Consider the following 69789-nt stretch of genomic DNA (forward strand, 5'->3'; position numbering starts at 1 on the left):
ATTCTTTCTGCGGCAGGGTGGCAAGGGGGACAGGATGTCATGGCCAGTGAGCCCTCCCCTGCCAGGCCTTACAGATATCTTTCAGTTTCCAAGTCAGGCCCAAATCGGAGAAGACGAAACTGAGTCCCAGGGCTCAAGCCCTGCTCCCTTGTTGAGGGCAAAGGGGCTGGTCATGGGGGCAGGGAGTGATGGCCCCACGTGGGGACCGCAATGAGGGGGGCACAGGGAAGAGGCAGGCAGTGCCCACCAGGGTGGATGGGGCTGGGTAATTGGCCGGATTATCCCAGCAGGGAGGCCTCCTTGGGGGAAGCTATTTTTAACTCTGAGAGGCTGAAGTGACTTCCCTCCCTCCTTTTATTGCCCTTTATTCTTGTCATACTGGGGCCTGCAGGCCTTGCCCGGCTTCCTGTGCCTTTCGGGGAGGGGGAAAGTGACCAGGAAGGGAGGGAGAAAATACTCTGCCTGCACCTGCGTGCTTGTCCCCCACGTGGTTCTGCCGGGTGGCTCTCAAGCACCCCACATTAGAGAGGAGGAAAGAGGATCGGAAGGTTTGAGAGACACTTTGGAGGCCTTGCTGCTCTTTCAAGCCACCACCTCCACCAGCAGCCCCTTGAGGCCACGGAGCAGAGTATCAGAATCCATCTCAAAAATCTCTCAAGTTGGAAAGGGATTATTTCAGGAAAAACAGAGAACTCAGAAGTCCAGGGGTGGATCTAAAGGCCCCAAAGAAGCATGTCTGGAATCTCTTCTCTTGATGTCTCAGCTCTGCCTTCCTCCCGGCGGGTCTCCTCTCCTGGGAACTGGAGCTCCTTCTCCAGCTGATCCAGCCAAAGTCCTAGGGCCAGTTCTCATCAGTTGACTTCGATCACATGTCTGTCCTCAACCAATCACAGTACAGCTCCCAGCCAGGGCTGGGTCACTGGCTCACCTTGGGCTGCGGGGATGGTCTCAGCTTCCGAGAAGCACGTGGTAGAGAGTATGGGCCATGGGTGGGTGCGTGGGTGGGTGGGTAGGTCCCCGAAGGGAACGGTTCCCAGAAGAGGGGCCCAAGCCGTGGGAGGACGTGGACCGCTGATGCCTCTAGAGTCTCGTCTCCAGAACGCAAACTGCCTGATGCCAGGAAGTTGCGGGATGAGCGTGGCCCAGAGTCCCAGGTGCTCCCCCCTGGCCTTCATTAGCTCGTCCTCCTGACAGCTGCAGCTCTGTGGGAGGCCCGGAGGAGGAGCCCGGGGGGCTAGGGTGAGTGTCAGAGCCTGTGCAGGCAGGAGGGGAATAAGTCAGGCCGAGTGGATCGATGCCTGCTTCCTGACGGCCGGGAGGGACTCAGTGTCCTGTTTCCAGGGCCGCCATCCGTTCCTGAAGTTCTGCTTTCCTCCAATCAATGCTGCGGGGTCAGCCTGGGGCCTGCGGATGCCTGGGGACTGCGAGGGCATAGGGGAGTCACTTCCTTGACCTCTCTGGCAGGCAGCATCACCCCTCCCCAGGCCCTGACAAAGGGCCACCAGCCTTGGCCAGCAGGCCTCCACCTAGCAGCTCACAACCACCCCACGCAGCCCCTTCCTGGGACCTGTCTGGGCGTCATCTCTACATCTATCAGCTGGGAGTGGGTGCATCTAACTGCCCACCGATGGGGTAATAATGACATGGTCCTTCATAGTAAGTCCATGCACGTGGGCATTTAACCCACAGCATGGCTCAGGCCAAGAGTATAAACGGGGGCAGCCACTGTCACCATTATTGTTATTATCACGGTGATGTCTTAGGGCGAAATGGCACTGCGGGAAGAGCCTAGGCTGAAGGCAGGACTCCCAGGTCCTGGCTCTGCTCTGCTGTCACTGCCTGAGTGGTGGTGGAGGAGGGGCAAGTGGGGGAAGGAGAGGGGGGCCTTGTGAAACCACAGGAAATGCAAATCCTGGATATGGTAGGCTCTATTCTCTCTCCCTTTTCAGGGGTTGCAGTGAGAGGTCCCAGGACCCTGGCCACCTGCCTGGAGGCAGAGGCAACGCTTCTGCTGAAAGCCATCCTGTGTTCATCTGGGTCTCTCCATCCTGTGTCCATTCATTCTTATTTTGCCGACATTTGCTGCACACCCACTCTGTGCCAGGCCCTGGGCTGTGAACAACCAGGCAGACATTGTCCCTGCCCTCATGAACCGATAAACCCCGGAGGAGACCAGCAGTAAATAAGATGTCTCAGAGAGCGGCCAGATAGGAAGAAGGTAAAATGAGGGGTGGTGGTAAAGAGGAGGTGAGGAACTCTGGTGGGCCTCTCCAGGAGGTGCTGCCTGAGCTGCTCCCAAAGGAAGAGCAGTTTGGGGAGGGAGCCCAGCGCCAGTATCAAGCTGGTGGCATCCCAGAGCTTGGATGGCTGGCAGGTGTGTCGGGAACAGGGAGGCTGAGGGGTGTGGGTGAGGCGTGGCGGCAGGTCCTGGGCCGCTGGGACTTTGGTCCTCACACCTGCTCTGCTGGGGGAGGTTCAGTTGGGCATGTGGTGAGTTCTGTTATGTTTCAAGGGTCTCCTGATTTGGAGGTTGGGGCTGGTCCAAGGTCTAGGTGGGGCAGAAGGAAGCCGGCAGGCTTCTGGGGAGAGGCAACCCTCAGGAGGCAGAGATGCTAGGAGGATTCTGGGGAGCACTGGTGCAGCTGCACTGGTGAGGGACAGTCTGGTTTTCACATCTCACTCAATGTGAAATTTATGCCTGACACAAATGCATTGGCATTGTTAGATTGGGACGTGACTATTACAAGAGCTGGCAGCTCTGAGCCTGCTGCCCCCTTGGACCAGTAAACCCCAGCTGGTGGGCTGCTTCCTGTTCCCACCACCCCCTCCTGTGGCTTTGTGGCATTGGATTCAACCTTGCCTCTGTGGGCCTCACTTTTCTCAAATGAGGGAGTGACTCCAGGTGGGCCAAGGGGCTCTTTTGGCCTCTCCCTTTTCAGGGGTTGCAGTGAGAGGTCCCAGGACCCTCTGGTCTGTGGCTCCTAGGATGCCCAGATGAGCAAATTTTTCTGGAACGACTACTATGTGGCACGTCCAAGGCTGCGAGGGACTGCTCCACCCGCCAGGAAGAGAGAATTTCAGATCAGGGCAAAGCGGGGCGTGGTCAAAGGGTGTTACCCATGTTCCTGGAACTCCTGTTGTGTGCAGGCTGCCCATCTCCCATTCACCTCATTGGCTTCCCTCACGGTCACATGAAAGGGGGTTATTTTACAGAGACCTCAGCAAGGGAGGTGTCCATGGTGCCTGTGCACAGCCCTGCTGGGCCCCCTTTAATGCCAGAGGGAGGCACAGTGTGATCCACACCGACCCCCCAAACACACTGCCCTAGCTATGGGCAGTGCCCTAGTGGGGCCAGGAACCACTCTGCTCACAGCCAAGGAAGCTCTGGGACAGGTGTGTGAGCTGGCCTGAGAGACACCCCGCCATGTGCCCCTGTTCCTTTGTGGCTCAGTCCCTGCTTTTGGTCATGGTCGTGTGCACGGTAGGGAGGCCTGGGCCCCACGTGGCCCAGGAAAAGCCCGAGTTTTGGGGTGTGTACCAGCTGCTTCTAGAATATGATTTAGAACTGACTTGAATTCCGACAAGTAGGGGGGTTCGGATATGGACCCTAAAAGCAATGGCCTGGGGAGTCAGGCTTTCGCCTTTGCCGGACATTCTGTCCTAGATGAGCCTGGGCAAAAGACACTAGCTGTCTCTGTGCAATGGGTCTAATAATGGCTCTGGGGGAGGCTTGGGGTCCAGGGGCAAGCCCCCGCCTGGTGACTCTCTCAGTGGCGACTCTGCCTAGGGGTGCTCTGGTGGTAACCCTTGTCTCAGGAACTGTCAGAATCCTATACACGGAGGAACCCCAAGGTGTTCCTGTCCATTCCCTAGCCAAGACCTTTTGCTGGAACTTTCTCCCAGCTGAGGGGCATCCCGGCTCCTCTGGGGACCCTACGGCAGAGTCTCATGGGAGCAGTGCCTTTGGGCCTATTCTTCCTGGGGTGGAACTCTGGCCTCTCTCCTCTAAGAAACTCAACAGGGGACAGTGCGGGAGCTGAATCACTTCCCTCCTGGGTCATTTCAAGGGAGAAGGAGAAGTTTCCTGAGTGCTTTTGGTCCTCTGGGAGGCTGATCTCCAAGGAGGACGCGAGAACCAGGACATTGTGTCCAAGGGAAGGCTGAGTGGGGCGTTGGGCTGGGATCTCCTGGATGGCCCTTCTCTCCGCTGCAGCCCAGAGCAGCCGTCTAGGCGAGGGGACAGCGGCTCTCGTTCTGGGGACAAGTGTGGCTCTGAGTCCTGGCTCCACCTTCAACAGCTCTGTGACAGACAAGGAACCTCTCTGTGCCTCAGCTCCTTCACCTGCAAAATAGGGCCATTGGGCGTCTGCACCCCCTCTTGTAGTGACAGCGAAATCATTCAAGCTGGGTCCTCAGCTTGGAGCCTCATACAGCTCGACTTCGCAGGGTATGTCAGCTGTCGAACCCAGCCAGGAGCCGCACCGGGAGTGTAACCCTCGCTGTAGCTCCGTGAGGTAAGGCATTGCCACTACCCGCAGTTGGCGACATGACCCAGAGAGGAAGGCCTGGGTGGGGGGGGCGTGGGGCAGTGATCTGCCTCCACAGCTTCTCAGTACAAGCCTGGACAGCCTAAGGTCGGTGGGTTCTCTGGGTGGCTTAGGCCACCTACGAGCTGCCAGGTACTGGGAGCTTGGGGCTGTGCGCCTGGGGCTATGCGCCTGGGGCTGGTAGGGCCTGCGGACCGCCCTGTCTGAGCAGCCAGCAATCTGGGCGGTGGCCAGAGAGCCATCCTCCTCGGTTAGAACCCTGCAGCCAGTCTCCCTGCTGTGCAGACACATAATTATATTTCACATTAAAGGGGAAGCTGGAAGCCAAGGGGGCCAGGGAGCCCTTTGAGGCCTGTGCTCCGGGCACAGACCTGCCTCCTTGGCCCAATTCTGTGGCCCCAAGGCTGAGCAAAGGGTCAGACTGGTGATAAAATGGGGTCTTCCTGGGCCAAGGCCCAGCCGGGCAGGTTTGTCTGCCAGGATGAAAGGCCTGGGCCTGGCGGGAGGTTGAGAGATCTGAGGCCCAGACAATAGGCCCCAGGAGGCTGGGAGGGTAGGGCGAGTGGGGACAGGCTAGGAAGAAAGCCTGAGCCTTGCAGGGGTGGCAAGAGAAGAGGGTCACACGGGGGTCAAGTCAGCAGAGAGAAAGAGAGAGAGAGAGACAGGGAGAGAGAGAGAGAGAGAGAGAGTGTAGGGGGGAGGAGCACTGAGGAGAAAGCAGGAGATGGGAGAAGCCAAACAGAGCACAAGATGGGGAGGAGAGAGATGCTATTAAAGAGGGGGAAAGGATGTATGTATACGAGTGTGCATGCCTGGTGTGCAGAGAGAAAGGATGCCATGGGAATGATGTACAAGCCAGGATCTGTGTGCACATAGGCACACGTGCAAATACCACCCTGTGCGCACACGTATGAGTGTGTGTGCACCTGTGCACCTGCAGCCGTCATACCTGTCCGGGCGTGCATCTTGCCTGCTTGTATGCCGACGCCTGAGCGTGTGTACCCGGCTGTGTGCACGCGTGTGTGCAAGATTCCCTTGCCTGTGTGTGCGCTGTCCATGCACCTGTGTGTGCGCGTGTCCCTGGAGGACATGCCTCTGTGTGTGTGTGTCTGTGTGTGCGCGCGCGCGCCCCATTGCGCAAGTGGCTGGCGGTGTGTGTGCGGGGGGCCGCCCGGGGCTGGGGGCGCTCTGGGCCAGGCTCGGGCCGGGGTGGGCGGGGGCAGCGGCGGCGCGGCGCGGGGCGGGCGTGCTCTCGGCGGAGAGTTAGAGGAGTTGCCGAGCTGGGTTCTGGTGGCAGCGGGGCGCGGAGCTGGGTGCGCGCCGAGCCTCTGCCTCCAGCCGCCTCCTCGCCCTCCATTCCTCTCTCCCCGCCTTCCCCGGGCCTTGCCGCTGCCGCCGCCTCCCTGGGAACGGTAGCCGGGGGCGAGGGGCTGGCGCGGCCGGAGCGGGCGGGGAGGCGCGGGGCGCCGGGGCGTAGAGGAGAGCGCGCCCGGCCCTGCCCGGGATCAGATAACAGCCGGCGGGGGAGGGGGTGGGCCGGCCGCGCTCACAGCCGGACGGAGGGACGGACGCCAGCCGCGCCGGCCAGAGCGAGCGCCCCGCGGCCGGGGGCGCCGTCCAGGCGCGCGCCCCCGACCGGTGGCTGAACTGGGCAGATCGGCGCCCCAGACCCACGCGCCCCTCGGGATGGAGCGCCCCCGGGGGCTGCCCTGAGGCGGCGGCGGCGATGCAGCCAGCGCGGTGGCGGCCGGGGCCAGGAACGGCCGCCCGGAGCTCGGAGGACGCTGAGCGCGCCGCGCCCGGGGCACTGACCGAGGTAAGTGCGCGGCCGCCCTGCGCCCGGCCCCCCGAGGGCCCGACTCCAGCTCCCCGAAGGCCTCTCCCCGGCCCCGGAGCGAGCACGAGGTGGTGCTGCAACAGGGAAGGTGGGGCGGGAGGGATTTTTTCTTCCTCTCGTTTTCTGTTTTTTTTTTTTTTTTTTTTTTTTTTTTTTTTTTTCCTCCCTTGGTGAGCCATCGGAGGAAATGCTGACTGCGAGCTTTTCTTCCCCTGCCATGTCTCCGGCTACTGCCACCAGGGAACTTTGCTCCTTGCTAACCTTCGTCCTGGGGGCGCTCCGGGAAACTTTGAGGCACCCTCGGTACCCCTCTGGCTGTCTAGCACATGGGGGCTCGGGAGGGAGCGTGGGGAGGCACTTTCGCGCGCGGCATCAGTCCTACGCGTGACCTTCCCCGAGACCCCGGGATTGGATGGGGGACGTAGAGGGGGACTCAGTCTACCAGTGGCCCTGAAAATGCCCCCAGGCCCCAGATCTCCGGGTCCTTGGAGTCATTTCTCTTTCCCACCTCCTGTGCTCTAATGGAGTAAAAATATTCTGGAAATGGTGTTTTCCGCTAGCCAGCGAGGCGGCAACTCAAGCCGCACCTTTTTGCTTTTAGAAGTCAGCCTCCATCGCAGAGGGGATGACCCTTTAGCTGAGAAGCCCCCAGGGTTTCAGGGCAGGAGTTGCCCCTACATGCTCACCTCTGCTGTGGATGCCCAATGGGGAAGCGGGATAGGGAAAGTGGGGACTCAGTGGAGCGACCCCTGGGGGGGGGCTGCTGGGAGGGGGTGGTGAAGCTTCACATGGGAGTTGAGGCCCCTGTGTATGTCTGTGCTGCCTATTCTGAGCAAGTGTGCCCTGGTCATATGAATATTTTAAAACCTGTGTTTGGAATGGGAGGTCACAGAAAAGTGTTTCTTTGGAGGTGGTCTTCTGTTCTGGGAGGTTCTTGCCTCCTCACAGTCTGGAGTTGCTGGGACTCGGGGCCACCATGTTATTCATTTCCTAGGGGGTGTACCCATCTAGGAGTGCTGCACTGCCTGTGACTGTTTCTACTTTATCCTTTGCTCCCAGTGCTCAAACTGGAGCCCTGGGATAAAGTGCTGGGGACCTCCTGCCCCCCATATCCACCTCCCGGAACCCAGGTTCACAGGCTCTGTCTCCCAGGATCGTGGAGGCACCCACATGCCGCCGCTGAAATCAGCAGCCGCCTCCTCGAAGGTAGAACCCAGAAGGCGTTAGCCTCCGGCCTACCCCTTACTCCTCCCTTAGATGCCAAAGAAAAGTCCATCCTGCTACCTCCCCGGGAGCCCAGGCTCACTTTGTGCTAGGTTGCTCCTTTGTGGTCCCTCATGGGGCCTCCTTCCTGGGCAGCTGCCAGAGGACCGGAGATGGCCAGGGAGGAGGTCCCAGCCCTAGGCCCACTGGAGGCTTATGGTCTTTCTTATGTGGAATGCACTGTCCTCTGTTCAGAGAAAATCACCTCCCTCCTTGCACTGGGACCCCGAGGAGAATCCTCAGAGAAGTCTGCCCTCAGCTGTCTGATGGTCCCTTTCATCCAGCCGGGGGACTGGATATTGGCAGCTCTGAGAAGGGGACCTTGGAAGGGCTCCCTTCAGTGGGGTCAAGACTCATTAGAGAGAGTGGGGTGCTAAGGGGAGGTACTTGCGTGAGCACTGCCGGAGGCCAGCACAGGGACTCCGGCGGGCCAGACAAGAGGAAAGACCCCTGTTCTCTGTGGGTGCACCGCTAAAGAGGGGGTACTCTGTAAATTCTAGGGGTTGGCACTACTCTGATTTGATTGGCCTGTCTGGAGCCCCTCGCCATCAAGCCCACCTGCCACATCAGACTGCCCTAGGGCTTCCAGATTGCTCAGGAGGGAGATGTGGTATGGGTCGGCACGTGGCGGAAGGATGTTCCATGAGCTGTGCTGTGCTGGGAGAAAGATATGCCCAGAGAGGCACAGGGTCTTGCCCAAAGACACACAGCTAGTCAGGAGTTTGAGCAGAACCCTCCATCTCGCTCTTCCCAAGCCAGGCAGCTGCCCCTCTCAGGCCTATTGTCCCAGAGCCATGGTGTCTGCCCGAGGCCGAAAAGGGTAGCGTTGGTGGCCCTGTGGCAGGGAAATAGTGGGGACAGCAGTGAGGAGAGGAGTAACAGTAGCAGCGACAGCAGTGCCCTGCAGTTCTGCAGTGCTGGGCCGGACTCTGCCTGCGGGTGCTCTCCTCAGGCCCGGCCAGCCCTCTGGTGCCCTGGGCCACAGTTGGCAGCACCAGGCATGGCACCCGGAGGCCTTGGCGCACGTCTGGGGCAGAAGCAACTGCGTCGTCACTCCTGGCAGCCTCTGTGGCCCTTGCCCAGCCCCAGGCTGCAGGCTGCTGGGGCCCCCTCAGAGCCCACCTGATGCCCACTTTTCGTCTCGCTGCTCCCAGGCCTGGCTCGGGGCTGGAGCGGCCTGCTGACAGGTGCACCTGGTGTGTGTGGCTGGGCGCCCGCCAGGGCTTCGCTGGGAGTGACACACAGGCACACCTGCCCCTCCCCTAGGGCCTGCAGCCCGAGCCCCACCATAGGCTGCACGAGGCCGGGAGGGAGGCAGCTCAGGGGTGGCAGGAGAGGTGGAGGCCGGGCCAGCCACTCGAAGGTGTGGTGGGTGTGGGCTCCGTCCCCGAGGCCAGCTGTGCCAGGGGAATTGGCTGCGTGAGAGGAAGACAGCAAAGGCCGAAGATGAAAGCAAGATAGCCGGCTGGAAACTGGGCCGCGGGCAGGGCAGGGAGGTTGGAGGCTTCAGAGGAGACTTGGGGGTGGGGTGGGGGGGCTGGGCCAAGGCAGGCGGATTTTCCAGAGGAGCTGGGGCCGCAGGCGGGTCTGGAGCCCTCACTGGGCGCTGGCTCAGGGCCCAGCACTCTGCCACCTGATGTAATTTCCTAATGGCCTGCCAGTGCAGAGGTGTCCTTGGCTCCATTGTACAGACGGGAGACGTGAGGCCCAGGGAGGCACCGGGAGGGACTGGAACCTGTGTCCCTCAGATCCTGAGCCCTGGCATTCCCCCTGCCCCACCCCCCAAGACAGAGCTGTGCCTTCCCCCCTCCACAGACACCCGCCTGGTGCCCTGGGATGTCTCCCGCCACCTCCCTGGGGCCTAGTGAAGGCCTGGGCTTGCAGTAGGTGCTCAGGCAGTGCTCAGGGGGCCTGTGTCTGTGCTGCTTTCTCTGGACCTAGAGGCCTTCATGGGAACTCTCTCCTTGCTGTGGCTGTGGTGCCGGGGCCTGTGGTGGGCTGTGGGTTCTAGGACTGGAGCCCCGGGCAGCCTCAGCTGGGACCCCACTGCAGAGTGTGGCATACAGAAGGTGCTTAATAAATTGGTGGAGATGATCTATAATCCAACCAAAGAGAGGGAGACCTGGCCCCTTCCCTCAAGAAACTCACTGTTGGGGAGGAGGCTTTGGGGCAGACAGCCAAGGTTAGTGAAGCCTGTGGTGTGACTGTGGCTGAGTCACTTCTCTTAGCTTGCGGTTGCTCATCTGTGAAGTGGGATCAAAGCCTCAGCTGGGGAGGCTCCTGAGAACACCTGGGAGGGGAGAGTAGAAACAGAGCTTCACGGTGGAGGGGGTTCTGAGTGGAAATCAGGGTGTGGAAAGGGAACTCCACGAAGGGGGAGAATGTGGACATGGTGGTGCCAGAGCCTTCAACATCTGTCATTCCAGGGCAGCCTTTCCTTGGACATGTGGGGACACTGAGGCCCAGGAAGGGCTGCAGCAGGAGAGGGCCTCAGACACAGGACTCTTGCTTCTACAGGATACCCCTCCTCCCTCCCCCACTGATGGGCTACAGCTCAGGTCTTCCTGCCCAGCTGCTGAAGTGGCAGCTGTGGAGGCAGTGTGAGGTCAAGGGGCCCTGGGGGACCCCTAGGCCAGCCCCCCTCATTGGCCTTCAGCCCTGGAATACCATACGGAGTACCATTTGCCCAGCCAAATAGGAGCAGGAGCCCCTTCCTCCGAGATCCCGGGGAGCCAGTCCACCCTGGCCCAGCATTGATACTGCCCTAGAGTCCGTGGGAGCAGCCTCCTGGCTCCTGCCAGGGACCCATTACCCTCAATCAGCTCCCCCTCCATCCCTCACCCATGGTCTGGAGCTCTTTCGAGGACTCAGGCTTGGAGAGGAGCTGGAGAACGACAAAATCAAGCCTTCAGAGTGGCTATGGCTGCCTGAACACCTGTTGTGAACTTGATACCTTCTGGGGGCTTTGGTTTCCGCCTCAGGCTCAGGAACCTCCTGTGGTCCTTTCCCACCCCACACCAGCTCAGAATGAAAGCCACACTCCTCACTGTGGCTCCAGGGCCCTGCACCATCCTCTCTACTCCCCTCTCTTCCCACCACTGCCTTCCTCTCCTCAGGCTACCCTGCCTTTCTCCTTGCTGCACCTCCAACACACGAAGCTTGCTCCTGCCTCAGGGCCTTCGCACTTGCCACTCCCTCTGTTGGAAACACTCTTCCCCACATCTCCACACAGCCTCCTCCCTCACCACCTTCAGGTCTTGTCCAAATGCCACCTCCTCCATGAGGCCTCTCCTGGATAACACCATGGCCTCCTTTTACCCACCTTCCCTCTCCTGCTTTTTTCCACTGTAGAATTTAATGCGACCTGCCACATGTTTCACTTGCTTGTCTTGCGTATTGCCTGTCTCCCCTACTGGGAGGCAAGCCCTTGAAGTGCAAAGTTTTGGGTTCAGTTTGTGACAATCGTGTCCCCAGTGCCTCCAGCAGCATTCAGTGAGCAAGAGAGGCTCAGCAAACATGTGTGGAGTGAATGCGTCCGTTCAGCCATGCCCAGTGCCTGATACACCGAGGGTGCTCATAGCAGCGGTAGCTGCAGTTATTGTCCCACTCTGCAGATAAGAAGACCGAGCCTCGGGGAGGTGACATCACTGGCCCAGAATTGTGGGGCTTGTAGGGAGCAAAGCCAGCTTTCAGACCTCTCTGAACCCTTGGCCTGCCATCTATGTGAGGGGGAGGCAGTTGGCAGGTATTTCAGGCCCCAACTCTGCATTGAGCTCTTTATGTCTGACCTTACCTGCTTTGAGCTCTGACCCTTGCCATGTCCCAGGCCGCTGGCTCACTTCTAGCTTAGGAGGGCTCCCACCCCAACTCCGTGGGGGCCAGAAGCCATTCCCATTGCAGAGTTCAGCAAACGGAGGTGCAGAAAATCGGGGCCATGGGGTCCAGTGCTTCTCTTCTCGTTTGTGCCTCTCTGTGCCTTCCTTCCATAGGATATGTGGCAGCCTCCTGTGGGGGCTGGGGGCGGCCAAGGGGACGGTGTCTCCATTTCTTGCCCAATTAAGCATGTTCACATGCCCGTTGGCCATTCATTTCTTGTGTCGGTGTGTCCTACCTCCTTTGCCCTGTCTCTGTTTTTGAGCAAGACATCTAGGTTTAAAATGTGTGTGTGTGTGTGTGTGTGTTTCAAGATTTGCCACGATCAACTTTAGCAGCTTCCAGTTGTAAGAAGAACCTACAAGCGTTCTAGTTGGCAAAGCACAACCCCTCCCATTTCCCTGGATCGTCCCAGGCCTCTGCCAAGCTCGGGTTTACACCCCTTCTGTGGGTGAGCAGACAGATTCCGAGGGACTGGGCCTCTGCCAGCGCTGCTTAGCTCCACCAGGCACCCACTGGACTGTTGGGCCAGATGTGCCCAGGGCGGGCACTGTCCCCCGGATGCCCACCCTCTGTGGCAGAAAAGGGATTGGGTCCCAATGAGCAGCAGAGTGACTGTCACCAGCCTCTGACCTGCCCCCGCCCTGCAAGTGGGTGACCTAGGGAAAGGGTGCAACAGGGATGTTCCTTGGGGGCAGGCAGGCTGAGGCCCAGAGAGGGACAGTCCCCAGCTGGAGGTGCTACAGCTCGTTAGGAGCAAGGTTGGGGGTGGTGGTCCAGAATCTCTGTCCCCCAAAGCCTCCTTGCAGCTGTTTGGAGACTTACTTAGGAGAGCGTCTGAGATGGGGAGGTACTGAGCTCTGTGTGTGTGTGTGTGTGCACGTGCGCGTGCATGTGTGTGTATGTGCGCGCGTGTGCACGCGTGCTCGCATCTGATGGAGAAACAGGCTGAGAGGCTGAGGGCAAGAGAGGTCCGGGAGGGGCTGTGCAACCCCCACCTCCTGCCCACCTCCCTCTCCTTCCAGCTGCAGCCTGAGCCCCCTGAGCTGGCGGCTCCAGCCCTGCAATTCTCCAGCACTTAAAGCAAAAATAAATCACTGCCAGCAGCTGGCGTTCCGGGTGGTAGCAGCCGCCTCTCTCCTGCCCCCGACCCTGTGCCTCTGGGCTCCTGGTTCCAGGCCAAGGCCAGGCAAGGCTTCCACTCAGGCCTGTGGGGGCCTGGCGAGCGCTGGAGAGGGCCGAGGGCAGCCGGTCCCATCCCTGCATGGACCTAGAATTTGGCAAGGCTCCGAGAGCTGTCAGGGTCCCTTGGAAGGCCAAGGTGGAAGTACTCGTGGGGCTCCTGAGGGTGCGGGGCTCTGGGGGCAGGTGGGGAGCTCCAGAGTGGGACTTCCCAGAGGCTTTGTGAGGGAGGGGTATGGGCAGGACCTGGGAATCCCCCATTCAGTCCACCCTCAGGACCCACCCCTGGCGTCGGTACCCTCCCTTTCTCCGAGGGGTCCCTCTGGTCGGGGCTGAGTGCACAGGCTCTGGGCGGGGGTCTCGGGGGTCCTTCCTGCTCTGTGTACCTTGCTGGGGCGTGAGTCTGGGGCTCTGGGCCCCGTGCCTCAGATGGCGGCTGAGGTGCGGGTGAGTGGAAGCGGATAAAAGAAACAAGGGAACGAACAGAGAAGGCAGCGTAGACTTTGTCCTCTTTTCTCATTAATCGTTATACTTTTTAATTACCCAAGTGTTCGATGCTCGTGGTAAAGTATGAAGCCAGTGGAAGGGTGGCAGGCGCATTTCTCCTTCTCGAACCCTGTCTCCACCTCACCCCACCCCAAAGCTTTATGTTCTTGAAGTGACCATTATTAGAGAACTTTCTGGACTGTCTGAGTGCTTACGCAAACATGTGAAGGTAGTTATATAAACATGCCGACATCTATAGTTCCCTTTCTCCTTTCTTCCTTTCTTGCTTTCTGGTTTTTTTTTCCCCATGGGATCATTCCATACCTGCTGTCCCTGCTGCTGCCCCAGCGCTCCAGACCCAGGGACTTCGTCCTCTCTCCTTTGATGGGCCTTGGGTTGAGGGCTGAGTCACAGAGTCTCCAGATCATAGAGTCTTAGCTGCGGAGTCTTTGAATGCGCAGAGCCCCCCAAGTGCACAGGTCACAGCTTCTTTGAGTTGTGAAGTTGTAGCCTCTTTGAGACACAGAACCTAGAATTGCAGAATTGGTGCATCTTAGCCCTGGCAGAGGTGCCGAATCCTCAATGGGGTACCTCCTTCCTCAGAACTCTCTGGGAGCATGGGGGAATCCAGATCTCCTCGGCTCCAGCCAGAATTTCTGATGCGGAGGATCTGCGGTGGAGTCTGGGAATCTGAACTTTCCGAGCTCCCCACCGGCACAGCCCCCTGCTCAGCCCCCTGCGGGAAGTCACTGGGCTGCAGGGAAACTCCCGGATTCAGGCTAGGTCCCTCCCGCTGGGGGTCCTAGAGACCACTGTGCTGACCCAGCTGTCACTTGACAGTCTGAACAGTGTGGGGAAGGAAGGTGCTGGCTGCAGTCTGCATAGTAGGGGGTGTGTGGGGGGTGAAGGGTCTCTGTTCGGGGAATTGGGCTCCCCTGATTCATTCTTGTGCTGCTCTGTCTCAGGTGTCCACCACCTGCTTGGCCAGCCCTGTCATTCCCCTAACCTGGTTTGAACCGCATCTGAAAGACAGCGCCAGTCTTCTTCCACTGAGGGCCCCTGGTGGGGAGGACCTGCTAGCCTAAGTCCAAGAGAGGTGTGAGTCCCTCCTGCTGCTCTCCTACTCCAAGCCTCAGTTTCTCCACTTACAGAATGGGCATGAATACCGTGCCCACATCTGGGCATCCACTTTCTCATCCCCTCTTGGCTTTGGCTCTGTGGTTAAGGCAGGCAGGGCAGCTTCCTCCCTCTCTCTGCTCCCCCACCTTCTGCCATTCGGGCCGGAGGCACAGCCATGCCCATTTTCTTGGCCTGCTGAGCTTCAAGCTGTCGGCAGCACCTGCCTGGCTGGGGCGGCCAGGCCACCTACTGGGCCCCGGGAGCCTTCAGGACCACTGGAGGGGGTGCCCCCAGCAGTCTGCGGGGAAGCTGCAGTGTGGTCCTGCCTCTCCCTGGGGGCTGTGTAGTGAGGAGACCCTGGCCACCCTCTTCCTTTCCCCTGCTGACCCTGCCAGCCCCCACCTCACGGGCACCCATGGGGCCTGGCCCTTATCCTGCAGCAGATGCTTTAGGCCTGAAGCTCCAGGGCCAGGTGACCAGGCTTTGGGCCCCGTCCTGACCCAGCGACCTTCCTGGTGGTCGCAGGACAGGCTGTGGCTGGAGTCCTCTGGAACTGTGACCCGAGCCAATGGTCTCAGTTTCCTCATCTGTGAAATGGGAACACTAGGGGAACTGGGTTGAATTAATCCATACACTTGAGGTTGTGTCTGGGTTGTGGAAGGAGTGCAAAGGCAGTGGTCCGGTGGGGGACAATCGGCCAGGTCCAGAGAAGAAGACAGACACTGGGACAGTGGGAGCAAATTGCACCCTGTGTTGGTATCCTGTGGCTGCTGTAGCAAATTACTCCAAGCAGAGTGGCTTAAAATGACACAGATTTATTATATCCCAACTCTGGAGGCAGGAAGTCTGAAATCAGGATGTTGGCCGAGTTGCTTCCTACCCGAGGCTCTGAGGGAGAATTCTTCCAGGCCTCTCCTGGCTTCTGTAGCTGCCAGCCAGCCTCGGTGTTCTTTGCCTTATACATATACATCCCTCCAATCCATGTCTGGGTCTGGTCTTGTCCTGTCTTCTTATCTAAAGACACTTGTCATTGGATTTAGAACCCATCCTAATCTAGAATGGTTTCATTTCTAGATCCTTAATTTAATTGTTTTTGCAAAAGTTGTCTAAAGAAGGTCACGTTCACAGGTTCTGGGTGGACATATCTTTGTGGGGGGCTGTCATTCAACCTGCTACTCATCGTCTACTTCATCAACCAAGATACACTGTCCTGTATCTTGATTTTTTCCTTTTTCAGAAAAATACTCTATTTTAGTCGTGTATTTTGGAGTCCTAGAGCACTGGAGTTACATGCTTGGCCTCTGCCACTCACCAGCTGTGTGTCCTTGGGCAGATTTTATTTGATTGTTCTGCATCTCAGTTTGCTCACCTGCAAAGTGGGGATATTAATGGTCCTTCCTCCCCTGAGGCCATCAGGAGCAGTGAGAGGAAACACGCCGCGCTGGGACGGGGCGGGTGCATAGATGACACCTTTTGTTACTACATCGATCAGTGAAATGGTTATGAATCCAACTGGCATTTCCCACGTGAGGTGACTTTCCATTTAGTTCTCCTGCCTCTTTCTGATGCCTGTCGGTCTCTGCCCAACAGCAGCGCTGTCACTGCCAGAGCGAAACCCAGGTACTTGGATCCTCATGCCTGGGGTTGTCCAAAAGTTCCAGAAATGGCCCTGTGGGGTCTGAGGGCCTGTGCCTTTGTGACTTAGAGAGCTGTCACTGCTGGGCCCTCCAGCTGGTCATCCCAGGGCCCCCAGGTGTCAGCAGAGTTAAGCTTGCAGCCCCGCCCCTTTCCCCCCCTCCCCAGGCCCATGGCCACCAATGTCGCCTGCCACCTAGACCATGCCGGTCCTGGCCCTGAAGAGTGGTGCTTCTCCCTCAGAGGCTTCATTTGTCTTTGGCTTGTTCTAGAGCCAGGTGAGCAGCTTTTCACATCAACACACCTTCCTGTAGTTTTTCTGGGTGCCGTCGTCTCCTGCAAAGAGGTTACATTCGTGCCCTTCCTCATTTCCCCAGGTGGAGTCCCTGGGAGTCAAGTGGCGTGCCCCCGCTGCGCCAGGAACCCGTTCTCATCCCTGCGGCTCTTTGGGGCAAACCCCAGGGGTAGGAGGCGGCTGCCTCATTTCACAGAGGCCAGAATTGAGGCTCAGAGAGGCCTGGCTCTGACAACCCAGTCTCTGTCCCCACCCCTTGAGAGCTGGAGATGGCCGGAGGAAGGGGGCTGCATTTCCTTTGTACCGCCCCGCCCCCTCCATCCCCTCCCAAGGCCACCAAGTGGCGTCCCTGTGGAGATGGCCCGGGCCCTGAAGAACCGCTGCAGTGCCTGGCCCGATGCCACATGGCCTCCAGAGCCTGGGTGTCCTCTGCCCCCTCCCTTGGCTTCTCGTGGCCGTCAAGAATTTGAGGGGCTTCAGGTAAGCGCCAGGCCTGCTGGTGAAAGCAGCAGCCCGTGGTGTCAACCAGAGCCTTTATTTCTCAGGAAGTGGCGTGACCTTTCGGTGAGACTTGGCACCCAAAAATCATAATGGAGATGACTGTTTACCCAGTGTCTTCTGGTGCCAGGCGTTGTGCTCAGTGCTTTCCCGAACATTATCTCATTTAATTCTCAAAATGTTCTGGCCAGGCCAGGGGAGCAGGGCTTGAGAGATGAGCCACTGAGGGACATAAATGGTCAAACAGCATTTGAACCCAGACTAAGAAGTCCTATGAGTGGGCCTCAGTTTCTCTTCAAGGCCATGAAGTCTTCTAGGGATCCTGTAGCCCCTCCTGGGTTCTCCCCTGAGGGGCAGAGATGCCCTGGGCCAAGGATCTGGGAAATGCTCTGTTGGCCATGAGCCAGGTTGGCCTGGATTCAAATGGGGCTGGCCCCCTCTGCTAGCTGTGTGTCTCGTGGCAAGCAGCTTCACCTCTCTGAGCCTCAGTCCCTTATTCTGAGAAATGGGGCTAAGTCTACCCCGTTTAAACTGTGATTGTGTGTGCCAAGTATTAGAACTATTTCAGAGTTCTAGATGATGGAGGGTTCCCAGAGTTCTGCCCGTTTTGCAAGTGGAGAAATCGAGGCCCCAAGAGGAAGAGGGACTGGCAGAACTCACACCCACACTGAATGACCTGTTGTTCTCCATCCCTGTGACCTCAGCCACAGGACATGGGGCTGGTCCCTTGTTGTTTGCCCCCACAAGAGTAGAATAGAAAGATCATTGCTTGAGCACCTACTGCGTGTTGGGAGGTTAATGCAGAGGAAAGATTTAGGTCAAGGTTTTGCCTAAAGCTCTCAGGATGGGGCTTCCTCCCCTTTATCCGTTTCCTAGGTAGAGAAGGGACTTACATCTGTTTACCAGCCCCATAGCCCTGGAACCCCTGCCCCCTGCCCATTGCTGCATTTTGTGCATCCATACATGTGGACAGTGGATGCATCAGGCTGTCTGCAGACCTCCATGAACGTTGTCTGCTGCCCCAGGCTGTGATGGCAGTGGCTCTGCCCCTGGTGCGGGGGAAGGGGGTTGTGGATCGCTCATTCGCTCATTTAACTGTGAATTTAAAGTGAAATTCATCCATGTGGCCTGAGTGACGTTTCCGCAGAGGGTGGGCATGCTGGGGGTGGCAGCGTGGAGCAGGCACCCTCCAGGAAGGGTCTCTAGCCCCCGGCCCCACAGGGAACTGCGGTGGCACCAGCATCACCCACGGCGAGTTTCCAGCCAGTGGAGACTTTAGAGAGGCCTTCGGAGCCATCCCTGGGGCCCTAGGCAGGGGCGAGTGCAGAGAGGTTTTGTGTGCCACCTGCCTCCTGGGTACACGCGAACCCTCCTAGACACACAGGGAGAAAGACTGCAAGGACGGGAAGCCCTGAGTCCAGCGCAGCCCACTGTTGCTTGGGCGGCTGATGAGCCTCACGGGCCCCTCTCCCTCCAGATCCTGCTTCTGAGCTTGGGCTGCTGGGCCCAGACCCAACCCCGCACTCTTTGTTCCAGAACCCTTCTCCTCAGTTCTGGGACCCCGCCTTCCACTCCGAGGTCCCAGAGCCTTAGCTGACAGCGTGGCCTCCTCTTTCACTGAGAAAATCAAAGAAGAGAACTTCTACCCGCTCCCTGGTCCCCAGCCATGGCTACTCATGTCCTGGCCCCCATGACTCTCAGCGAGCCCTCTTCTCTCTCCTGTGGATGTTCCATCCACTGGGCCCCCCACTCCTCTCATCTACAAAGGATCATTACCGTCGTCAGTCTCCCTCTCTCCGCTAGACACTTTCCTACACTCTGCACCTGCTTCTTCCAAAGGCTGTCATTAATCGCCCACCATAGGCTGGCACTTTCCCCAAGGACCAGGACACTCCAGGGGATGAAACAAAGCCCTGACAACACCCATTCATGGGAAAAGCCCTCAGCAAACTAGGAATAGTGGGGAACTTTCTTGACTTGATAAAGACTAGCTACTACTATAGCTAACATCATACTTAACGATGAGAAACTGTAAGTTTTCCCACTAAGATCGGGTACAAAGCAAGGATGTCCCCTGTCACCACTCCTTGTTACCATCGTACTGGAAGTCCTTGCAAATGCAATTCAGTGAGAAAAGGAAATAAAAGATATACAAATTGGGAAGAAAGATAAAACCTTGTTTGTTCATAGATGACATGATTGTCTATTGGAAAATCTGAAAGAATAGAAAAAAAAAACTAGAAGAAATAAGCAGTTTTAACAACGTTGTAGGATACAAGGTAAATATACAAAAGTCAATTGCTTTCTTCTATACCAGCAATAACCAAGTGAAATTTGAGATTAAAAACAACACCATTGGGGTGCCTGGGTGGCTCAGTCACTTAACTGTCTGAGTTGATCTCAGTTCAGGTCTTGATCTCAGGGCTGTGAGTTCAAGCCCCACACTGGACTCCATGCTGGGTGTGGAGCCTACCTAAGAAGAAAAAAATAAAAAGCTACAACAACTGCAACCCATACCATTTATTTTAGTCCTCCCCAGAATGGAGTACATAGGTGTAAGCCTAAAAAGAGATATAGAGGATTTTAAGAGGGACACTACCACACTCTGGTGAAGGAAACCAAACAAGAACAAAATAAATGGAGAGATAGTCCATGTCTCAATATTGTCAGGATCCTGGTTCTCCCCCATCTGATCTGTAGAATCAGTGACATCCCGATCAGAATACCCAGTTAATTTACAGATATCAACAAATGCATTAAAGTTATCGGGAGAGGTGAAAGACCCGGATGGGGCAACATAATATCGAAGAACAATTGGAGGGCTGACACTGCGTGGCTTTAGGACTTGCTGTAAAGCTACAGTATCGAGACTGTGGTATTGACTCAGGAGTAGACAAATGGGTCAATGGAACAGAATAGGGAACCCAGACACAGACCCTCCCGCCCCTGTCAGTATTGTCAGCCTATCTCTGACTAAGGAGCAAAAGCAATACAACGGAGCAAAGATGATATTTTTAATAAGTGGTTGTGAGACAACTGGGCATCCAGAAACAACAAAAAAATATGAATCTAGACACAGACCTTACAGCCTTCACAAAAATTCACTCAAATTGGACCAAAGATCTAAATGCAAATGCAAAACTATTAAACTCCTGGCAGGTAACAGAAGAGAAAACCTACATAACTCTGGATCTGGTGATACCTTTTAGGATGTACTGTCCATGATGTGATCCATGAAAGAAATGATTGACAAGCTGGAGTTGATTCAAGTAAAACTTGTGCTCTGGGAAAGACGGTCAAGAGAATAGAAGACAAGCCATGGATTGGGAAAATATATTTGCAAAAGACACATTTGATAAAGGGCTCTTATTTAAAATAGACAAAGAAGCCTTAGAACTCAACAATAGTAAACAAATAACCTAACTAAAAAATGGGCCAAAGACCTGAATGGACACTTCAATAAAGAAGCCATACGGAGGGTAAATGAACATAGGAGAAGACACCGCATGTCATATGTCATCAGGGAAATGCAAACTACAGCGACGAGATGCTACCACATGCTGGTGAGACTGGCCCCTGATCCAGGGCACTGACCACAGCAGAGGCAGGCGAGGAAGAGGAGAAACAGGATTGTTCATTTCTGGGGTGAATACAAAACTTTGGAAGAGTTTGCTGGTTTCTTAAAAACAAGACATGCTATTACCGTACTTCTTGGTCTTTACCCACCAAAGTGGAAGGCTTACATCCACACAGAAACCTATGTGCAGATATCTGTGGTGGCTGTATTCGTGATTGCCAAAACTTGGAAGCAACTGAGATGTGCTTCAGTGGGTGAATAGATAATTAAACTCTGGCCCATCTGGACAATGGGATATTATTCAGCAATAAAAAGAAACGAGCTCTTAAGCCATGGAAAGACATAGAGAATCTTTAAGTGCCAGTGACTGAGTGGAAGAAGCCAGTTGGAAAAAACCACATGCTGTATGGTCCCAATCATAGAACATTCTGGAAGAGGCAAGTGGTTGCCTTCACCGGGGTAGAGAAGGGGAGAGGAATAGGCAGGGCACAGGGGATTTCTAGGCCAGCGAATCTGTTCTGTGTGCTACCACAATGCTGGACACAGTCACGACACATCTGTTCCAACCCGTAGACAGCAGCAAGAGTCAGCCCAAAGGGAGGCTGTGCGCTTTGGAGGATTGTGCTGTCAGTGTAAGTTTGTCTATTGTAACAAACGTCCCAGCCTGGAGAGTGATGTTGATATCGGGGAGGCCATACATGGGTGGGTACAGGGGGTAGACGGGAAATCTCTGTACCTTCCCCTCAATTTTGTCCCAAATCTAAACCTCTAAAAAAGTCTTGGAAAACAGTCTGGGATGCCGAATCCCTGCCCTCCAATGTCAATGCGCAGCTGAGCATGGACCGTGGAACATACGAGAGGGAAGGGGACCTATGATCAGAGAGCTTCCTGGAGGCAGGAGGAGCCAGGAGGAGATCTGAGGGAAGGGGGCTCCGAGAGAGGCCAAAGGCTGCAGGTGCTTACTGGGTTCAGGGACCTGGATGGAGAGTGAGGAGGGGCCTGGGGGCCGTGCAAGGTTGTGGTGGTGTTTCTTTCCGTCCCTCTCCCAGTCTGTGGCCGTGGCCCTGTGGAGTGCATGCAAGCACCTGGATGTACATCTGTCAGGCTAGAGTTGGGTTCAAATCTCTTTCATGTGACTTCTCAAAAAACATTTTTTTTTAAAGGTTTTATTTATTTATTTGACAGAGAGAGATCACAAGCAGGCAGAGAGGCAGGCAGAGAGAGAGGAGGAAGCAGGCTCCCTGCTGAGCAGAGAGCCCGATGCGGGCCTCGATCCCAGGACCCTGAGATCATGACCTGAGCCGAAGGCAGCGGCTTAACCCACTGAGCCACCCAGGCGCCCCATTTTTATTTTTTTTGAGGGAAAATTCACACGATGGAAAATGGACATTTTTTTTTTAATTTTACTTATTTATTTGACAGACACAGATCACAAGTAGGCAGAGGGCAGGCAGAGTGAGAAGAGGAAGCAGGCCCCCTGCTGAGCAGAGAGCCGGATGTGGGGCTCGATCCCAGGACCCAGGCAGAGGCTTTAACCCACTGAGCCACCAGGTGCCCCAGAAAACGAACTGTTTAAAGCGAACCGTTCAGTGGCATCTAGAACGTTCTCAGTGTTGTGCAACTAGTCCCTCATCTTGTTCCAAAACTTTTCCATTGCGAGGGGAAGCCCCGTGCCCGTTGAGGAGTCGTTCTGCACTCTGCGAGCCCCACTCTCCACCCCACGGGCCTGGAGGCCTCGCATCTACTTTCTGCCTTTCTGTTTATTGACTCTGGATGTTTGTAAACATGGGATTGCACAAGTCTCCATGTCAGGCTTCTTCCACTTAGCGAAGTGTTTCTGAGGTTCAGCCCCGTCGTTGTGGGGTCGATACCTGATTCATTTAATGGCTGAGTGATGTGCTACTGATGAACGTCCACAGTCCCTGTGTCCTTTAGCCGCTGATGAGCGTTTGGCTGTTTCTGCCTGTGGCTGTCGTGAGTTGCGCTGCTGTGAACAGGTGTTTTGTGTGAGCGCTGATTTCAGTCCCCTTGTGTGTACACCTAGGGGAGGAAGGGCTGGGTCAGATGACGACCCTGTGTTTAAGCTTCTGAGGTTATATAATCTTTCCACATTGCAAACACTGTCCCTGCCCCCTCCCCAAGCTCCTGTTCATTTCCCCGCTCTCTGCAAGCACAGAACTCCTCACGGGATATGTCCCCCCAGTTGCTTTCCCCAATTTCGCCTCTTGGGCTTCATCCCTGATCTTTATACCTATGAGAGCAGTGAAAACAGCTCAAGTCCATGTCACCTGTGTCCCCCACGGTCACCTCCAGCGTTCGTCCCACTCACCATCAGCACCGTCTGGATACACGGACCTCGCTCCCCACAGGAAGGCCTGTGTGGCTCCACAGCCATCCCAATGCTTCGAATTGTGCTTGCTGGGGTGCCCTCTCCTCCCACACATGGCCTCAGCCATCCCCTCAGCCAGCTCCCTGTTTTGTCTCTAGTCCAGGCCTGCTTTCCCCCTTCCAGTCTCAGCTTCCTGCCTGCCCGGGCGCATCTCCCCTGCGTGTCCGTGGGCCCCTTCAACCTTCCATGGCCAGAACCACACTCCTGCCTTCTGCTGACCCTCTGCCCCCTCCCTGGCCTCTCCCAGGCTGCGGATGCCCCCCATGCCTCCTAGTGGGGCTGGTGGTGGCTGGCAGGTGGGAGGGCCAGCCACGACTCTGCCTTCTGGAAGGACTGCTTCAGGGCTCAGTCTGCACTCTCTGGGCTCCTCACTGAGCAGCAGGTGCCTGCACCCCAGTCTCCACCTCCTCGGACTGTCCTTAAGGTGAACCAGGGCAATCTGTGGGGAGTGCCAGGCATGTGGCGGGTGCTGGGGCATCTCAAAGCTGCTTCCCATCCCCTTTTCCTGAGCCGCAGCAACTTCTGCAGGAAACACTCCAGGCATGCTGCAGAGCTTTTCTGAACCTCAGTTTCCCTGTGTGTAAAATGGGGATTAAAAGCTACCCACAAGAGGTCCTAGCAGGGTCTAGTGTCCAAGGGTTCCCATGGGCCTGGCACCCACCTGGGACTCTGCTTGTGTCCGCGTGGGGTCATGGACATGTGTGTGCCCAGCACGGCCCCGTCCGGCAGACTGGGCTCCCCAGGGAAGGGGAGTGGGCATGGGAAGGCTGGCGGGAGAGAGAGGCCACCTCCCAACACAAGCCCCCTCTGTCGGCCTCCCCCCCGGGCTGCAGCTGCTGAGGCAGGAGGCAGAGGCCCAGCTGATCGCCCACCCCCTAATCAGCCTGTCAGCACTGAGGATCCGGCAGGGACCCCCTACTAGGGCTGTGCCTGGAGGCTGGATTTGGAGGGGGTCCCAGCCACCTGGCTCCCCTTGGCCTGGGGATGCTGGTACTGTTGGGAGTGGGGGTTTTGTGGACCCCTCCCCTCCTCTCTGCTTTCCCTCCCCACAACCCAGGGACTTCAGGAGGCAGAGCCCAGGCCAGTGAGTTCAGACTCTGGGGCCTGGGACCAGGTGTGGAGACAGAGTCAGACTGTCCAAATGGCAGACGGTATCGATGGGTTGTGGCCCAAGGTGATGGGGCCGGTTTGGGGGCAGGAAAGAAAGACAAGGACTGTAGACACAGGTGGAAAGCCTGAAGGTACATGTGGGCATTGGAGAGGGGGCGGCGCACGGCTGAGTTTTCTAAGCAGGTGCGAGAGATGTGCACTGTGACCAGTGAGGAGGGCATAACCTGACAGCATCGGGGGCAGTGTGGGCAGGTATGGGTAGCATACCTGGGCTGGGCCTCCACTTGCCCAGGCTCTGACCCTCAGTAACTGCTGCCCCTCTGGCCCAGCCCCCTACTCTCTGGTGAGGGGCTGAGACCACTCCCAGGCCAGGGATGGGGTTTTAAGTCACGTGTCTTTTATTACCTCCATCATCCCTCTGCCACTGCTCCCCGTACCGTGGTGCCTGCGTCGCCCCAACACCCAGGTTCTCTGGGCTCACCTGTCACCCCAGGTGGAGGGAAAGTGCAGACTCCTGGGTCTCTGGAAAGGGGGTTTACTGGAAGCTTCTGCTGCCTCAGAGCTTTGTGGGTACTGACACATCACTCTCACACAATAATCCTGGAAGATGCCTTCCCTTGGTCATCCCCATTTACAGATAAGGACGTGAAGCTCAAGGAGGTTGAAGGGAATTTCTGGGCCCCTGGGTGCTATGGTGAGCCCCAGTCCCGGGGTCGGGCTCTGGCTGACAGAGCAGCCCTCAGAAGGCCATAGATGTCTGGATCTGGGCTGTGGCTCACAGAGTCTCCAGGGTTCTCCAAGCCCCAAGCCTCAGTTTCTCCTCTGTAAAATAATAGTACCTGTGTCATAAGATACTCAGGTGGCTTAAATGAAAGAATGTTGTCCTTGGGGCCAAAGTCTGGTGTATAGTATATGCTCAATAAACACAAACTCGCATTATAGATCCATGTTGTTCTGGACGCAGACCCTGAGCCATTCCTCTGTTCCTGGCCCCATGCTGGGTGGTTCCGGAGATGGATCAGGGACTAGAAGGTCAGCCTGAGGCTGAGGATGGTCAGAGCTGTCTCAGAGAGAAACCCAGGGAGACCCCAAACCCAGCCTGGGAGCCTGAAGGGGAAGCCAGAGGTCAGCCAGGTGGTGGGCAACTGGGGGTTAGGGGTATAGCCGGGACAAAGGTATATGGAGATGGGACCAGCTGGGAGTTCAGTGTGGCCAGAGATAAACTGTCAGGAAATGTCCCATCATTTTCTTTGCAGAAACTCTTTCCTGGCCCTGTTGGGGCCACAGAAAAAGGGTACCTGAAAGTGCTTGAGGACCCCTGGAGCTGGCAGGCCTGGAGAGAACCCATGAACACACAGTGTGGTCGGTGCTGGGCTCTGTGGGTCTCTTCCCTCCGTACCCCAGTGCCCAGCACAGAAATGCTGCTGCTGTGAATCATAGTGGTAGTGATGAGAATATTTCTTAATGCCAGGCATGGTTCTGAGTGTTCACAAACTCATTTATCATCACGGCAATCACCTCTTAGTACCCCTGATGGAGAAACTGGGGTCCAGAGTGCTAAAGTTAGCTTCCCAAGTCTCAAAATGTCTGCGGGCTGGAGCTACAGTTTGAACGTGGCTGGTGCTCAGTCAGGGACTGTGGACAGGTCCAGGGAGAGGGGTGCAGGGCAGTCTGGCTTCAGGTGAGGCAGGGTGTGTGGGCCGGGCTCTTGGGGCTGGTCCAGCACCCCATACTGTCCTGTGTGTGGCTCCCTCGAAGCCTGCCTTCTCTGGGTCCTGGACCTCTGCGGCCAGCCTGGGACTGCTGCTCCCCAGTTGGGCCACAGTCTTGCTGTCGTTAGGTCCCTGGCAGGTCTGGTGTGGCCTCTCAGGGTCCCCAGCAGGGAGATACTGGCCGGGGTTGCTCAGAGGTGCCCTGACATTGGAGTTGAAATGGAAATGAGGGGCTGGTTGGCTCTCAAGTGCTTGCTGAGGTCAGAGATGAGTCATGGAACACCTGGACAGCCCTCGTTCCCCCCAGTCCCATGGGGCAGGACTGACATCCTCAGCAGACAGGTAGGGAAACCAGGGCTCAGAGACGGGCAGCCAGGTGCCCAAGACACACAGCCAGGGAGTCACAGAGCTGGAATCTGAACCCAGAGCAGGTCCACTTCAAAGCTCGTGCAATCTGGATTCAAGCAGGTGCTCTACCTTGGGCTTTGCAAGTAACACCAATGCACAGAGGCGCCTCGCGGGCTGGGCCCTTACAAATGAGGACACTGAGGCCCAAAGAGGTGGCCAGTCTGTTTGTCAGGATTTAGGGTTCTAGGCAGTTCTGTTCCCAGGGGTCTCAGGGAAAGCCGGAGGTTATGGGATGCCGTGGGAGTGGGCACGGGTTTTCCATAATTCCCTAGCCTGATTTTGTTGAGGCCTGGCCTGTCTGGCTGTACAAGGGGCCCCTTCTCTGTGAAGGGCATGACAAGAGGGTAGCACTGATCTGAGGGCCCTTCCCATTGGTGCAGTCAACCAGGGCATGGACTTGAGCACATTATTGGTCAAGGTCACCTGCCTGGCTTCCATCCCCAGCTATGTGGCCCTGAGCAAGTCACTTTATTTCTCTGAGCCCTGGTGTCCGTATCTGTATAACAGGGATCACGAGAGTGCCTACTTCACAGGGCTGCACTGGGACTCTGGGAGGCGAGATTCCGGGGCTCTGGGGCTGCCCAGCATGGGTAGGTCCCACCCTGTCTCTGACAGGCAGTGTGGCCTTAGGTAAGTGCCTTCATCTCTCAGTTTCCTCCTCTGTCAAATGAGGCTAATAGCAGACTCTGTCCCATAGGGCCCAGTCAGGACACAGTAAGGCAGTCAGGGTAAAGCCCCATGATGTGAGCAGAGGTCCCGCCATAGGCTCTCAGGCCTGGGCCACCCTGGAAGAGGGAAGGGAACGTCGGACGTTGCCAGCCACAGGGGCGGAGGTCACTTTCTGGAGGCCACCCCCGTGGGGGGGTCCAGCTCCTGGCGGCCTGCGGGGAGCAGATCACCAGCGGTTTCATCCCTTGCGCTCGGCCTGATGAAATATTTATAGCAGGCCATGTTTTTGAGCAAGGCTAGGGAAGCGTCTGTGGGTCCTCCCTCCCAGCATAGGCCGTGCGGCTGATGAGCAGGCCGTGGGGATGAGAAGGAGATAGGAGCTCGTGAATAAATCATCGCAGGATCCGGGCTAATGGCCTGGCCGTGGGGCAGCGTGTGCAATTAGTGCGCTAATTGTCCGGAGAGGGTGACTTCTGCGTGGGCAGGGCCCAGGGTCCCCTGGTTTGCAGAGTGCCTGGTGTCTGGGTCGCCCTCTGCTGGAGCTCAGTGGTTCTGACTGTGGGCTCTCCCCATATCCGGTGGTCAGGGCCCTGGGCGCCCACCTCATCCCTACTTGCTGTCCTCTGAGGGGGGCTCCCAGGCTTCTGAAGGGGTCTTACATTGGGGATACTCAGCAAGCTGGGCCACATATGGGACCTTGGACCAGCATCTTGGCTCCTGGCAGCGCTTGGCTAGCTCAGGGGCTTGGTGGGGTAGCCGTGAGCAGAACCTGGGGGCAGGAGGGGCTGCACTTTGCCCACTCCCAGCCCCCAGTTCCTTTTCTTTTCCCACCCTTTGTGTTCAGTAGTATGGTTTTTTTTTTTTTCTTTTGAACGAAGGCTGTCCCAGCTTAGCCAGCTCCTGCCCTGTTGCCAAGGTGACCAGACCATCGCTGCCATCCCATGGCCACTGCCAACCAGTGCTGGGCGAGGGACTGTAGTGCATGGACATGCACCTGCCCCGAGCACACATGCACGTGTGTGCCACGCCTTGTAAAGCTTGAACCTGTATATGACACGTGTGCAAGAGCAGACACGCAGAGACCTACGGCCATGGTGTCCAACCCCTGCACAAACGTCGGCACTCATCGTCCCTGGGAAGGTGCAGGCCCACGTCTGTGCGCACACTACACATGCAGTAGATCCCACAGGCACTCCTGTGTTCCTGCGAAGGAGCAGGGGTGCACTGCCCTGCGGGAGACCCCAGTGGGCGGATGAAGGCGAATGAAGTCCACTTTATCCCTCGCACTTCTGCCCACAGCCTATCTCTCCTCCGGTCCCCGGAGCTGTCTGCAGGGGCAGTCTTGGGGACGAACACCTCCTAAACTGCACCTCCCCGGCCCTGTACCCCTTGGAGGGGTGGAGAGCCTCGGGCCACTGCAGCCCCTGCCTCCCGGGAGCACCACAGACCACTTTGTGGACTTCCTTGCCCTTTGGGGGGATAACCAAGATTCGAGCTCTCGACACCAACAGGCTGGAGCCTAAGTGTCCCAGGAGGGCCTCGCTCAGCAGCACCCCTGTGACTTGCTGCCATCCTTCTCCTGCTTTTCCCGAACGCCCAGGATCACCTCCTAAATAAACTTCCTGTTCCTAAATCCTTCCCTCAAGATCAGTTTCTGGGGGTCAGGTGCCTACAGATCACTGACATTTCCAGAAAAGCATGCACCCAAACCCCCGACCTGATATCCACACAAGACTGTGCCCACACACAAGCACCTTCTGACTCTGGTCGGAGCACTCGGCACACACTACCTTGGTTAAGTCCCCAGCAGCTGCGCCAGGCAGGCTGTAGAATTAGACCTGTCTGATTGGTGTGGAAATGGAGGCAAGGATTAATCCCACAACCATATGTCTTCCAGACGAAGGCAGGGCAAGCTGGAGCAGACAGAGCCGTGACCAGTGTGGGGGGATCTCCAGCCCCCCCCCCCCAGCATCTCCCTCTGGCTGGCAGATGCTGATCTGAGAACGGGAGTAGGAAGCAGCCTTGTTCCTCCTCCCAGCTGTGGGCCACGCAGCCTGGCCCCTGGGCCCATGTGACCTCTCCAGAATACATCACCCAAGGAGGAGGCGGCCCTCTGGCGCTGACTGGCCCATGGCTTTGCCGTGCTGGGGTCTCTCTCGGACCCTGGTTCTTCTTCTAGGGCAGGACATGTGGGCAGTGGCTCCTGGCAGTGTGTTCAGGCACACACATGGGGTATTACCTAAAAGCTTCAGGCATGGGAAAGCTTTTCCTGGGGTTCTCTCTCAGGCCAGAGACCAGCTGGGCATGCCTCCTGTTCCAGGGTAGATGCCCCCAAACCTACCTTATTCTCTTGGATGCAGGCTCGGAGAGGGCCCGTGGCTCAGGGTCACACAGCAGGAGGCAAACAGGGTTCAGACACCAGTCAGCTCTGAGGGAGGGGCGGACAGCGGCTCACAGCCAGGGAAGGCTCACTGTAGGAGGCAGTCCCCAGGCACCTGGAGAGACTGAGGTTTGTCCTAGAGACATTAGGGCCAGGCTCGTGTGGTCAAGTCCAGGGTCTGTGTTCCTGTAGCCCTGAAAGGCCTGGGTTCTCCTGCCCTCTGCTGTGGACCCCAGCCATGTGACCCTGGGCAGAGTGCTCACTCTCTCTGAGTTCATCTCCAGCCTCTATCAAGAGGCATGATACCATGAACTGAAGCAGCCTAGGTCACAGTGTTGGCTTGCCTGATGCACGGTGGGGGTGCCTTTCCTATGTGCTGGGGCTGGAAATGCATGTGTGAGGATGAAGCTGGGGTAAGGCAGCTGTGGGGGCGGCACTGGGTCCCTTCCTACCCCCAGCTTCAGTCTCATTGTGACACTGGCCCAAGAAAAGCCTGCACCTCATCCAGGACTAGATGAGGGAATGTATGGAAGAAGATGCTGTCAGTACTCTTTTCTGTGTTTCAGAGAATTCCTCAGGTGCGTGTTCCTGGGCTGGGCCCCAGAAGGAGTCCCCGGTAAATCTGGGTTTGATCGGGGACTTCATAGTTGGGTCATAGGCTAAGGCCCCGCCCAGGCCGTCTCAGGCCTGTGCGTTTGCTGTTCCCCATGGAGGCCTGGCTTTCTCCCCATAGCCAGACCGCACATTCCCCAGCAGCTGGACAGCCTTGGTGCGGCCCGAATCGTCATTTGTTCCTTTTTTTCTGAAATGTCTGTTATGAACCCCGGGAGGGGGCAGGGGCTTTTTACCCCGTTCACAGGACACCCTGTATGGAGCATCTCTGGAGGTGGTGCTCACTGCAGACAGGCCTGGGGAACAGACGCATGACTGAAGGAGCGTGACGGCCTAGGTGACATCACCATGTCACACAGGAGGCTCCAGCCCGAGTCGGCTGGCTGGGGACGGCTTTGAGGTCCGCTTGCTCGGAGTAATATTCCTGAACGCATGAGGGAACCCACAGAGGACCACAAAGGGAAGCAGACGTGGGACTTGTTTATCAGCACGTGTGTCCCGGTCATCAGCACGCAGTGGCTTCGGGACGCCTTCGTCAGCGAGAGCTGGCAGGGGCCCCAGGACTGACCCCACTGGGCACCGTGCTGCCGGCCTTCACTGCCTCCGCTTGTCACCGAGGGAGCGGTACATTTTGCAGAGAGAAAAGGGGAAGTTCATGGGTTTTCCCCTCAAGTTCAGAGAACCCTGGATTTCATTTTTGGGTCCCAGGGTAGGACCTGCTGGAATGTGCTACGGTGTAGGAGGAACCACACAACCCTGCACCCCCCTTTCCACACCGCAGTGTCCACCAGACTCCTCGACTCCCCGCTACCCCCTGCCAGTCTCCTTTGTTTGGCTCCTGGTGTCCCTGAGCAGCCCTCCTGAGGGCTTAGGGACCAATCTGGGTGTCCGCAGTGGTCTCTGCTTCTGTTTCGTGGCCATGGCTAGTGGGGAGCAGGCTTCTCTGTACCCTCAGTGCCGCCTGCCTGGCTGCTCTGGGGAGGCGGGGTGGGGATGTGTCCCAGGAGGTAGGAGGATCCCCCGACACCCTGAGGCTTGTCCCGGGGCCTCCCTGCTGCCAGGGCAGAGAGCTGATGTTTCCGGGTCCATGGGCTTGCCATAGTTCAGAGTGGGCTGTGATGATGGCAGCCTGGTCCCTGCTCCCTGCGGGCCCCCTTCTCCCTGTGGGGCCGCGCTGCTGTGAGCAGTCAGTAGGGGAAGGAGGTGGGAGACTCCCATTCAGGCCACAGCCTTCTCCCTGAGACAGGATGAACAAGACCCAGAAGAACTTCTCATTGGGCTGATGGGGAAATTGAGGCCCAGACAGGGCAAGGTTCCATGATGAACTGAGACTGAAGGGGTCTTGGGGTGGACCGCCGCCATGCCTGCAGTCTTGTGGTGTGGGCCTTAAGGGTCCTCCTGGGTCACAGTGGCCTATTCAGGAGGGGCCTTTTGAGTCTTAGTCCCTATTGCCCTCCTTAGTCTCTTCCAGAACCCAACCCCCATGCTTAGGGCACTCAGACCCAGGCTCTGGCCTCAGGGGGCCCCTGGCCTGGTGGGGAGGACTGGGAGGGACAGGTAGCTGCCACTCAGGATGGTCTGATCAAGGACAGAGGGAAGCACAAGAGTGGGGGCTTGGAAGTGGGTGTTGAAGGATGCATAGGAGTTTGTGGGAGAATGAGGAAGAGAGGGCACTGGGCAGGAGGTCTGGCGTATGGTAAGGCAAGGAGGTGGGAAGCATTTCATCTGAGCACCACTTACTGGGACATGGGTTATTACTGCCACTGGCTGATGAGCAAGAAGAGGCCCGGGTGTCCCCATCTGTGTGTCCCCAGCCAAGTCCTCTCTCTTTCTGAGCTGGTCCTGTCCCCTCTCGCTTCCTCTCTTCTCTCTGACACACTCAGCTTCAGCCCTCCCAACCTCCCTCCAGTTCCTTGAACACAGCAACAGTCCAGCCTCAGGGCCTTCTTTCTTGCTGTTCCCACCTCCAGGAACACTGTTCCCACAATCTCTCCTCGCGCTGCTCTCAAATCAAATGTCACAATTTCCTGGAAGACCTGTAGAATAGTGCCCACTTTGCCTCTGGAATCACTTGCTCCCGCCAACCTGTTTTTTGCCTGTCTTGCTCCACATGAGTGTCGGCCCCATGGACCCTGTCTGCACACGGTGGAGGCTTGGTAGATGCCTGCTGAGTAAGTAAGTGTTAGGTGTGATTCTTGTGAGGAGGTGAAGTCCCAGGGCCTTGGCAGTGCTCCCAGGCCTGAGCTAGGGTGATGAGATGGTCCGTCTAGAAAGCCCCCTCTGCTTTCCTGGACTCCTGATCATAGAGCTCAGCCTCCTATCTATGCCGGGCCCCTCAGAGGTCTGTCAGGCTGTCCCAGGGCACTTTCTGTTCCCCAAATAAGATGAATTTACCAAAAGGGGAGGCAATAAAGGGGAAGAGGAACAGCTGTCTCTGTGTCCCCCCAGCAGAGCATCGGAGTCACGGGGGGACTGGGGCCAGCGCTCAGGCTCTGATCCTGCCCAGCCTTATCTAGACAGGCCCCACGTGGTGCCCAGCCTGTTATGAAGAAATGCAACTCCCAAGGTGGGGCCTTTTCCCTCATGGGGGAAGGCAGGTCTGGAGGGTTCATTGGGGACGTGGTGGCTAGAGCAGACAGACACCTGGCTCTGAGACTCAGCTCACAGATGGGTAACTCTGGACATGACCATGCTCCTCTCTGTGCCCTATTTACTCCTCTGTCAGAAATGCCTGTGGAACATTCTCTGATGCAATGGCAGGTACTCAGCCAAAGTTGGGCACTGTGTTCCAGGGCCCAAGACATGGGAGGACTTGGCAAAGAGCAACAGGGGACCCGGAGAAATCTTGGAAGGCTCTATAGAGGAGGTGTCCTTCGTGCTTGAAGGCTACACTGAGTTCTGGAAGGCAGCTCAAGGCATTCCACTGGGAGGGGCCCCCTCATGCTGAGGCTCTGAGCCATGGACATTTCTTGAGTCATCAGTTGCTGGGAGGGTCACACGATCTTCAGTGGAGAGCCTACCTCTAGCACTGTGTTCATTCCTATCGTGTCCTTTTCTGTTGTTGATTTATAAGAACTCTTTGTATATACAGTGCACCAGTCTTCTTTATAGTAAACGTTTTCATTTGCCTTTTTTGCTTATGATGGGTTTTGATAAACAACATCGTAAATATTTTTATGTTGCTAAGTTTTCCTGCCTTCTCTTTCATGGTCTTCCTTGTGCCAGGCTTTTCTTGTCACTTTATCTCAGATCTTTGCTCTCCTGTGAACATGCTTGGTGCTTGGGAAATGCCTGAGACTCCAATTAAGTTGAAGCTTGAAAAATTACAGCTTTAAGAAAAAAAGAGGCCATGGTGCCTTTGCTCACTGTGTACCTCCTCCTGGGGTTCCTTCCCATTCTTTCTATCTGTTCCTTCCTTCCTGCCTGGAGTGAGGTCCAGCCCAGGCCCCCCAGAGGCCCATGCCCCTTCTCTAGAGTGAGTTGGGGTTCAGGTATGTGGTGATGGGAGGCAGTGGGGAACCAGGAATTTTCCAGTTGGGCAACCTCCATGCATTAACTTGATGAAACCCCATGAGATGATATCACTATTAATCCCATTTTATAAGTCAGAAGATGGGCTCAGAGAGGGTATATGACTTGCCCAAGGTCACACAGGAAGGGACAGAGATAGGATTTGAACCTAGGCCGTATTGCCCCAACTCATACTTTCGTTTCCTTCTGACACTCCATTGCCCTTGGGATCAAGTCCAAGGTCATTAGTATGGTATCTGGCGCCTCTCAGGTCCTCAGTTTCTTCATCTGTCAGTGTCACGCCTTGGCCCCCGCGCCTACCCACACAGGACTTCTCTGTTAGTAGGATGATGACGTTCCTGTCTGTCTCTCTACACCCTCTTCAGCCCCAAATCCTTTAGGATGCTGGAATGTTGGGCTTGGAAGGGCCAGCCCCTGGGGTTGTAGATAGGAACAGGGAGGCTCAGAGGTGGGGAGAGCCTTGCCCAAGGCCCAGTGTGTGAGGAGCAGAGCCCCATGTGCACCGTGGCCCGTGGGATTCTAGGTGCTACTGACAGCATTGCGGTCCATCTCGGGCTGGGCTTTCTCCTGTTGCTCCCTCCAGGAAGCCCACCTGCACCCCAACTGGGTTAGCCATCTGCCTTGGGCGCCGAGGGCTCTGACTGTGGCTCTGAGCCAGCCTTGTTGTGACTGCTGGTTTACTCACTATCTCCCTTGCTTGGCAGGGCACCCCATGAGGACAGGCATTTGCTAGTCCATCCAAGTCACTGGTGCCCAGCTGAGCCCAGCCTGAGCAGGCCCTCAGGAAGGGCTGACTGTAAGAGGGAGACCCAGAGAGGGACAGACACCTTCCCCGAGACCCTTTAGGTCCCACATGCTCCTGGGATGGGAGATTCGGGACAGGTCTCTAATGGCCACTCTAGCAGAGAGCTCCCAGGGGCCTCTGTCCTCGGCTACACCCAGAGGCCTGGGGCCAAGGACACCCTGTCTCCCTCCCGTCCCCACCTGCTGTAGAAGGATGTTCTCAAGATAAAAATACCCTCCAAAACATTCCCCAGTGTCTGGCATGACCTGTTGTCCATCCTGGGGGCCAGAAGCTCCTGCCCTGGCTTCACCTTGGGGCTCAGAAGGCAGATGTCCACTTCTGCTGGCCATTTGGCCCAGCTTGTCCCTGGTCAGAGTGTGTAGCCCTGTCACCAGGCCGTGGAGCAGGAGTGGCCTGAGGGTTGCCTGTGGTGGCAGCGGCAGCATCTGCTGGGCACAGAGGAGGGAGGTGGCCAGGCTCCAGGCTCTGCCAGCTCCTGGTTCTCCTGCTTTCCGGACTCTTGGGGTGCATCTCGAGAGGGTCACACGGGACTGCGTGGGAGGGCAAGGGATACATATGCCACCTTTCCATCCTCTTGGGAATCTCCATGTCTGCTCTCAGAGCCTGCAAGAGAACCTTTCAGAGAACCCTGGAGGGGCTGGCCCTTACCCCAGGTCTGCACCGGGACAGAGCCTCCCTTTGCTCCCCTGACTGTCGGGAGGTAGGTGGACTGTACCTCTTTTGCAAATGGAGGAGGCTGAGGCCCAAGAAGGGCCCTTCTTGAGCTGGGGTCATCCAGGCCTTGGCTTAGGGAATCGGAGCTCACTGACACCCTCCGCCTCCCCCCGCCCCCAGGGAGGACTGAGATCAGGGGTGGTGACAGCTGCCTCCTGCAGGGCCCTGCTGTTCCAGGCCCTGTGCCCAGAGCTCACCTCGCTCACCACACTGAATTGCATGGGCACATCCGCTGGGGCCAGAGTCATCAGCCCATTTTGTGGAGGAGGAAGCTGGGCCTCAGGGAGGGGAAATGCCTCGCCCTGTCCCCAGGCAGTTTCAGCCCTGGCCTTGGCTGACAGACTGGCACCGGCAGTGGGAAGTGGGGAAGCTTCAGGGTCCATCCAGGCCCTGCCCTCCCTGCCTGGCAGTCTGAGGGCCAGTCTGGCCAGTCTGGGCTCGGGCTGCTCCCATGTTATGTGCAAGCCCTCTCCCCACCCCCCAACTGATCCAATCTGGGACCGTGCCCATGACCCAGGAAAGCATTTGGTGAACTTCTGAGGTTTGAATTCACATCATGGGCTGCTGTGGTCCTCTCAGGGCAGCAGGTGGAGCACTGGAGAGGGTGTCCAGAGACCCGAGTTCCTATCTCCAAACTGCCACTCACTCAGTGGCTTTGTGATCTTGGGCCAGTCACTTCTCTGCTCGGAGCCTCTGTTTCCCTGGAGAATGGGACTAATTTGCCCTCCTCACAGGTGAGAACACATGTGATTGGGTTTGTGGGTCTGGGGAAAGCCCTTTTAGGAACTAGGGCATCAGAAACAAGACTGAGAGAGCCTGGGGCTGGCCAGAGGACCAAACAGGCCCACAGAAAGTGGGGCAGGACGGACCGTCTCGCATCCTTCCCCCTAAAAGATTGCCCTGTGACAGTTCCTCTTTTGGAGTTCCAGCTCCAGGGGACCCAGGGCAAGTGATTTAACCTCTGTGAGCCCCAATTTCCCTGTCTGTGCAGCCGGGACAAGAAGCCCTCCCTCAAGGTGACACTGAATGTTGGGAGTAACTGAAGACAGGAGTGGGCCCTCAGGCCAGGCACAGTGTCGGCCCATTCTAGGGGAAGGGCAAAGATCAGGGATTTGGGCACAAGTCTTTGCTGTGGAGATTCCCAGTGTGATGTGGGTCTATGATAGAGCCTTCCTGGGCCTCAGTTTCCCCATCACTTCCAGGGTGTCGGGGCTAAGAGAGGAACCCTGAAGACCCACAGCCGCTGCTCAGGGAATGGTCAGGGATGGGGCAGCAGGGGGCTGAGGACAGGGAGTCTCGAGATAAGAGCCTGGAAGGTGAAAAGGAACCAGAAGGACATTCCCTTATGGAGTAAGCAGAGGCCCAGAAGGGGGAAGTGAGTCACCCAAGGTCACACAGCTTGTGATGGGCAGAGGGTTTGAACCCAGGTCTGTGTGCCTCTAAACCCATCGCTCTCACCTGCCCCAGGAGGCTTATGATGTGGGGGTGACTCACCCACAGTGCCCTTGATCCCAGCCAGAAAAGCCAGTGCGACAGTGGACGGCAGCCAGCTCAGCTGTGAAGGGGTGGGGCTCTGTGGCCTCGGTGGCTGGGAGGTGGGGGAAGGTGAGTGGGCCTGCCTCTGGAAGCTCACGGAGGGCCATACCGCCACACTGTCCTCCCATTCACACAGCACGGTGGGGAGAAAAGCAGGGCCCCCTTTGACAGTGGGAAAATTGAAGCTTCTGGGTTGCTGGGACGACATAGGGTGTGTGTATGCCCAAGGCAAGTGTCTGACAGGTTACCAACATGCACCGATCCGTAGAGACATTTATGCACCCATGCACTCATCTGTAAATTCATCTGTCCCGCTCACCACGCCACTGCATCCATCCACCCATGCATGCATTCACCTGCTCCTCTCCCCACCTACTCATCCGTCTGTCTAGCATCCGCCATCCACACGCCCGCCCACCCATCTGTCCATCTGTAATCCACCACACACCCACACACGCACCCATAATCCACCCACCCACCCATCTGTCCATAATCCAGCCATAGACACACCCACCTACCTACCCATCATCCATTCATCTATCCATGATCCATCCTTCCGTCTGTCCTTCTGTCCGTCCGTGCTTGAACCCTGTGGTTGGCACTGGGAAGGCTCTGCAGGTGGTGCCCAGGAGCATAGGTTAGGGACCTGAGTTCCTCGGTGACCTTGGGGAAATTACCGCACTGCCCACCTCTCTGGAATGAGAACAGGGATGGTTCCAGCCCTGTGGCGTTGTTGTGAGGATAACATGAGCTAAAGTCCCTGCGACACCTACCAGTGTCTGGCAATCAGTGGGCACTCCGTAATTAGCAGCTGTAATTTTCCCCGGGGACCCATCCTGTTCTGCCCTCCACTGGTTCGGAACGGTTTCATAGACAGACTCGCAAGCTGCAAAGGTGTGGGTGTCAGAGGTGTGGGTCCCACCTCCCACGGGACCCCGAGGGAAGCAGCAGAAATGTGGGTTTAGGTGGAAATCTCAGACTTTGGAGCCATTGTGAGGAGAGCAGCACCATCTATACTAATTTGGCTTTGCTCTGTAAACTTTAGGGTCCTGCAGCGACTGATCCCTCTCCAGCTGGGGCCTGGGAAATGGCAGCTGCTGCTGACACAGCCTTGGAGACAGCCACTTGCCTGCTCAGCACCGTTACTTAGAAGATAGGAATCAAGAGGTAAATGGAGGTCACCGATGGGCATCGATCCATCTAGCCATCCGGCAAGCAGACACTCATCTGTCTACTTACCTGTCCCTCTCCCCTCCAGCCTCTCCTTAACCCGCTGCCGGCCTAGCTCCGCACACCCCCCATCCATCTGCCGTCCACCCACCTGCGCACTCACCTACCCAGCGCATCCAGCCGTCTTTCCTTCCACGTATTCACCCATTTCCCGGCCAGTCACCCACCATCCCAGCCACTCATCCATGCACCCAAATACCACTGTGTCCTTCCATCCACCACCCATCCATCTGGCCGTCCATCTGTCTGCTCATCTGCCTGCCCGCCCACCCGTCCATCTCTTCATCCAGCCACTAAGCCATCCATTCAAGTCACTGAATTATTTTCTGTCCGCCGAACCCGTCCATCTTCCTGGCTACCACCCATCCGCCCGTCCACCCATCAGTCCCGTGTCTTCATCATCTCCCTGACCGCCCACCTGTGCACCTGTCTTTCACCTCATACAACCGTCCATCGCGTTCCTCATCCATCTGCTTCTCCGCCGCGCGTTCCCTCCTCCCTTCGTCTGGTCGGAGAGTGTTTCCTCTGAGCCAGGCCTGCTCCAGCCTCTCCGGGCCTCTGAGGTTGGCCAGCGATGCGGCCTGGGCCAGGGCAACTCTCACACCAGGTAGAAGGTGGCTTCCGGCAGTAAAAGCAAGAGCCTGGGGCCGGAGGATCTGAAAATGTTCTGCAGTTCCTCTGACCCCTGACAGAAGGGAGGAGTCTGAAGATTCCCTTTAGCGATGATCTGGGGGTGGGAGAACGTGGGGCAGAGGGGCACCACAGCACAACCCATTAGAGGCCTGCTGGTGTGTCCAGACCAGGGGGAGTGGCCTGGACTGGAGGGAGGATGTAGGTGATTAGATGGCGGACAGCTTTGAGAAATCAGGAGTCAAACCACACAGGACCTGCTGAGGGAGTGGGTACGGAGGCTGGAGGAGAGAGGTGACCAGGCTTTCGGCTCAGACAACAGGGGAAGTGGTCAGGTTGCCAAATGACCCTAGGAGGAGGGACAGGAGAAGAGGGAGAAGGAGGTGGGAGGAGCAGGAGAAAGGGGGAGAGTAAGGATGAGAAGGGGCAGGAGGAAGGGGAGGGGAGGAGGGCGAAGGAAAAAAGGAGGGGGAGAAGGAGGGTGAAGGGAGAGGACAGGGAGGGGGAGGACGGGGAGAATGAGGGGGAGGAGGAGGGGAACAGGAGGAGGGCAGAGGTTTGGGAGAAGAGGAGGAGCCCCACTGGCCAGTGGTGCTGGGGGACTTCTGGGAGAGGAGGCTTGGGTCTGGGGAGGCAGTGTAGACCAGGCACCCAGAGTACGCTTGTCGGGGGCAGGGAGCTGCCCCCTCCAGGAAGCCTGCTCTGGGAGCGCTTGTTCCCTAGCCCTTCCGATGCGGGAGCCCAGAGCAGGCCAGCGGCCAGAGAGAGCTTTTGGGCTAAAAGCCTAGTGTCAGTGGTTGGAAATGGAGCAGGCAGGCCTGAGGTGGTGAGGGCCCGGTGTGCAGGGGGACCAGTGACCATCTCCACTGTCCTACTAGTCTGGCTATTTCTCTCCTTGCACCCAGCATGGGCTTGGCCCAGAAAACCTGCACTGAGTAGACTCTGAATGTATGTAGGCCGTGGTGTGCACTGCAGGCAAAGGCGGTCTGTGTTCTGGGGAGGGGAAGGGAAATTGGCCTGAAAGGGGCCAAGGAGATGGTCGTCTTCTTCCCCAGTGTGAGAATGAAACGGTGCTCCCAGCCCTCCGGCTCCACTCCACGCCAACCTCGGCCTCCTCAAGGGCCGCTGGGTAGCCCCCTCATTCCCTGGTGCCCCCCCCCCAACCAGCAGGCACTAGGCCCTGGCTGTGCATTCCCTGCCCCCACCTGGCTCCAGCTCTCACTTCCTGTGTGACAGAGTCCCAGAGCCCTGGTCGAGCCTCAGTCTCTTTGCCTGCAACTTGAAGACTGGATTCATCAAGCTCTCTCGCTAAAGATGTCGGCAGTTCCTACTAGAGTAGGAGAGTTGCAGAGGTTGTCCCGGAACACGGGGGAGGTGGTGGCAGCTGCCCGCAGGCCACGCACTGGCTGTCCCGGAACCACGGGATCCGCGAGGAGTTTTTTCCCATTGTAGGCTTTGATCACTAGGTAGTGAGTGCCCCATCCCATGATGTTCCAAACATGGGCCCTGGGTCAGGGGCACCCGTCAGGGGCTCACCTCTGCTTTCAGTGCCGAGATTCGGGACTGTCTGTCTGTCTTACTGGCACACGGTTCGGGGCCTGAAGGACTGAGACGGGAACTCAGTGTCAGGCTTGCCGTCTGACCCTGGGGCCTGGGGGCGACGGGGGTCGGTTTCTCTTCCACCTTCTAGACTGGGAACTTGCTGCTTAGGGGCCATGTGACCCCGGGCAAGTGACCCAGTCTGAGCTTCAGTTTCTTCATCTGGAAAATGGGGATAATAGTCATAAGGTTGTTGCAGGGATTAAGGGAGGTCACTGGGGCTCCTCGAACGAGGCCGGGCACGCAGAGAGCACACAGTGGGCACTGGTCAGTGCGCTCCTGCCTCCAAAGCACTCCGGCCAGCTGAAAGGCTTGGGTGGGGGGCTTCAGCTCCTCCCGCTCTTGTAGCTAGTGCTTTCTTGACATCTGAGACTGGGGCCCCCGCCTTGCCCTCTTTCTCTGCCGGATGTTGCCGAAACCTGAGGTGCCCAGAGCCTCAGGGGACAGGCCATGGGGTGTCCTACTCCATCCGGAGGCACCTCCCAGTGACTTCTGGGCCCCACCTTTGGGTCATGTGGTAGCTGCCACTCTAAAAGCTCCCAGCCCTGGCCCTGTTGTGCTCCAAACGCCCCGGTGGCTGGGAGTCTGTCAGTGTCCACAGATCTGTGGCCAGCAGAGAAGTGGGCTCAAGAGACAGCAGGGCTGGGGACAGCTTCTCTGTCTCCCGGAAGTGTCTGGGTCTGCGCACTGCTCCGTCCCCTTCTCTGCCTGCTGGACTTGCCTCGCTACCCACCTTCAGTGTCGAAGTCACCTCGTCTAGCTCAGGTAGCTCACCCCGGGGCCTCTCTCCCACTTCCCTCCAGACAATGCCTCGGGTACCCACTGGGCGACCTGGGCATCTACCAACAGTGATCCTAACCCTTGCCTTTACCATCTCATCCAAGCCCACAAACTGCTCTGTGACCTGGGACAGGTCTCAGCCTCAGTTCTCAATCTATGAAATGGGGAGCCAGTCTCCTTACTTGCTGAGGCCTCTTGTAGCAAAACAAATCTAATAACATTTCTTTTCTGATCTAACTGTATGCATCACTGAGCAAGAGTGTAGGCAACCAGCCTACATATTCCTGGTTGGGGATGTTGTCCCACATTTCTTAAATCGAGTCTTTAAAGATGTCAAGGCTGCATGACCTTCTTGCCACACCTGTGTTTGTCTATGTGGAGTGTCCTTGGGACGATTGTCAAGTTTGTGGTGCTGGGGTTTTTACTCATGGGTCCTCTTCCGGATCTTTCTTTGTGGAGCTGCATTCACCAAGAGCTTGGGAGGGGCTCCCCACACCCCTAGCGTCACATGCACACACACACACACATGCACACGCACACACACACATATACACATATGGCAGGATGGGGCCATGGGAAGCTGAGGACTGGACCAATACCTGGAGCTCCAACTCTGTCTCAACCTTAGTTTCTGGGTGACTTTGGACAGTGACTCTGCTTATAGTCTCAGTTGCTAGCTGAGAAACAAGGGAGCAAGTGTGAACGTGAACCTGTTGATTTTCTGTGTGGTTTGAGGAGGAACATCAACAGAAGAGTTGATGGGTTTCCCAAGCCTGCGTGACACAGTCTGGGTGGGTCCCAGGTGCCCAGCCCAGGGAGAAACACCAGGAGTCACCACAGTTCCCATCCTGGCCTGGGAGCTGGCCAGGTGCGGGGCTCCCCAGCTGACGGTAGCAGAGCGTCAGGCTGGGCTCTCTGGCCTTTGATTCTTCTGATTCTGTCCCTTGCAGGACTCGAGCTGCTCAGAGCCCCAGTTGGAGCAGCCATGACCCGCTGGACGTCCCTCCCGGCATCCAGGCCACATAAACCTGCCCCCTGCGGTCCAGTGGCCTGCCGCCAGCATCTAAGTACCCGGGCCCTGGCCTCCTCCGCCTGGAGGGCCCAGGAATCTGGGGTCGAGCCATCTTCTCGGCGCAGTACCCGGGGTTCCCACCACCCCCGGCTCCCTGCCTCCTGGCCCAGGCAGAAGCAGCATCCACCATCACAGTCCCAAGCCTCAGCTCCTCAGACCTATGGTGAGGTGGTCAGCGGAGTAGCCGCGGGGGGCGGTGGCAGTGTGAGAAGAGGCCCCCGCAGAGCCTGACGTGTCGGCAGGAGACCTCACATAAGCTAGATTGGTTCGAATTTCGGCTCTCTTGCTTATTGGCTGTGTGGCTTTGGGGAAGTCAGTTAACCTCTCTGAATCTCCATTCATGGTAGAAGCAATGATGGCAGCCACCTTCTTGGGGTTGCAAGGATAATCTAAGACCATTTGCTAATGTGTCTGGCCTGCTTTTTCTGCAGTTTGAGGAGTAGGGCAGTAAGGGCCGTGAGTGTTACATACGAGCCCGCTCTGGGGATTCAGAAGCATCTGGCAATGGAGACAGACCCTAGGAGGGATGTGCAGCCGGGTTGCTCATGTGCACTTCTCCCTCACCTGTCTCCCAGGTGTTTGAAGCAGAAGTCAGATGTTGCGCTCCCTCCGAGGCCCTGGCTGCACCTGGTCACACAGACAGGGGCTAAATCCCAGTGTTGCTTCCCCCTGGCTGAGTCACTTCCAATTTCTGGGTTTCTGGTGGGTACTCAGCCACCTGCCTCCGCTTCTGGAATGGCTTCCCTGGGACCTTCTTATCTGGGGCCTCATTGTCTTCAGGGCACTTGAGGGCTCCCAGCCTTGTCTAACAGTGGCCTCCCGGTGTGATCAGTTGGGGATTTGGGGTGGATGGGGTCCCCAGTGGTGGAGGGGAGTATGCCCGACAAAGCATCCTGGCCAGGTCAGCCGGCCAGGGTTCTCCCCCTCCTTCCAGCTCAGCCCTGCTGAGCCAGGCTGAGGGCCTGAGCACCTGCAGCCCTGACACTAAGGGCTAGATGGCCTCAGTGCCCACAGGTCCAGGCGGCACCATGGCCTCTGGCCTGCAGGTGCTTCGGCCTGGCACCAAAAGGCCAGCCAAGAGCCTACAGGGCCCTGGGGGAGGGGCCACTGCCGGCCCGTCTGGGAGCTGAACATGGGCTGTGGGCCTGAGAGCAGTGTGTCTGGCTGCAGGGGTCATGCCATGGGACATTCCTGAGACAGCTTGGTGTGCGTGTGTGTGTGTGTGTGTGCGTGCGACAAGCCCACCAAGTGCTCCCCTGAATGGGCCAAGGACAGTGGCTCTCTGAGTGTTCCCTAGGTGCTGTCATTTAGAGCTGAGAAAGGCAGTGATGGGAAAGGCCACTGGGATAGGGTCAGTCAGTGACCCCTCTGGGCACTGACCTGTGGACCCCCTCCTAGTTATGGATGGAGGCTGTGGTATATGGGCGCTGGGAGTGGGTGCCGTGGGGCACAAGTCTCGAGCATCAGGAGGGCATCCTCGGGGCCAGGCTCTGCATCCTCGGGGCCAGGCTCTGCTCGAGGCCCGGGGGGTGAGAGAGCAGTGAACCACACAGCAAACTCCCGACGCTCAGGAGGCCAGTGGTCTCACGGTGGGATCAGTGGGTGAGACCCCAGGCCTGTCCTTCCTGTTACTGTTACTACTGTTATGGTGTCAGAGGTCAGTGCTTTGGGGTTATCATGAGGACCTGGGTGAGGGGGTACAGTCTCCCATGGGTTCAGGAAGCTGCTCCTGGGCATGGAGGCCAGGGACTGAGGGAGCTGAGGCAGCGGAAGGGTGTCCGGGCCAAGAATGTGAGGGCCCGTCCTGAGGAGCAGCGCACAGGCTGGGAGCTGCAGCAGGTGAGCGAGGAGCCTGGGCCTGAGAGCTGAGGGGCCCTGGACTCCATTCACGCGGGCCTCGCAGGTGCCAGCAGAGACCGGCTTTGAGCAGAGGACAGCCAGGCTCCCCCGCTGCCTCTGGACCGGGGTGGGGGCCGGAGCACAAAGGCTGGCGAGGCAGCCGCCGTGCTAGTCCGGGTGGGTGATGATGGGGACTCAGGCCACGGCGGTGGGAGAAGAGGTAGGATTATAAATACACTTTGGAAGCAGAGCCTTTGGTAGGGGGGGCGCTCACATGGGCTGAGGATGAAGCCAAGGTTTTTGGCCAGAGCTCCTGGGAAGCTCCAGATCTGTTTTCCAAGCCGAGAAGGAGGGTGAGGGGCTGGCTGAGGAGGGAAGATGGAGAGCTCAGTGGGTGGTGAGTTAGGGTGCAGACGGCCTCCTACCAAGGCCGAGGGCCCCGGGTGGGGGCAGAAGCCTGGGCCAGGCTGGCCTGTTCCGCCAGCCCCTCTGTCTTCTCTGTTGCAGGAGGCGCCCCCCGTGGAGCCGGCCCAGGGGCGAGCCAGGGCCCCCCCATCCCCGGGATGACCTCGGCTGGCAGGGCCAACCCCTACAGTATCGTGTCATCGGAGGAGGACGGGTTGCACCTGGTCACCATGTCAGGGGCCAACGGTTTCGGCAACGGCAAGGTGCACACGCGGCGCCGGTGCCGGAACCGCTTCGTCAAGAAGAACGGCCAGTGCAACATCGAGTTCGCCAACATGGATGAGAAGTCGCAGCGCTACCTCGCTGACATGTTCACCACCTGCGTGGACATCCGCTGGCGCTACATGCTGCTCATCTTCTCGCTGGCCTTCCTCGCCTCCTGGCTCCTGTTCGGCGTCATCTTTTGGGTCATCGCCGTGGCGCACGGCGACCTGGAGCCGGCGGAGGGCCGTGGCCGCACGCCCTGCGTGATGCAGGTGCACGGCTTCATGGCAGCCTTTCTCTTCTCCATCGAGACGCAGACCACCATCGGCTACGGGCTGCGCTGTGTGACGGAGGAGTGCCCGGTGGCCGTGTTCATGGTGGTGGCGCAGTCCATCGTGGGCTGCATCATCGACTCCTTCATGATCGGTGCCATCATGGCCAAGATGGCTCGGCCCAAGAAGCGGGCGCAGACGCTGCTGTTCAGCCACAACGCGGTGGTGGCCCTGCGCGACGGCAAGCTCTGCCTCATGTGGCGCGTGGGCAACCTGCGCAAGAGCCACATCGTGGAGGCGCACGTGCGGGCCCAGCTCATCAAGCCGCGGGTCACCGAGGAGGGTGAGTACATCCCGCTGGACCAGATCGACATCGACGTCGGCTTCGACAAGGGCCTCGATCGCATCTTCCTCGTGTCCCCCATCACCATCCTGCATGAGATCGACGAGGCCAGCCCGTTGTTTGGCATCAGCCGGCAGGACTTGGAGACGGATGACTTCGAGATTGTGGTCATCCTGGAGGGCATGGTGGAGGCCACGGCCATGACCACGCAGGCCCGCAGCTCCTACCTGGCCAACGAGATCCTGTGGGGCCACCGCTTCGAGCCTGTCCTCTTCGAGGAGAAGAACCAGTACAAGATCGACTACTCCCACTTCCATAAGACCTACGAGGTGCCCTCCACACCCCGCTGCAGCGCCAAGGACCTGGTGGAGAACAAATTCCTGCTGCCCAGTGCCAACTCCTTCTGTTACGAGAACGAGCTGGCTTTCCTGAGCCGCGATGAGGAAGATGAAGCAGATGGAGACCAGGATGGCCGCAGCCCCCAGGCCCGGCATGACTTTGACAGACCTCAGGCCGGTGGTGGCGGCCTCGAGCAGCGGCCTTACAGACGGGAGTCAGAGATCTGAGCCACCATGGGCCAAGGTGCAGCATCCGCCCCGCCAGGGAAAGGCCCGGTGTCCCTCCAGGGCCCTGGGTTTGAGCAGAACGGGCCAGGTGCCCCGGTTGCAGACTCAGTAGCGTTTTAGATGTTTTATGTTTCTTCGCAGTGGCTTGGGAAGGTTGGCGGGAGAATGGGCGACCAAAGTGGGCCGCCGCTGGTCTCAGAGGCCGGAGCAGGTGCAGGGAGGTAGCCTCTTGGGGTCCAGGCCAGGAGCCAGGGGCTTCTGTCTGAGGCTAGAACTGCGGCCTGCCTGGTGGTGGCTCAGTGGCCATCCAGCCTCTGTGGGTGAAGGCTGGCAGGCTGCAGGGCACCTCGCTGGTTTTTAACTTGGGGAGAAACACTGGTTTTGGCTTTCTCAACCGTAGCTTGAGTAAGACTGTTTACAAAAAAAAAAAAAAATTAACACGTGATTGACAAAAACAATTTAATTTCTGGGGATTATAAAAATGGACAGTGAGAATTCCATTGGTCTGCCGAGATGCAGGCATTCGATGGGGGCTCCACGAGGTTCCCCGAGGCTGGACAGGCCTCTCCTCCATGAAGGCCTAGTGTGTGCCGGGTGGCGCCGTCCGCACGCGCAAGCGCGGGTCTCATCTGTGGTTCCTTCTGCTCACGGGCGGATTAGATGATGTTTGTGATGGAAAGACCAAGACCATGTTAATGATCATAATAAAAGCTTTCCAGAGTCACAGAGATGGGGGTAGGGGCTGGGAAAAAAAACTAGTTTGAGCTTTTTGAGTTTGACTTTTGTACCTTAGAGGTGCGTCTCAGGGCTGGGTATGGGACCTGCCTGCCATGGAGGGTCCGCTCTCCCCACCCCCACCGGATTTTCCTGTTTTATTTCTCTCCTTTTCTGCCTGATAGCCTCCACCCTTTCCGCAGTGAGGGAGGCTTGGAAAATATTGGAGTAGATGCTCCGTGGGAAGGGAGGGCGTGTTCCCAGACGCCCAGGAAGCAGATTGGCCCTATTCCCACGGGACCCCAGTGTGAGTCGTGCCTTAGGGACCCCAGGTGGGCCAGCCCCAGTTGTTTCTGTTTTTCTCGGACTCGCGGGTCCTCCCAGCTGCCCCCCCAGTCCACCACGAAGTCCACACCAGCCTGTGTGTCTGCAGAGGTGGGCCGTCTTGGCCCACTCTCTGCACCTGGGGCCGCCTAGGTGAGTGCGGGGGCATCCCAGCCAGGCTGTCCGCTGAAGGGCAGAGGAAGGATCTTAGAAGAGGTGTGCAGTTGTCAGCCAAGATAACCGGGAGTGGCGCTTGCATCCTGGCAGCCTCATCAGGAAGAAGATTGCAGCTATTGGCTCTGCTGGCCCGGAAGCAGGCCCCTGGGCCACGGGCTGCCCAGCGTGGGCTTGTTCTTGGTAGAGGACACAGCTGGCGGGGATGAAGCGGGCCAGACCCTTCCCAGGACAACTAAGAATTTTGTCCTCTCGAATGACCAGGCCTGTAAGGAAGTCCTTAATTAGAAAGCCCGCATTTGTCTCCCCGGCCTGCCAGTCTCGGCCACCCCAAGCCATGCCCTCCAAGACAGCTAGGCACCCAGGACCCTGGCCCAAGTGGGGAAACTGAGGCAGACTGCAAGGTCACGCAGTGGTGGGTGGGTCTTGGGAGGCCGGGGGAGGCCAGGGGCCTGGGGTGAGGGTTCTTGCCTCTCCCCTCCTCTTCTACCCATCCCCAGGGCAGCTGGAGACCTGGCCTGAGGTCGGAGGCCTTGGAGGGTCTGGGCATGAGCTATTGGTTCCCACCCATAGACACCTCGGGTCCGTGCCCTGAGGGATGCCTGACTCCCAGCATCCTGCCCTAGCCTTAGGCCCCAGCCTCATTTCCCACTGGGGTGCTTCAGGCCACGGAGGTAGCTCTTTCCTCTCAGGATCTGCTGGAGGGGCCTCAGCTCCTTCCCAGCCCAGGGCCTGGCTTCCGGCCCTGAGCCTGGCTGGCTTTCTCCATTTCAGCTCTGGGGGGCAAGGGTAGAGTTGATATGGGAGGGCTCACCTGCCCACCCCTCCCAAACTGTCAGGCTGAACTGGGGAGGGATGAGATGGCCCCAGTCACTTGGGGCCGGCACAGGGGCCTGTGTTCTGCTCTGCCTGGCCGCAGGAGAGCCTTACAGAGCAGGGTGGAGCAGGCTTCCACTGCTACCATCTGGAGCAGAGCCCAGAGCCTCTGGGTCCCCCGAAGCCCCTGCCACCTCAGTAGCTTGGTGCACCTCCTCTCAGGCCTGTCCCCCTCCCAGGCCCACGCTGGATGGTTCAGCCCCAGACCCTGCGGGAGAGCAGCCCTGAGCTGCCTTTCATCTCTCGCCAAAGGCAGATGCTGCGTTTTCAAACTCTTCTGCCCTCTTTTTTTTTTCCCCTTCCCTGTATTTATTTATTTATTTATTGCTTGTGCTAAAGACCAAAATAGTCTCCCTCTTTAGTGCACTTGAAACGGGAGGGTGGATGGGAGGAGCCGTGTGTGTGCAGAGCAAGGATTCCGTTGTCCCTGAGGAGTGTGTACTGGAGGGTGTGTGTGTGTGTGCCCTTATATGTGTGAGTGTGTGTGTATGTGTGTGTGTGCATGTGTGTGTGGAGAGCACCAACCCTCTGAGTATTCCACATGCCATGTGTGGTGTGTGTGCCGAGCACAGGTGAGTGGGGAGCATTTGTGCACCTGGGTGTGTGTGTTGGGTGTGCGTGTGAGTGTACATGATGTCTGGTCTGTGTGCTGTGCAGGTGTGTCTAGCCATATACTCCCACCCTTGCCCATCCAGGCACTGGGATTTCCAAAAAGTTTCTCGACAGCCAGCTCCAGGAGGTGTGGAGGTTGGAGTGGGCCAAGAACGTGGCCGCTGGTGCCCTCCTCCCTGACACCCTGAGCTGCTTACGTGGAAAGGGGCTGTCCTGGCGGGGTGTGTGTGTGTGTGTGTGTGTGAGCACCAAGCATGTGGCATCACATGCGCCATCATCTCATCTCTGTACAAGTGTATGTGTGCAATTACAGCTTTGCCTGAGTGCACGAGCGTGTGGACCCAGAGTTTGTGGGAGTGCTATGCAGGTGTGTGCCCATGAGGATCTCCCGGTGTGTGTGAGTCTGGGCTGATGACATATATGCGGTATATATGTGTGTATAGGTACACACACGCATAGCTCTCTGTGTATTTGTCCAAAGGCGCGTGTGTGTGATTGTGTGTTTTATATGCGGGTTTGGTGTACTGTTCGCCAGGCTATGGGGCCAGGAACACAGGGCGCAGGACGGACACCGGCTGTGACCATGGGCATGGCTGAACCCAGCAGTCCCGCTGGCCCTGTGCCCTGATTATGTCCACATGGGAATGTGTGGAATGTGTGTGCCGCCATTAGGCCTTTGTGCACGTGGACACGAGGCCCTATCTGCGTGTGTGGGTGAGTGCTGCGTACGGACAGCGTCTGCATGTGTGTGTGTCCCCGTGAACACGCAGGTGCACATGGTGCATTTGGTGCACAGGGCTGGTGCCTGCCTGCTGGGGGCTGTACGCATGGGTGCGTGGGAGCACGTGCGGGTCCCAGGAGCGTGTACACACGAACGTCTGTGGAAGCGGTGTGTCCGCGTGCACGCCTGCGCGTGCTGCTTGGGACATGGTGGCCGCCCCCCGTGACCTGCTGGTGCTGTGCCCCCCGGTCCCTGCCTGCCTGAGGGTCCTGGTGGGGTCTGGGGGCCGGGAGCGGGGGCCTGATGGGAAGGAGGCCCCTGCACAGGGGTGTCTGCCCTGCGTGAGGTCATAGAATGTCAAATCTATTTTAAATGGTGAAACTGGAGAATTTTCATGTTATTTTCAATACATAGCGGTATCTAAAGACATAGGCCATGAGACTAGACCACATTAAATGCATTTTGATCTCTTTGAGTGCCACCGTGTGGAGATGTGTGTTTGAAAATCCCTGCCTGGTGTTCTTGGGCTTGGTCAGCCCACTGTGACCCAGAGTCTGGGGGGCCAAGGTGGGGGTGGGTCTGGTGGGAGCCCAGGGAGAGAGGACAGAGCCCCACCCACTTGCAGACCCCAGCAAGTTCTTCCAGCTGGGACACGCCCCCGCGGGCCCCTGTGACCGCACACCCTCTCCCGCAAGGGCCCTGGAGTGTGCCCTCCCACCTCCTCATGCTGGATGTGATACTTCCCCAGCTGTGTGACCTTGGCCACTTCTGTGTCCTCCCTGGGCCCACACGCCCCCCTTTTACTTCCTTCTTCTGAGATTCAGGGCACGCGTCCATGTGCGGCTGTGTGCTGTGTGTGGGAGAGTGGTCGCTCTTTCCGAGGACTCCATTATGGGAGACCCCCGCCAGCAGCCCTGGTTCTCACCATGGTGACAGGACAGAAAGCTGCGGTGGGCAGGCAGAGGGCCTGCGGACCCCTCTTCCAGCCTGGCACGGTGACAGGGAGGAATTGGAGTGGTCTTCTCCCTGGTGAAGCCGGGATGAGGAGGGCCACAGGGCAGACAGGGGCCACCGGCAGGGACAAGAGAACACGCAGGGAGGAAGACATGCGAGGCCCATCTAGGGGAAAGGAGAATTTTATCTGTACCAAGCGCTCAGTCTCTGGGGTGTCAGTGGCCTTCTGGCAGAGGCCCACAGGGAGAAAATTCTTTCCTTTGCCCCAGCTCATTCCCTCACTGGAGAACTTCTCTGCATCAGTGAAGGACCCCAGGGACGCTTCATTCTTCATTCAGGGGATGATTCAGGATAAGGAGCTCAGGCAGAGGTGCCACGCAGGGATGAAGGACAGGAGGTCGGGAGGGACTGGGGGCAGGTCACAAAGGCTTCTTGGAGGTTGTTCCTCTGGGTTGAACCTGGAGACAGGAAGGCCCTGAAAGTAATTGGCTTGATCTAGGGGTGGGGGTGGGGATCCTGCCTCCTAGTCCCAGAACCCTCCTAGATACCCCAATACTGGAGTCTAAGCCAGCTGGGGCCAATGAGCTATGGCCTCCCCAGTCCCCCGAGCACTAGTTCCCGCAGACAGGTGTGGGGCCCCAGTCAGCACAGGATAAATTTCTATGACTCCAATCAGGCGGCACTGGAGTTCAGCAGTCTTGAGGTACCTGTTGTCCTGCCTGTGACCCTCAGTCAGACCCCAGGTCATTCTCTTGCTTGGTGACCTGTACTGGATTCCTTTTCCCCTGTGCTCTCAGTCTCCCTGTCTATAAAAAAAGGGGTGGGGGTATTCATAAGATATGCTAGCTCTCACCCTTGTGGAAAGAACAAGAAGGAGCAAGAAGGGACTCAGCAGCCACCTAGCACATACTGGGCTGGAGCCCTAGAGGTGGGGCGGGCGCCCGTGAAGGCGGCTCCTGGTTGCAACACCAGCGTGGGTGCAGTGAGCCTGTAGCTTACCCTGCGCTTTCCTGCCTCCCTGAGGATGAGATGAGTCCAACTCGGAATCTGCTTTTAAAAAGGTAGAAAGGGGGTAGGGGTGGAGAACTCCGTGATGAGCGTTTGTCGAGCACTCCCTAAGTTCATGTGGGAGGTCCCCGAAGGACCGGGTGCCCCTGTTTTAGAGGAAATCAGTCCAGGGACACTAGGGACTTTCCAGGGAGGTGAGTGATCGGATCTGGGATCCGATCCAGGCCTGGGTCCCCAAGAGCTCCTTCACTTGACCCAGATGCCACTACTCTCACAGGCACTGAACTGCTCTGGGCCCTCTTCTGCCCCCCAACGGCCAGTGTTGGTCTTAGCTTCTCAGCCAGTGGAGGAATGATAACCCTGCCAGATGGCCTGCCCTGGACTCAGTTTATCTTTTCAAAAGTTCATCTCCTGCAGTGGAGGGACTCAATGACTCGGAAGGGAGTCTGGGTTTCCCCTCAGTGTGGAGGCGCCAAGATCAGAGCTGTCTGCAGCCCAGGAATAGTGGGGGGCTTCAAAGGGTATACCCCATCATACTACAGCCCATCATCCACCCAGCATGAGGGTGGTCTTAAAGTCAGAATCAGGTCCTGTAATCCCACTGCCTGCAGCCCTCCCTGGCTTTCTGCTCCACTGAAAATAAACCCAACTGCTTTTCCAGCCTCTGAAGTCCTGTTCCATCTTGACCTGACCTCACCCAGCTAATCCTCTTCTCCCTTTGCCCCTGCCGCTCTGCTCTAGGCACCTCACCTCCTTATAGTGCTTTGAGAACACTACATTTCCCTCTTCACCTCAGGACTTTTGCATATGTTACTCCTCTGCCCAGAGCACGTCCCCTTCAGATCTACCTCCTCCTTGTTCCAGCCTAAGCCTTCCCTGTCCCAGGATAAGGTAATCCGTGAAGGCAGGGATTGTCATCTCTTTCACTCGCTGCTGGATCTCCAGGGCAGGCTGTGTTATGTGCTTCATGTGTATTTGCCTCATGGATGCTTGGGAGGATGGAGTACAGGTCCACTGGGCCTCCTCCGCAGAGGGGTCTGCAGGTCTCACCAACCTACAGCCCTCACTTCGTCCCACTGACCCAGCTTGGGAAGAGACGACTGTGCCAAGCAATGGCAGTATGGAGGGATCCCTGAGTGGTAAAGGGACACATGCAGGGTGCCACGGGAGGAAAAGCAGGGGAGGCCTGATTAGGGGAACCAAGGTGGGTCCCCCAAGGAAGTGACATTTCTTCTGAGATCTAAGGGATGAGTCAGACTTTTCCAAGTACGTGAGGAGTTCCCAGGGAAAGGGGCTGACACAAGCCAAGGCCCTGGGGTGGGAGACAGCACAAGAAGGAAAAGGAAACAGCTTGCTGGGGGTGGGGTATGGGGAGGGGCAGGGAAGACCAGGGCGGGGCCCAGCCCCCTTTCCTGGCACTCAGTGGCTCTCAGGCTGTGTCGCAGCCTCACTGCATCTCCCTCCTGGAATGTCAGCCTCTGGAGAGTAAGCACCGTTGTTCTCCCTGGTTCACGGTTGTGCCTAGCGCCCAGAACGTCGAGACCCGGCACCCAGTAGGTGCTCAGTCAGTCGAGTCTCCCGCAGCTGTGAAAGGTCAGCGGTCAGCAGGGCTGCTGTCAACCGTATCCCTGCACCAGCAGATCTCCAGCCTTGGGGTGTAGGGACCTGCCGCACACTGGCTTTTACAGTCTTCTGTGCAATAAAAACAAATTCAAGTAAAATTTTGAAATGCACAAGATAAAACACATAAGGTTACATGGGAAACCTGTTTTGGTGACACACAATCATCACCGTAGGAGTGAATACATACGTGGTCTGCTAGCAGCTGTTTCCTCCCCAACTGCCCCTGACCGAGAGCACGCCCATCCATGCCCAGGGGGTTTCCCTGCTGCCATCTTCCCTGGGGGCTGAGCTCCCAGCAGCACTGAGGGGCGGGGTGATGCCCCCCATTCCGCGGGTGGTGCAAGGACCGCCCTTGGTTGCCTCATCATAAAAGGAAGGGAAGGCTAACTTGCTCTTGGAGGTCAGGTGATGTGGAAATGTAAAGTTTTCACATCCAAGTGCAGGCAGCCTTCATTTAATTCACGGGCCTTGAGGGCATGGAGGCCCCGGTTCAGGGCCCTGCAGTTTCCGTTTGGGGACCTGCTTGCTGCTGGGAGGCAGGGAAGGCAAACTCTGCCTGCAAAGGATGTGCGAGTAAATATTTCAGAAATGTGCAGACTGTGAGGTCTCTGTCGAAGCTGCTGGCCCTGTGGCTATGGGACAAAGCCGCCGGAGACGGCATATACACTAATGGCTTCCAATAAAATCCATTAGCTATTGGGGAGTGTGTTCCAATAAAACCTCATTTATGGACACTGACATTTGAATTTCATAATATTTTCCCATGACATGAAATACAACTCCTCTTTCGATTCCCTCCCCTGTCATTAAGAAATGCAGTAACCAGTCTCAGCTGGAGGGCCCACCAAAGACAGGCAATGGGCTGCGAGCGGCGGGTGCATCAGAAGCCTCACCTTCTGCCGTGGCAGGCCTGCGACAGGCTGGAAACATCTCCAACAAGTTCCCAGATGGGGCTCTGCTGCTGTGGGGAACCCACTCTGAGAATGGCTCTTCCTTATCCAGGGAGATCCTGTAGAGCCAGGGAGATGGAGCCCCAGAGGTCTGGGAGTGAAACCCCTAGCCTGGGCTGTCATCCCCCTTCCAGGTGGGGATTTGCAGGCCTGGGGTTCCCTACGGAGATGCCCGTCGGTGATGCAGGAGAGGAGACGTCTTCTTCCTTCTGTCCTCCTATGCTCTCTACCTGCTGCTCTGCAGATGAGATGGACAAGAGACGAGTACAGAGAGCAAAGCAGACAGGAGTTTATTAACCCGTGTGTCAGACACACATGGGGAAGTCAGGGATGAGGAGCTCAAAAGGACACTGAGACAGCACCCAGGAAATGTGGTACAGATGAGGAAATGAGTTCAAGGAGCAGGGGAGTGAGCCAGCAGTCTGTCTTGTTGGCAAGCCAGATTTTTGATGCCCCTTTCTCTCACCTCACTCCCTGCTCTAGCATCACATACTGACCTTTTTATTTTTTTTATTTTTATTTTTTTAAAGATTTTATTTATTTATTTGACAGAGAGAGATCACAAGTAGGCAGAGAGGCAGGCAGAGAGAGAGGAAGGGAAGCAGGCTCCCCGCTGAGCAAAGAGCCCGATGCGGGACTCGATCCTGGGACCCTGAGATCATGACCTGAGCCGAAGGCAGTGGCTCAACCCACTGAGCCACCCAGGTGCCCACATACTGACCTTTTTAATCTCTACAACTTGTTTAGCCCGAATCTGTTTTTCCCTCCCACTGCTGCTGCCTGCTCCAGGCCTCCATTGGTGCTTCTTGGATGACTGCTGGTCTCCGCTCTGGCCCCCAGGCCCCTCCTGCTCTTCTTCGCCTGGGTAAGGTTTTCCAGTCCCCCGGCTCGGGTCAGGGGCACCAGAGTCCCTGACCCCCATGGGTCCCCTTAGGCACGTCCGTAGGAGGTTCCGGCAGGCGGAGCGTTTGGCTGGACAAAAAGGAGCAGACGGTGACCTGGCACCTGGTTCCATCCTCCCAGACGCTGTGAGCTGCAGCCCCTCCTTGGGCCCTGTCTGCAATCTGACTTCAAGCAGTGATGCTTTCTTATGCTGCAGAGATTTGGGCCAGCCAAGGGGCTGGAGAGCTCTTTCTTTGCCTTCCTGGACCAATGCTGAGATCATTGCTAAGGCCTGGGGCCATTCTCACTGCCAGCTGAGGCTTGATACTGAGGTTGAGCTGGAACTCCCAGAGGGCAGCTCTGGGCTGGGGCCAGCCCCCAGGCCAGCTTCTGCAACAATGCAGTTGCACAAGTGGTACACAACACAAACCCAGCGCTGCCGCTCACAACCGAGACACCCGTGCAGTCTCTGAGGCCTGTGGCCTCTCCTCGCTGCCTTGGGGCTCCGGAGGGAGCTGCCCACGGACTCTATGGGGTGAGATCAGCAGTACAAGTAGACCAAGCAGTATAGGATGGGGGAGAATGGGGGACCCAATGGGGGCTGATTCTTCAGGTGCCAACAACTTGTGAACTCACTGATGAGCTAAAACATGTTTGAAATGTGGTACAACCTCCTACCAACACAGGCACACACACACACACACACACACGCATATAACTGTGAATGGAATATTACACAGCCACGAACAAGAATGGCCTCCTGATGCATGGAACAACACAGACAAGCTCAGTTACAATGTCAAATGAAAGGATCCAGACGCAAAAGGACACATGTTGTTGAAGTCCATCCATATGAAATTCTAGACTAGGCATTAATCCGTGGTGCCAGACATTAGGATCCTGGTCGCCTGCGGGAGCAGGCGGACCACCAACTGACTTTCCAGTTGGAGCAGGTGGCTGGAGCTGGACTCGGAGGACAGGCAGTTCCTGCATCGGGAGAAAGGATCTGACTAGGGGAGGTTCCGTGTCCATATGTCCTGTTCAGCTGAGGGTGGGTTTCACAGTTAAAATTTGGGGTGAATGATTTGCCAAAGGTCACATTGTCTGCACTTGTTGCTGGCCACTGCTGGCAGCTGTCATCCTGGGGGCCGAGGCTGCAAGGGGCAGGCAGAGAGAGGCCGGGAGGCTGGTGGCTGGGCTGGGGCTGTGCTGGCTGCTGGTGGAGGACGGGGAGCTGGTGGTCAGAAGGGTGAGTCTGGAGTGACCTGGTGTGGTGAGCCCCTCACTGAGGCAGGTGTGAGAGAAGGGACACATGACACCCAAGACCCTCACTGTTCAGAGACACGGACAGACTGCTTGCCATGGGCTCTGGCCCTCCCAGGAATGACTTAACACAGACAGATGCCCCCATCCCCACCCCAACCCCTCAAAACCAGGCCCACTTGCCCTGTCCCCATGGAAGAATAGCTGGGCTCAGCTGCTGGGGCCTGATGGGCAGGTGATGAAAGGTGCATCAGTGAACTCTACTAAAGAGTCTTGTTTGGGGTAAGGTGGTGGTGGTCAGTGAGCCCAGTTCCTCCCAGGGAGAGGACCCGGGTCCCAGTTCTGAGACAAGTGCCCCAAATGGCCACGAGGCCCCAGCCCATGCACTGCCAACCATAGAGGTTGAACTGGGCTGGGGTCATTTCTTGAACCTCCTGTTACCCCGTCCCCGTGTCTGCCCAGCCAGGAGGCCCCATGGAGCATGGGAAAGTTCAGGTGGCTTGAACCAGGACCCGTTCAGAGGCGGGGACTGTCAGTGTGAATTTTGTTCATTCAGTGGATGGGGCTCCTTCTGCGCCTGGCCTACGCGGTGATAAATGCCAAAAGGAGGCCAGAAACCAAGTGGGTGGCAGAGATGAAGTGCAGCTGACAGCACCCTTGGCCCTTGGAGATGTGACCCTCACACCAGCCCTGAAAGCTCCTAGGGAGTGTGAACCGGCTCTGAAGTCCAACTCCCGGGGTGTGAACCTGGCTTTACCCCTCTCTCACTCGGTGTCCCCAGCCCAGGAGCTCATTTCTCTCAGTTTTTCTCCTCTGTAAAATGGGGCTGATAATCACAAAGTTGTATGAGGATAAAATAAGTAAGAACCAGCAGCACGCAGAGGGGCCACGTAAGTCTAGGCGCGCTCTCTCTCTCATCGCCTTTATCTGGTGTCGAGCACCCACGGTGGGAGCGACCTGGGGCTGGTGCTCCTGGGCTAGAGGAGAAGAAGGAAGGCAAGGGTGGCTGCAACCATTAGACCCAGGGACAGAGTTTGACCAGGAGGAGGGATGGGCTGGGGTGGGGTCCGCTGACGGGGTCCAGGTATGGTGGGAGCAAGAAGGCCCGTGAAATGGCTTCTTCTCCAGAAGGTCATCCCACCTGCTGAGGAGGAAGTGGCACAGAGAGGGCAGGGTGGTGGCCTCTGGGAGGAGCAAGGAGGGGACTTGGGCCAGGCTTAGGAGGCTGCACGGCAGTTGGGCTGAGGAGACCCGTGGGGACACTGAGGCATTGGCTGACCCTGTGGGTTTTGGTGTGAGCCTCCAGCTGGGTGGGGAGGGGCAGGCTTGGTGGGAGGGATGGCATCTCTGGACATTTTGAGATGCCAACAAAGGGCACAGGGACTTTGGAAGGCAGTTTGGCACTTTCTTATAGAGCTAAACCTATATTTAGTATAAGATTGAGCCATTCCTCTTATACACGCAGCCCGAGAGACATGAAGACTCATTTTCACACAAAAGCCTGTAAGGGGACAGTTATAACAGCTTTATTCATGATTGCCCAAACCAGGAAGACACCTGGATGCCTCTCTCACCTGCACGTGAGTGACCACGCCGTGGCCTGTCCCCGTGGTGGAACCATCCTGAACATCGAGAAGGAACAGCTGTTGTTCCCTGGTGTGACCTGAGGCTTCCCAAGCACGTGCTGCTGAGAGACGGAAGTCAGACTCAGAAGGATCCTGTGTGTCTGGCATTCTGGAAAAGCCCCAACTACAGGCACGGAAGAAACATCAGTGGTTGCCAGGGCCATGGGGGTGCGGGGCCAAGTCCAGGAGGCAGGGCTCCAGTGGGATGGGAGACAATTTTGAGGGGTGACGAAATGCTGTATGTCGCGATTGTCACCATGGCCACAGATGTGCGCAATTACTCAAGACCTGCGGGACTCCACACAATGAGGAGTAAATATAGGTCAGTTATACCTTATTAAAAAAAAATAAAGGGGAAGGAAAAGCAGTTGCCAACCCCACTTGCGCACAGAGACATCAACATGTCAGATTTTGGATAAGAGATCAGGTCAGGAGGTCAAGCCTGGGGACTTGCTGGCGTGTGGATGGGACCGAGTAACCATGAGATGGCAGAGACACGGACGATGCACAGGAGGGGCTGGAAGGGAGGGAGGCGCTGAGCATGACTGGGGCCTCCAGTACACAGCGGGGCCTCCGAGGTGAGGTTTCAAGAGCAAAATGTGTCCCAATCACCTCTGCCAGCACCAGGACCCTCGAGGATGCCTGGGCTTCTGGGAAGAGAGGCCAAGGATCAGGGGCTCCACTCCAGCCGAAGGTCCCCCAGGACATTTAGAAAGCGACTGAAAGTCAAGGGTGACCCATAATTTATTGCCCAAGTCCAAACCCTTTTACAAAGGGAAGGAGCTATGAGTACAAATAACTGAATCAAAGAGCTCAGAGACCTCCACAGGCTTGAGGTTTGTACAGGAAGGCTTTCTCACGGTGCCACCCCCCACAGGCCATGCATCCGGGTGAGATGCTCACACACGGCATCTCAGAAACTGTCTCTGTGAACCGTCTCCCCACTGCACCGCCAAACACGGTGCCCCATGCGTGTTCCTGAGCACAGCTCACCACACTCACGGCAGCGGCTCAGCTCCGCCTCGCTGTGCCTCACACACGCACTGACTCCAGCAAACATCATGTCTCGGGCAAACACATCACAAAACACAGCTCAGCACGGACACAGCATTAAAGTGGTACACAGGGAAACCGGCAGAGAGAAAGATACACACATATATGTAAGACAGATGGAGAGATATTCGGTCAGAGACAGAAAGACAACAGATTTTATGCATATGTATACACAGAGATATACGGAGCAAAAAATATAGACAGAGAGACAGACAGAAAAACAGACAAAGAGATAAGATAAAGTGATGGATGGACCTAAGACATAGCCTGGTAGGTGGACAGGTAGACATAATCAGAAAGACAGACATGTTAACAGACAGACCGATGGACAGTACATAAACAGGAACGTGAGTAGGGAGGTATATGTAAACAGACAACTGTAGAGACAGACACACAAAATAGGTAGGTAGACATGCCAATACAGACATGTACGTAGCGTCAGACAGACAAAGAAAATAGAGGGCCAGCCATTCGAAGAGATAGATGTTTGTGTATCCATCCTCTGTCTGTCATCTCTCTATGGACTGAAAGAGGAAGACAGCGAGACATATACATATACGGATGGAAAGACAAGTACACATGCAGACAAAGAGACAGATGGACAGATGGAAAGACAGTCTGGAAGTCAAACAACTAGGCAGGTAGGCAGTGGTGGATAGAGTTATGGGAAGAGACAGATGCACAGACTGACAGATTGGTAGGTGGGCAGATGAGGATGAAGTCAGAAATACAGATGGAAAGACAGACAGCGTGAAAAATAGAGAAGCAGGCAGATGGATGGATGGATGGATGGACAGATGGACAGAGAGACAGATAGAAAGATGGACAGATAGACAAATGGACAGGTAGAGAAATGGGCTGAAAGTGGGACAGATGGACAACAGGTAGACAAATAGAGATTGAATGATGGTCATACAGACAAATCCATATAGAAAGATCAGCAGATAGGCATAGAGTGAGACAGACAGAAAGACACATCTACAGACGGGTGGGTAGACAGAAAGAAATAGACTGACAGAAAATGGACAGTCCTCTATACAGAAATAAGTAGGCAGGCATACAGACAGAGGAACAGACAGATCCACAGACATACAGATAAAAGGATGTACTGATGAAGAGATAGGAAGGAAGACAGACATGCAAATAGACATAAAAATATCTATAAAGATAAGTAGTTATACAGACGGACACACAGAGAGGTAGAAGGACAGATAGGCAGATGTACATACAGATAGAGAAAAACACAGACAGAAAGACGGAAAGGCTGGTAGAGAGACAAGTAGATATACAACAGAGATAGATCAATGGAAAGACAGACAAATGGATATTGTACAGGCAGACAGAGAGGCAGAAAGATGGACAAATAGACAAGGTGACAGAAGGATTGGCAAAGAGACAACCAGCAATACAGAAAGATCGGCAGAGAAATGATCAGAAGGACAGAAAGGCAGGCAGACAGGCAGGCAGACAGAGAAATTCTGAGAGAGAGAATGACCTATTGACAGATATGCAGACAAAAAGGCAGAGAGAAGGACAAACAGAAACTAACTGAGCAATGGTAGATGGACAGAAAGACCTAAAGATCGAAAGGCAGACGGAGAGCAAGACAGACAGGTCATCAGGCCGACATGGAGGCAGGCCGGATGCACAGAAGCACCTCGGAACTTGCTCTCCAGCCTCCTCAGGATCCCGGAATCTGTCCCGGCCCCTCCCGGGATTGGCTTGTCTGCTCTAGAGAGGCCCAGGGGACGCCACAGAGTATCCCTCCCATTCACGGCCTGCTCCGAACTCACCCGTACTTGCTCCCGCAGCTTCTGATCGCCTTTCTGTTGAACTCTGTCCTGGACTGGGTCCGGGCAGCAGGGTAGGCCGGTGGGCTCCATGCCCCGGGCCAGTCCCTACCACCCAAGGGCAAAGAACCTTGAGCCCCTTTCCCTGAGCTGGAGAAGGGGCCTTCCAGGTGGGTGTGGATACAGACAAGACCGGGAGGGACTCTGGAAATCCCATCTGGCATCCCCATCTGGAGTGCGGGGGGCGGGGGGGCTACAAGTCAGAGCAGAGTGGGTGATGACAGGAAAAGCACACACTTCAAGCCTCCTAGAAGAAAGAAAATGTGCATGGATTATGAATTAAGGTTTCTATTGACTGTATTTCCATTAAAGTGCACAATTATTGAAAAATTTAACTGGCAGGACTTCTGACTTAAAGGACATTTTGATTTCTGCTTCTTAAACTTTAACCTTGAGTTAGAGAAAGTGACCTTGTCATAGTAATGACTCCCCTCCTGGTCCTCTCAACAAGTTCTAGAAGCTGTTGATTGGCTCTTGGCTGAAATGGCTCAAGGGTGATAATCTCTAGGTCTGTACTCGTGGGCTTTGGGGAGATGGAGCAGAAAAGAGCTGGGCGCACTCTTACAGACGGGAAGTAAGAATGTGCGTTTAAACAACAGATCAGGGCTTGGGTCATAGGCCTGGGCGTCTCTCAGCAGCTCTGTATCCACTCTGTTCTCTCCACTCTCTGCTTTGGTGGTGCCTGGACAATGAGGGCACGCTCTGGGTCCTCACATCTACATAAGAGTCACCCTCAACCAATGGGGAAATGCCCAGTGCAGGAGAATATCCTGCTGAGATTGAGAGAGAGAGAGAGAGAGAAGGCAACACAGAGTCAATGCCACTTTGATCGTTCAGGTGGAAACAAGTAACTATTCGGGCCATGCGTGTGTTCTGGGACAGTGTGGGCTGCCTGGTCTAGCAGCTTCTGTGTCATCCTGGCTGTGTTTCTATTTGTGTGTTCTTGTGTGTGTCCCCTCTGCGTGTGTGCATTTGCCTGAACCAGGTGGACATTCTCTGGTTCCGGTGCTGAAAATCTCTGTGCCTACACAGACAAGATCATGTGACAAGCATTTGGAGTATGAAGGCTTTGTCAGCTTGAATTGTGTTTGGACGCGCCCCATGTTGCATGCTCTCTGCCTTTGCGACCAGGAGGGCTTGCCACTGAGGCAATCTGTTCAGCAAATGGCCAGGGGAAGCCGCTCCCCCAAGAGGAGTCACTACTGAACTCCGCTATTAATTGAGAATCTTACATTCTGGATGAACTGTTGCAGAGTTTTGATCAAGTTCAAATGGCATGAAGAGCAGAACAGTGTAGATCTGAAATCTTCTATGGGATCAGAATACTTTCTGAATATTTGACGAAGTGCATACACATCAAACGTTTCATGTTTTTATTTATTTTATTTTTGCTCATTCTGTGGGTTGGGAGATTTTGACAAAAGTTGTATCCTAAAGCCGCGTTCTTGGAAGATGTCTAAACAAGGGCTTCCAACGTGAACCAGAAGAGGGCAGCAAAACACTAGGCACTAGACTGTGTTCCTTGATCTGGGACTGGAAAGCAGCTGCAGGCTTTCCTGCCTCTTCGGTTCTTGTGCATTTGCTGGATTAACGTAACTCCAGGACCTGCAGCAGGTCCACACATCTTTAAGGAACACACCAAGCCTTTTGTTTTTACCACGATATTTCTCAGCAATGAGATATCAGAGGACATGGCCAAGCTATTCAAACCAGGGTGGAAAAAATAACCAAAAACCCACTCAAAATTAATTTTACTAAAGATCCAGTGAATTGAATCATATAAATAAGATTGAATCATATAATTAATTGAATCCTATAAATAAGAATACAGAATGAATATCTTACTGAACTTACCAATTTTAAGCTTATTTTCTCCATGTATATTGCATTATTTACTAAATTCTGCATTCACAAAAATACAAGTCAGGTGTTTAAAAGACTGAGCCACCCAGGAGCCCGTATCTCTTTTAAATGGAGAAATTACAAAGAAGTGTTTCTTTTAAAATTAGCTAATTTGCCCCACCAATGTTATTTGCTATTGTGCCGGAATGTAGATGAATCCAAAGTTAAGGAAACAAACAGGAGGAATCAAAGCTACAACAGTGATGCAAAAACACGTTAGGTCCTTTTTTATTTCCGGCTTGTTCACTCAAGGTCATGTTTGTGAAATGTAGCAATAGTTCATTCCCTCATTACTCTGCACTGTGCTGTCTAATATATCAAATGATCCACATGTCCTCTAGTACTGATATAAAATTGTTTTGTGTCCGCCTTTGCTAGCTTTGAACTACTTGCACAACTTCCAGCGGACATGAGCAGTAATCTCTGTTGGTCTGTATCATAGGAGGCATGCTGTGTATGTTTAAACTTTAGATCCTGCCTTTTCCACTTCTGTGAAGTTTCAGAAGTCCTGAAATATTGGTAAGGAAAATCCTAGATTTCAGTACCGGGAACTGTAGATTCCCCTGCTCTCACCAGGGATCTGAGCTATCACTTTGCAAGGACCCTACAAAGTATCCGCAGATGGTGGACGAGTTTCCGGTCCTCCCGCAGGACCGCTCTAGGCGTGGACAGCAAGTGGCCCTCAGAGGGGCCTCAGGCCAAGCGCATACTTGCCGCAGGTGGACCTCAGCAGCGGGGCGGGCTCTGTCCTGCTGTGATCGGCCTCAGCTGGGGAGTCCGTGCAAGGACACCCCCTGCCTTGGGTGGGTGGGCTCATGGCAACCCCGAAGCCCTGGATGGAAGGCAGGGACACTGGGGGATTGCTGAAACACAAGAGACATACATCCTACTGCTCTAGCAGAATGCTTGCCTATCTTCAGGAGAATTCCAAATTTACACAGAAATGAATGGAACTTTTGGGAAATGATGGAAGGAATGACTGCATAGTTAGCTTTGAGGTCCACACCTGATACAATATTTCTTATTGTGCTGCTGGGCTCCATGGGGCCCCCTGCCATCAGGGTAGCCGGGGGACAAGATAGGAAGAAAGAGTCTTTTAAAAAATGTTTCCCTCATGAAAGTTTATAGTCTACGGGCGCCTGGCTGGCTCGGCAGAGGAACCTGTGACTGGGTCTCAGAGTTGTAAGTCTGAGTCCCACGTTGGGCTCAATGCCTTGAGAAATGCCTTGATGGGACAATGGAGACCCACATTTAAATTTAATTTTAAAAATTAAATCTTAAAAACAAAATCTGGTCTAGAGGATGTACAATGAAAAGTAAAGTCTCCCTTGTTCCCACCCAGAGGTAGCCAGGGGAGATGGCCGGCACCCACTGCACCCCCGTTCCCCTTCCAGTTCAGCCTTCAAGCCCGAGAGATCTGTGAATCCCCCAAGGGTTGGGGACGAGGGAGTCAACCCCTCTACAGCACCTCTGCAGGCCTGATTCATGACCTGGGTGATGACCCAACAGAAGCTGTGTGAGTGCACAGGGGTTCCTGCACGTGCGCTCACTCCTCAGGTTCTAAACTGTGTCCTGGCAACAGGTCACTCATTGTGCTCTAGGCCTTCGGCCGCGACTTGGCAGCTGAAGGAGAGCACTGCGAGCCTAGTTCGCTATCCTCAGCGTCTGGCCTTACCCGACTGCTCTATGGATAACTCCTTGAGCAGGCGGCGCCCCTCCCCCCAGCCCCGGTCTCTTCGGGGTCCGCACCTGCCAGGAAGGCTGGTCCGCCCCCACCTGGCTCCCTGTGGCCGCAGACTCCTCTTGGCGCACAGGGCTCGCCCGGTGGTCCGCGCCCTGGGGTCCACTCGCAGGCGGTCCTCCAGGTTCTTCAGGATTTGGCAACGGCGCTCAGCCCTAGCAGCTTTCGGAAAGTACTCCGTGATCCTGGAGACCCTGCGCCTTCTTTTTCTGGGGCTCCTCACTTCCGTCTGCCGGTGGGGCTGCCGGCTGAAGGCGATGCTGTCAGCTCCTGGATCACAGGTGTCCTGCCGCCGCAACTGCGAGTCCATCGTGGACACGGTCACCCCCTGTGTGCTGCAGAAGCGGGTCGTCACCGGGCTGCCGCCCTCCGCACCCAGCAATGTCCACGATGTCTCCACAGCGGAGCAGGTATGCAGAGATCCTAGAGAGAGCGGCAAAGGGGTGGCCCAGGTAGAGACTCCCAGAAAGGACCCTAAAGGCACTGGGGCCCCACAGGGGGCATTTAGGCCCCTGGGGGTCCACGGAGGCCTCTCTTCCTTTGTGCCCAGGCCTGGGCCTCTGCTGAGAGCCGTCCCCCGGAAAGAGAGCTCAGAAGACCCATACAGTAAGAAGTCCCCCAGCTCCCATAGGAGCTCCTGCCCCACTCGAAATGCCATTACCAGTTCTTACAGTTCCACCAGGGGCTGCCACCCGCTGCAGAGGAAGAGGGGTCTGGCCACAAGTCAGGCCTCGCGGCCCCCGAGGTCCCCCAAAAAAGTCAGCCAAGAGAGCCCCTTGTGTCCTGCCGGAGTGCCTGCACTTTTCCAGGTGAAGAACCAGCCGGAAAAGGATGCCGATACCACCAGGCAGAAGACAACGCAGAGGAACTGCTCATCCCCAGCCGACTGTTCCAGGCGCCGAAAACGCAAGGTTTGTCTGCTGCCACACGGGCGAGGGGAGCCTCTGAGGCTGCCGTTACCCCCTGAGCCAGGGTTTCGAGTGACTGCAGAGGACCTGGACCGGGAAAAAAGAGCTTCTCTCCAGCGCATCCAAGATGCTCTTCGAGGGGACACAGAGGCCACCTGCAGCTGTGACCCACCTAGCCCATCCAGTGCCTTGGCCCTGCCTGCTGCAGTGGCTGCTCCCCTGCCAGCCTCTGACTCCCAGGTCACCTCCGCAGACTGCTCCCCTTCTTCCCAGCCTCTCCTCTTGGGGTCTCACCCTGGCTGCAGTGGGAGCAACGTTGTATCTACCCAGGCCCTCTTGATGCCATCTAGGGACATCACAGCCTCAGTCACAGCCCCCCCAGGGCTGCCTGCGTTGCCTGGAGGTAATGGCAACCCGGGATCCACTGCCCAGGCCCTATTCGGGGCTGTTGGTGGGCAGTGGCCCGGAGTCAGCCCCCTTCACAGCTCTCCCCCACATGGACAGCCGGCAGCTCAGGCTCCAGATCCACTCCAGGCCCAGAGCACAGCAGTAGCCCAGCTGTCCTTGGGCAGTGGCACCCAGGCGGGTTATGTGGTTCCCTTACCCGCATCGGCCTCCCAGGGCACACGTGCCAGTGCCCAGCCAGGTTCGGTTACCTCCTCTACTGTACTCGCCCCTGGCGCAGCTGCTGCCCCTGGCATGACAGCAGCCCGCCAGGTGCCCGGCACCGGCACCGGGTCCCATGCTGGGCCCATTAACCAGCGGCCCCGCCCCCCAGGGGGAAGCACAATGCCGGCCCTCATCAGCACGGGGCTCTCAGCAGCACCCCCAGATTTGGGGAGAGGAGATGATGTTGCAGATCTGTGCTGCAGTTTTGCGGCTCTGAGCATCGCAGCAGGAACGAGCGGGGCCCCAAGCTGCTCACAGGGCTCCAGGGCAAGCCTGGGCCCGAACACAGGGGGCCACCCACACCAGAGCACCCAGTCGGGGACCGCTGGAGCCAGCACGACGAACCAGCCTGTGTCGGGAGCCCCGAGTGCCCCTCCCTTCAGTCACATCCCCAGGCACCTGACCAAGCAGAGGTCCACATCAGATGGCTTTAGCACTTCCAGCAAGGCCGCCTGCGGGGACGGGGGCGTCCTGGCCTCTCCTCCTAGAGGCCCATCCTCCCTGGTCAGCACAGCCCAGACCAGCCTTGCCACCCAGACCCCCTCCTCCCCTGCCCAGGAATTGATTAAGTGCAAAAGAGCTGCACCGTGCAACAAGCCATCTTCTTCCCCATCACAGCCCACTGCCACCGCCCCTGGATTGGCAGCTGTCCCCCAGGTGCCCGGCGCCGTGTCCCATGCTGGGCCCAACAGCCAGCACTCCGGCCCCCCAGCTGGCACCACAATGCCGGCCCCCATCAGCATGGAGCTTTCGGCAGCACCCCCAGGTTTGGGGAGAGGAGATGATGTTGCAGATCTGTGCTGCAGTTTTGCGGCTCTGAGCATCACGGCAGGAACGAGCGGGGCCCCAAGCGGCCCACAGGCCTCAAGCACAAGCCTGGGCCCGAACACAGGGGGCCACCCACGCCAGAGCACCCTGTCGGTGACCACTGGAGCAAGCACGACGAACCAGCCTGTGTCGGGAGCCCCGAGTGCCCCTCCCTTCAGTCGCATCCCCAGGCACCTGACCAAGCAGAGGTCCACATCAGATGGCTTTAGCACTTCCAGCAAGGCCGCCTGCGGGGACGGGGGCGTCCTGGCCTCTCCTCCTAGAGGCCCATCCTCCCTGGTCAGCACAGCCCAGACCAGCCTTGCCACCCAGACCCCCTCCTCCCCTGCCCAGGAATTGATTAAGTGCAAAAGAGCTGCACCGTGCAACAAGTCGCCATCTTCCCCATCACAGCCCACTGCCACCGCCCCTGGATTGGCAGCTGTCCCCCAGGTGCCCGGCGCCGTGTCGCATGCTGGGCCCAACAGCCAGCACTCCGGCCCCCCAGCTGGCAGCACAATGCCAGCCCCCATTAGCATGTGGCTTTCGGCAGCACCCCCAGGTTTGGGGAGAGGAGATGATGTTGCAGATCTGTGCTGCAGTTTTGCGGCTCTGAGCATCAGGGCAGGAACGAGCAGGGCCCCAAGCGGCCCACGGTCCTCCAGCGAAAGCCTGGTCCCGAACACAGGGGGCCACCCACGCCAGAGCACCCTGTCGGGGACCACTGGAGCCAGCACGACGAACCAGCCTGTGTCGGGAGCCCCGAGTGCCCCTCCCTTCAGTCTCATCCCCAGGCACCTGACCAAGCAGAGGTCCACATCAGATGGCTTTAGCACTGCCAGCAAGGCCGCCTGCGGGGACGGGGGCGTCCTGGCCTCTCCTCCTAGAGGCCCATCCTCCCTGGTCAGCACAGCCCAGACCAGCCTTGCCACCAAGACCCCCTCCTCCCCTGCCCAGGAATTGATTAAGTGCAAAAGAGCTACACCGTGCAACAAGCCATCTTCTTCCCCATCACAGCCCACTGCCACCGCCCCTGGATTGGCAGCTGTCCCCCAGGTGCCCGGCGCCGTGTCCCATGCTGGGCCCAACAGCCAGCACTCCGGCCCCCCAGCTGGCAGCACAATGCCGGCCCCCATCAGCATGGGGCTTTCGGCAGCACCCCCAGGTTTGGGGAGAGGAGATGATGTTGCAGATCTGTGCTACAGTTTTGCGGCTCTGAGCATCACGGCAGGAACGAGCAGGGCCCCAAGTGGCCCACAGGCCTCAAGCGCAAGCCTGGGCCCGAACACAGGGGGCCACCCACGCCTGAGCACCCTGTCAGGGACCACTGGAGCCAGCACGACGAACCAGCCCGTGTCGGGAGCCCCGAGTGCCCCTCCCTTCAGTCGCATCCCCAGGCACCTGACCAAGCAGAGGTCCACATCAGATGGCTTTAGCACTTCCAGCAAGGCCGCCTGCGGGGACGGGGGCGTCCTGGCCTCTCCTCCTAGAGGCCCATATTCCCTGGTCAGCACAGCCCAGACCAGCCTTGCCACCCAGACCCCCTCCTCCCCTGCCCAGGAATTGATTAAGTGCAAAAGAGCTGCACCGTGCAACAAGCCATCTTCTTCCCCATCACAGCCCACTGCCACCGCCCCTGGATTGGCAGCTGTCCCCCAGGTGCCCGGCGCCGTGTCCCATGCTGGGCCCAACAGCCAGCACTCCGGCCCCCCAGCTGGCAGCACAATGCCGGCCCCCATCAGCGTGGAGCTTTCGGCAGCACCCCCAGGTTTGGGGAGAGGAGATGATGTTGCAGATCTGTGCTGCAGTTTTGCGGCTCTGAGCATCACGGCAGGAATGAGCAGGGCCCCACGCGGCCCACAGGCCTCAAGCGCAAGCCTGGGCCCGAACACAGGGGGCCACCCACGCCAGAGCACCCTGCAGGTGACCGTTGGAGCCAGCACGACGAACCAGCCCGTGTCGGGAGCCCCGAGTGCGCCTCTCTTCAGTCGCATCCCCAGGCACCTGACCAAGCAGAGGTCCACATCAGATGGCTTTAGCACTGCCAGCAAGGCCGCCTGCGGGGACGGGGGCGTCCTGGCCTCTCCTCCTAGAGGCCCATCCTCCCTGGTCAGCACAGCCCAGACCAGCCTTGCCACCCAGACCCCCTCCTCCCCTGCCCAGGAATTGATTAAGTGCAAAAGGGCTGCACCGTGCAACAAGCCATCTTCTTCCCCATCACAGCCCACTGCCACTGCCCCTGGATTGGCAGCTGTCCCCCAGGTGCCCGGCGCCGTGGCCCATGCTGGGCCCAACAGCCAGCGGCTCGGCCCCCCAGCTGGCAAAACAATGCCAGCCCCCATCAGCATGGGGCTTTCGGCAGCACCCCCAGGTTTGGGGAGAGGAGATGATGTTGCAGATCTGTGCTGCAGTTTTGCGGCTCTGAGCATCACGGCAGGAACGAGCAGGGCCCCAAGCGGTCCACAGGCCTCAAGCACAAGCCTGGGCCCGAACACAGGGGGCCACCCACGCCAGAGCACCCTGTCGGTGACCACTGGAGCAAGCACGACGAACCAGCCTGTGTCGGGAGCCCCGAGTGCCCCTCCCTTCAGTCGCATCCCCAGGCACCTGACCAAGCAGAGGTCCACATCAGATGGCTTTAGCACTTCCAGCAAGGCCGCCTGCGGGGACGGGGGCGTCCTGGCCTCTCCTCCTAGAGGCCCATCCTCCCTGGTCAGCACAGCCCAGACCAGCCTTGCCACCCAGACCCCCTCCTCCCCTGCCCAGGAATTTAAAAAGTGCAAAAGAGCTGCACCGTGCAACAAGCCATCTTCTTCCCCATCACAGCCCACTGCCACTGCTCCTGGATTGGCAGCTGTCCCCCAGGTGCCCGGCGCCTTGTCCCATGCTGGGCCCAACAGCCAGCACTCCGGCCCCCCAGCTGGCAGCACAATGCCGGCCCCCATCAGCATGGGGCTTTCGGCAGCACCCCCAGGTTTGGGGAGAGGAGATGATGTTGCAGATCTGTGCTGCAGTTTTGCGGCTCTGAGCATCACGGCAGGAACGAGCAGGGCCCCAAGCGGCCCACAGGCTCTAGCGCAAGCCTGGGCCCGAACATAGGGGGCCACCCACGCCAGAACACCCTGTCGGGGACCGCTGGAGCCAGTACGATGAACCAGCCTGTGTCGGGAGCCCCGAGTGCCCCTCCCTTCAGTCGCATCCCCAGGCACCTGACCAAGCAGAGGTCCACATCAGATGGCTGTAGCACTTCCAGCAAGGCTGCCTGCGGGGATGGGGGCATCCTGGCCTCTCCTCCTAGTGGCCCCGCCTCCCTGCTCAGCACGGCCCAGAGCAGCCTTGCCACGATGATCCCCTCATCCCCTGTCCAGCGCCGGAGAGGACGCAAAAGAGCTGCACCGAGCAATAAGCCATCTTCCTCCGCATCACAGCCCACTTCCTTGGGGCCCAAGAGGCAGAGGCTTGGCTAATCAATAGCTCCCTGGAGAAGTAGCCGGTGTTGCACTTCCTTCCAGGTGACACCGGTGCAAGACTAGTGTGGAACGGGAGACACAAATCAAGCCTGGTCCTGGAGCAATACCGGGCTCCCAGCCTGCCAGCCAACATTGGGAAGACTTCCCAATCCCTGACCCACCATTTTGAGGGAATGTGGGGGCCTGAGGCTTCGTCTGTCATCCCAGGGGCCATGGGCCTTGGGACAGTACATGGAGATCCGTGTCCCTTTGGCCTCCAGTCCCACAGCTCCTGGGACTCCTGCCGCTGCCCACAGGTTTCCCCTCCCCTCTCCCCATGTTCTTCGCAGAACCTTTAGGTAGTGTTCATTTCATTAAAGCCTGTTCTGGTTTCTCTGCATAGCTCTCCTGAGTGTCTTCTGTGGGTCAAGTGGGCAAAAGCTGGGGGCCGAATGGGTGCTGGCATGGGAAGCCCGACGCCATTGTTTCCAGGTTCCCGTGGCCCA

The 69789-nt window shown here is 57.1% G+C and overlaps 1 protein-coding gene across 2 annotated transcripts; it reads left to right on the plus strand.

Annotated features, from left to right (window-relative positions):
* The first annotated feature begins 6129 nt into the window (after positions 1-6129).
* On the plus strand, positions 6130-45902 carry KCNJ12 (potassium inwardly rectifying channel subfamily J member 12). Of its 2 annotated transcripts, XM_044249257.1 has the most exons (4): positions 6130-6363; positions 37224-37345; positions 41368-41652; positions 43836-45902. In XM_044249257.1, the coding sequence occupies exons 3-4, from the start codon at positions 41403-41405 to the stop codon at positions 45176-45178; spliced, it is 1593 nt and encodes a 530-aa protein (XP_044105192.1). In that variant the 5' UTR covers positions 6130-6363; positions 37224-37345; positions 41368-41402; the 3' UTR covers positions 45179-45902. The 2 variants fall into 2 exon arrangements, with proteins under 2 accessions (XP_044105192.1, XP_044105193.1); XM_044249258.1 differs by lacking the exon at positions 41368-41652.
* The last annotated feature ends 23887 nt before the right edge of the window (positions 45903-69789 follow it).

The sequence above is a fragment of the Neovison vison genome, chromosome 5, assembly GCF_020171115.1.
Source record: "Neovison vison isolate M4711 chromosome 5, ASM_NN_V1, whole genome shotgun sequence".
Taxonomy (NCBI): Eukaryota; Metazoa; Chordata; class Mammalia; order Carnivora; family Mustelidae; genus Neogale; species Neogale vison.

What these genes read in the sequence shown, in the direction of transcription:
- KCNJ12 (XM_044249257.1), top strand. Translation starts at nt 41,403, where the DNA reads ATGACCCGCTGGACGTCCCTCCCGGCATCCAGGCCACATAAACCTGCC. An exon ending in CTCAGCTCCTCAGACCTATG is followed by an intron (nt 41,653 to 43,835) that starts GTGAGGTGGTCA and finishes TCTCTGTTGCAG; the next exon opens with GAGGCGCCCCCCGTGGAGCC.